The sequence below is a fragment of the Lygodium microphyllum genome, chromosome 9, assembly GCF_053477565.2.
Source record: "Lygodium microphyllum isolate KBCC chromosome 9, Lygodium_microphyllum_v1.1.10, whole genome shotgun sequence".
Taxonomy (NCBI): Eukaryota; Viridiplantae; Streptophyta; class Polypodiopsida; order Schizaeales; family Lygodiaceae; genus Lygodium; species Lygodium microphyllum.
Genome location: NC_141143.1, coordinates 36,600,557 through 36,672,645, shown reverse-complemented (window position 1 = coordinate 36,672,645; position 72,089 = coordinate 36,600,557). Strand labels below are relative to the sequence as shown.

At 38.4% G+C, this 72,089-nt stretch overlaps 1 protein-coding gene, 1 long non-coding RNA gene and 1 pseudogene across 2 annotated transcripts; all 3 read left to right on the top strand.

Annotated features, from left to right (window-relative positions):
- The first annotated feature begins 24,190 nt into the window (after nt 1–24,190).
- LOC148030957 (small ribosomal subunit protein RACK1 pseudogene) lies at nt 24,191–24,969 on the top strand (annotated as a pseudogene).
- Nucleotides 24,970–38,781: 13,812 nt separating this feature from the next.
- Nucleotides 38,782–40,344, top strand: LOC148030956 (uncharacterized). Its single transcript, XR_015691967.1, has 3 exons — nt 38,782–39,080; nt 39,179–39,461; nt 39,586–40,344. It is a non-coding gene; the product is annotated as an uncharacterized LOC148030956 (long non-coding RNA).
- A 1,513-nt stretch (nt 40,345–41,857) lies between these two features.
- Nucleotides 41,858–58,020, top strand: LOC148030955 (uncharacterized). The gene is made up of 11 exons (XM_087685517.1): nt 41,858–41,903; nt 55,650–55,759; nt 55,924–56,016; nt 56,436–56,528; nt 56,617–56,950; nt 57,074–57,122; nt 57,241–57,333; nt 57,431–57,493; nt 57,580–57,642; nt 57,731–57,877; nt 57,943–58,020. Exons 1-11 carry the CDS (start codon nt 41,884–41,886, stop codon nt 58,018–58,020), a joined length of 1,143 nt encoding a protein of 380 aa, XP_087541643.1. The 5' UTR covers nt 41,858–41,883.
- The last annotated feature ends 14,069 nt before the right edge of the window (nt 58,021–72,089 follow it).

Sequence of the window (72,089 nt, the reverse complement as noted above, 5' to 3'; positions counted from 1 at the left end):
AAAAAGATGTATGTGGTGTGACAGTTTGCAGCACCAGAGAAAGGATTGTGCTGCCTATCAAGAGGCCTTGGCATGACAGCTTATCTTTTGGAAAGATGGCAAGATCCATGCACAAGAAATAGGACTACCTCTTGCTTTGAATTTTGGAAAGGGAGGTATGCAAAAGTTGTTGGAAGGCTTGGCTATCCAAAATGCTTATGCGGCGGTACATGCTTCTACTTTTGGTCTACAGTTGGATAGAATGCTTGGCCAAGTGATGGTTGGTCCAAAGATTGAAATATGGACACATGCTTTACATGCAGCTGAAAAGAGTAAGGTCATTGATAGTGAAATGTCTCATGCAAGGCAAGATATTCGTGGCATAACTGGTTGGGAATCACTGGTAGATGCATATTCAGTGTATGCATATTTAACAAAGGTACAAAACACGGATGTACTTGTGGAAGAAAAAAAAGAGAGATGAAGATATTGCAGGGACATCTAAAAGAATGACAAGAATAAGTGTGGATCAGCCTAAAGCTGCAAATCAACCACCTCCCGAGCATGTTATGGAAGAGGTCAGTCAGAAGCAAAAACATGATAACAAATAAGAGGGCAAAAAGAAGGGCAAGCAGCCAAGATATAAGTTGCAATCTGACATTGAGACAGCCACATATCTTAAGAAGGTTCTTGAAGAACGGATCTTAAATAGTTGGGTGGAAATTACCTTGGGAGAGGTGCTTGGCATTGCCAAGCGAGAATTTCATGATGAGATCATTGACATAATTAAAAGGAAGCATCTGTTTCTAAGTGATACCACTAATGCATTGCTGCAATTTGAAGAGGAAATTGGTTTGTTGGGTATTCGTGCTGAATATGAGCATGAAGTAAGTACTGGATTATCTATGTAGGATGCTACTAATCAGTGGACAACATGTGGAAAAGAGAAGAAAGTGGTTGAAAATGCATTGTCTTGTAGCAATATGCATGGTAGAGTAAGGCAAATGCAACAATATGGAGAAGAGACTCTAGGATTTATTCCTCGAAGTCACTACACAAGAAATCATTGGGCTGGAGCTACCATTGAAACGGTAGTGAAAATAGGGGAGCATGAAACTCCTTGTGTTGCTTTACTTGACCATGGGTCTAAGATAAATGTCATTGAGCGGGGATTGTATGAAAATGGTGCATGGCGTGTGGACATTGATCATGTTGGCATATGAGGGATGCAAATAATTCTTTAGGGGAGCTCTATGTTGTATGTCCTAATGTAAAAGTGACAATTGGTGATGTACAGGAAGAGCAACACTTCTTTGTGCAAGATAATTCCTCATATGCAGTGATTTTGGGATAGCCCTATATTACAAGACTGCGTATGGAAACAAAGGTACTTGACGATGGTTCTGCTTATGCAAGAGTCAGAAGCAAAGATGGGAGAAAGGCAGTCCAATTTCTTACTGTTTGTGTTAATCATCCTAGAAATCGTGATACACTTCGAGAGTCTCCTTTGGTTCCAAATGCAAGGGAATTCAAAGACCTGGATTTTCATTAAGCACTGCTGTAATGCAGGGCTACAGTAGTGCTGTTCAGAGGGTGTACTTGCCTCTTGATGAAATGAAGCATGTATTTACTATTGGTAACTCTTAGTTTACAGCAGACAATTCATGTTGGTTTCAGCCTATGGAAGCTATGTGTAGGGCTGAATGCATATCTATGAAACGGGCTATTAAGAGACTGAGATCATTAGGGTTGTTAGCTGAAAATGATGGCATTTCAGGCATCTTTTATGGGCTGAATATTACTGACACTATGGCTGAAATTTCAGCAACTATACATGTGGAAAATGAGGCTGGAAAGAGAGTGTTGTCAGTATGTTCTTTGGATATGTATGATGTTATAGCATTGTTTGCTTAGCAGGAAGGATTACAATGGGCTCAAGCACTTGTGGAGACAAAGTATAAGACAATTGACAAAAAGGTGAAACCAATTGCTTTGCCACTTCCACCAGAGAGTAAGGGTATGTATGAAAAAGTGTCAAGGTAGCCAAGCTTACGGGATCCTAAAGATATAGGTCATCAATTTACATCTGAAACATTACAGGAATTGAAAGTTGGTGCAAAAGGGTTTCTTTTGCCTGCTGAGAGAAACTATTTTATGCAGATGTTGGCTAGACATGGGAAGGCATTTGCATTTCAACCAAGTGAAATAGGTTGTGTGGATCCAAATGTTGTCTCTCCTATGGTCATATTTATTGTGCCACATGTACCATGGAGCTTGAGGCGTATTCTAGTGCCTAAAGCTTACTTGCCAAAGCTGATGGATTTGCTAAATGAAAAGATTTGCATGAATATCTTGGAGCCTTCTTCATCCCTGTACTCAAATTGTTTGTTTAGTGTGTCCAAAAAGAATGGGGCTTTGAGATTTATTCAAGACATGCAATCGGTCAATAAAGTGAACATAAGAAATGTGGGTGCAGGTCCTGTGGTTGATGAATTTGTAGAGGATTTTGCAGGCAGAGCAATCTATTCTTTGGGTGATATTTACTCGGGGTATGAACAGTTTCTACTTGCAATTGAAAGTAGGGATATCACAACCATGAAGAATCCTTTGTGGTTAGTACGGATGTGTGCTCTCCCACAAGGTGCAACAAACTCAGTGGCAGACATGAAAAATGCTATGAATAAGGTACTCACGGATTTTATACCACAATTGACTATGCTCTTCTTGGATGATGTTCCAATCAAAGGGTGTGCAGTGGATGAAAAGAATGAAGAGATGGATGCTCATGGATGTAGACACTTTGTTGCAGATCATATTGTGGATTGTGAGAGGATTTTGACACGTCTAGCAAAGGTGCATTTAACTCTTTCTGGACAAAAGTCTGTCTTTGGAGTTGAGGAGGTTTTGATTGTTGGGCATATGTGTGGGCCTTATGGGCGAAGGCCATCACCAGAAAAAAATAAATGGGATTGAAAGAATGCAAGATGTATGCACAAATGTATCAGAGGTGCATAGATTTTTTGGTGCATGTGTGTTCTATTTGATATGGATTCCTTACTTTGCACATGTAGCCAATGTTCTTTATCAGCTTCTAAGGAAAGGTCAAAATTTTCATTGGGAAAGGAAGCATTAGAAAGCAATGAAGAAATTGAAGCAACTCTTAAAATCTGCTCCTACGTTGAGAAAGGCTGACTATTCACATGGAAAGCCTATCATTATTACTGTTGATACAAGCCCAATTGGGATTGGATGGGCAATTGGAAAAAATGATGGGGAAGGACAAAGATACACAATTCGCTTTGGTGCTAAAGTATTGATTGAACAACAGAGAAGATATCCACATGTTAAAACAGAATTTTGGGGAATTGTGACAGCCCTTAAATGTGATAAGGAGTATCTTATGGGTGCTCATGTAGTCATTGAGACTGATTATTTGTCGGTATTGGGTATGATTACTAGTCGTGCTACCCTAGACATTGCTATGCTCCGGTGGATTGCATACATTAAATCTTTGAACCCTGAATTTCAACATATTGCAGGAAGAGATGACCCAGAGGCAGACATGTTATCTCGAGCGCGTTATGAGAATGAAGAAGGGATGAAGGATAAGGAGGAAGAAGATGACTTTCTTATGGCTGAAAATGATGTTGCAAGAGTGAATTTAGTAATGCAAGGTATTGCTACAGCATTAACAAAAGCTTGGACAACAAAGACAAGACACTTTAGATGTTTTTCATCTTGTATAGAAGTGTTTTTGGAAGACAAATATGTAGGAGAGTGGCTGAGAATTGGTCAATATCTCAGTATATTAACAAAGAGAGATGAATGGATAGATTAGGAGTTTAAGAAGATCAAGAGGAAAGCCTATGGATTTTTCTTAAAAGATGGATACTTAACGAAACATGCTAAAAAGAAATAGGGTATGCCATTGCACGTTTTGGGTGATAGAGCTTCACAAGTAAAAGTAATGCAAGAATTTCATGAAAGCTTGTGGGCTGGTCATAGAGGTGTTTGGGGTACTTTTACAAAAATCAAAGAAAGATATTGATGGCAGCGTATGTATAAGGATGTTGCTCACTTTGTGGAAACATATACAACATGTCAAATGTATTTAACTGTGAGACATCGGGATGGATTGCAACCCACACATCCATTATCTTTTCATTTTAAGTGGGTAGTGGATTTGGTCACAATGCCTACAGGTCTTTGGCAAATGACGTATCTTGTGCTTGCTTGTGAAGACTTGACTAATCAAGTGGAAGGGAGAGCTCTACATACTAAGACGACAAATGCCATATGTACTTTTCTCTTAAAAGAGATCTTTTGTCGATATGGCTGTGTGGAAAAAATTACAACAGATAGGGGTGAGTTGGATGTAGATGAAGCTCATGATTTCTTTGCGCGGTTGGGGATAAATCTTGCTTTAACTTCAACCTATAACCCTGAAGGAAATGGAAAAAGTGAAAGAGGTCATCCATCTATTGTGAAGGCATTGGCAAAAGCATGTGGAGAGAAGGTAAAGGAGTGGCCACGATTGCTCCCTTATGCTTTGTGGGCTGATAGAATAACTCATAATGCTATTATAGGATATATGCCTGCAGAATTGATGTATGGTCAAAAATCTATCATGCTGATAGAAGAGATGACAGTCACATGGAGTGTGTTACCTTGTGAGGAGGAGTTGAATCGAGAGGAGTTGATGGCCTTACGCATTAGAGAGTTGGAAAGAAAGTCAGAAGACATAGAGGCAGCAAAAGCAAAGTTAAGGGCAGCAAGGATACAAAACAAGAAATGGTTTAACAAAAGACATAGACCATACAAGATGGGGATTGGGTATTGGTTTATGATAGCAGTTTAGATAACCAGCATAGTGCCATACGTAAAGTTTCCAAAAGATGGTTTGGACCCTATGTGGTAAGACAGGCGTTTGATAATGCTACTTATGCATTAAATGAGCTGGATGGGACATCCATAAAACTTTTGGTAGCAGGGAAAAAATTTTAATTATTCAAAATGCGGGAATCTACTACCTATGAGTTGCTAGAATTGGAAGAAAATAGTGGCCATGATACAGGGGCTAGCCAGGAACATATGGAAGATGAAGAAGCAAAGGATATGGTTGCTGAGGATGAGGACCCAGAATCTGGTGATGACAAATAGGACTTTGGCACATATCGGAGGATGTACAAGTTCAGAGGGGGTGGATGTCGTGATGTTATGAGGACACAGTGTGAAAAAGTATGGAATGCATCATCATTCGACTTCTCTATTGATCTAGAGAGTTAATGTGATCTGAGCCATTAGTACTAGTGTGAGTTGCACGGATTATCCGAAAATACTAGATTTTTGGATAATTTTAGTCTATTTTTATATTATTTATTGTAAAAATCCAAAAAAGTTATAAAAAGATTCTAGATTAGGATAGCATGCAAAAAGCTAGTTGCTTTTTTAGCCAATTAGGAGATTTTTTATAAAAAAGACAGATTGACGAAATTGTGCGCGTCGCAATCATTGTAAATAGGCTGAAAACTGCAGATTGAACTGAAGAAAGAAGGAGTGATCTGGGAGATCTGTGATCAAGTGGTGTCCTGTAGTTTTACCCCCCTTTCAAAGCTAATGGAGCCATCAGATTTGGGTTCCGGATAGCAGAGAAAGAGCGGATTTTTTAAATCCACATTTTTGGTCTATGAAGGAGCTCTAGGAGAACTAATGCCTAGAGATTGCTTCTGAGTAGTGCAAAGATTCCAAGTTCTTTCAATACAAATTGATTCAATTCATTGTGATTTGTTTTTGTCGTGTTTACCACTTGGGTATTCTCTATCTTCTCTTCCATCTTCTATCTCTACTTCCTTCTACTTCTGATCCCCGGTGGATTCGACCTGTCGACAAAAACCCCATTGACAACTTTCATGAAGTAGGAGTTCAAGGAAAGTGACTTAGTCCTAGCTTATGATTCCTGATTTGGCAAGTTTCCAGGAAAGCTTCAACAATGTTGGATGGTCCCTTATAAGGTACTTGCCGTCAATTCTAATGGCTTAGTCTAAGTTCAAATAGTCGATGCTTCAGACGATTCCTTCCTTATTAATGGCTATCGCGTCAAGAAGTATTACCCTCCTTGGGGATCCTAGCAATCACCATTGATAACTTCTTCATTCCTTATATGAAGATCGTTATGCCTTTACCTGATGCTCTTGATAACCCTCTTACTGATCTTAATTATGTGGTTTCATTATGATATCCCCTCATAGCCACCTTCCCCTCCTCCTTGGCTTTCCTTTTGTCTAATGTAGCAGGGTTGGCGAGGATGGTTTTGATACATGACATTCTTGCCATTCTATACTTTATCAGTTATGGGAAAAAATGACTTAGGTCCCTATCATGCCGACCTATTCTTCAAGAAAATGTGGAAACACCCTCGAGAGTAGGGCAAAATAAAAGAAAAGAAAAGAAGAAGAAAGGAAAAAAAAACATAAAAAATAATACTGTAATGGGAGAAAAGGAAGCAATTCTCTGTCATAATAGGCCTCGTTCCAAGAAAATGTGACACACACCCTTGGATGGGAAGCTGGATGTGGAAAAGGTGGTAATACCCCGTAGTCCAAGATCACCGAATCTCTAGGCGAACTCTTGCAGAAGAATTTTTTGAGCCACCTCCCTTAGTGCGCTAAATCTTGTAACCTCATCAGTACTTTTGATACCTACAATAGACTAAGTTTCCAACATGCAATCCAAGCACCGAACTTGTTGGCTACCTCCCTAGGTATTCCTTTTCATAAACCAATCCACATTGACCCCATCAATTAGATGAAGTTGATCCTCATCAACACACCTAGAGCATTATGAGATTTCATCCTAACTGGATGGGGATGTGAGTATGGGCTGCCCTCCTATATCTATCAACAGACCGTGAGATGGAGGGGGGGTTGAGTGTGACTAGTGTTTCCTCAAACAAAAATTGAGAGGTGCGGATTTAGGGACATTATGACACTTCACATCAGGCACGTTCTTATCTCCTTATGCACATACTAGATGGGTTTCTACCATCACCACAGGACACATTACCCTGTTTTATACATCGCATAACAAGGCTCCCTAGCCTTCCTACTTGCACTTATGCCAGACGGGATTGGACGCACTAATGCACCATCAATTGTGCACCCTAATATGCTCTCCTTCTGCACCATCTCCCTTATCGATTTCTGAACCGGGTTTGAGATTTGGGTTTTCATCATTATTCAATCAAGTGATGTCCATAATGGGGCAAGTGACTGTTCTTTCATTTTATTTGAGTGACCATGAGCTACATGCAATATCCTTCACCACATCGATGATTTTTCACGATTCCCTCAACAAAGTTACCTCTCTTGGTGCTTTTGTTTGTTCCTGTCACATTGGCCATGTGTTGTGAAGACACCTTTGTATCTCCTACAGCCAACAACGATACACGACGTGACATTGACAATCAATTTCACTTCTTGACAACATGGACCAAGTTTTTCTAGCCCTACACGTTGTATTTATTAGTGGCAATCAAGTTTTAAGTGTGGGAACGATAGTACTTGGTCTATTGTGGGGTCCTAGGTCCTTGTTGCTTGGTTCACTCTTTCTCTAAAGGTCCTAAAGTATGGGGACGTGTCCACGTACGTCTATGATGCATACCCTCATGCATATCCTGATTCTGATCATGTATCTATGCCATGACTTGATTTTACCCTAATGGAGGTCCCTTCTCCACCCACCCCTTCTCTTTCCCCCTACTCTCGCAGACGTTCCTTCTTTGTTTCCCTTTATCCCTTGATTTGATGTTTTTCCATGTGAACGTACCCTACGTTCACCAGCATCCACCTCTAATCTTATAGGCCTATTTTTTCCTTTGAATGGTACACTTTTTCTTTTTACAATTCCCTGTTCTGATTAACGGTTCAAAAGTCATTAATTTTTGAAGAATTTTATATACCTTTGATGTGAATGTGCCTTTTTTGCTTCCGAATAGCCAATGGATGTGACAGCCGTGACCTATACCTTCCACTTGACATTTTCCCTTTTTATTGTCTGTGTCATTCCACTGCATGGTTTGTCCGTTATTAAATTTTGCAAGTTTTTGTGTCTTTTTCATGCATCTTTTTGTCATTTTTCCATGCAAACTTGTCATATTCTCCTCAAAACTTTATTTTAATTTGATAGCCTTGTCCGACCCACTTATTGCCCATTATTCCTTTTTACTCTGCCGTGTTTGGACCTCCAAATCTTTGTTTTTAATTTTTATGTGTTTTCGAGCTCTATTTTAATTTTTTTCCATGTGAATGCCTCCTAATATCCCTAGAAATGCATTCTAACCTGATAGCCCTGTCACCCATATTTTCTTGAATTTTTTTATTTTTATTGACCTTTGTTTTGCTATAGGAATCTTCCACAATTAATTTTCGAGTCCCGTTGCGTATACGTTTTTATTGTTTTTCCCATGCGCATGCGCTTTATCTCCCCTAGAACCATGCTTTCCCTTATCCATCCAGTCTGACACCTCACTGTGGACCTTTTTCATTTTCATCTCACTGGGTTTCCACTTATGTATCCCTCCGTATTAATTTTTGCATCCTGTTTCAGGTGCTTTTTCGTGGGTTTTTCTATGTGAATGGGTCCTCTCCCTGTGAGAACTGCATTTGATGTGATAGGTTGGTCCCACACATCGTCGTATGGAAATTTTCTTCTTTGCACACCTCATTCTAGTTTACAGATTTTTTGGATTTAATTTTCATTTAATATTATGTCTTGATGTCACATGGGTTTGCGCGCAAACGCCCCCTTTTACATTTTTCAACATGCATGCAACATGCGTTCTACCGTCCTCCATCCCTATGAGTGGCGGCATCCTCTTTTCTTCCCGCGAATGCACATTTTTTTACCCCTTGCTAGCGCTGGCGCGCGGGATAGGGGCCACTTGTCTTTTCTTATTTGGTTTAAAATAAAAAAAGTAAAACTAATTTAAAAAAACTTTTAACCCTTTAAATTAAACCTTTTTCAAAATAAAAAGCCCCCTAACCACCTACATCCCCCCACCCCCATTTTCCCTCCTCTCTTTTCTTCTTCTTCTTCTTCTTCTTCTTCTTCTTCTTCTTCTTCTCTCTCTCTCTCTCTCTCTCTCTCTCTCTCTCTCTCTCTCTTTATTTCTCCCTCGCCAACCCCTCTCCCTCTCTCTCCCCTCTCTCCCTACTTCCTCTTCTCTCTATCTCTCTCTCTCCTTTCTCTCCATGTTTCTCCTCCTCCTCCTCCTCCTCCTCCTTATTCTTCTTCTTCTTCTTTCCTTGCCACTTCTTATTGGCCGCCCCATGGCCCCAAGGAAGTTGCTCCACGTCGTCGTCGCCCAAGCTTGTAGCTGTCGCCATCCCAACGCCCTTCCACCCACAGCCGTAGTGAACTACCGCAGTCATTGTGCCATTAGGCCTCCTGTCCCCTGACCGTCATTTCATCCCACCCCTCTCCCGCCGCTTCCCCCCACCCAGCGCCGCTAGTTGTCCCTCCCTACCACCCTTATTTCCCCCCCCCCCCCCCCAATTCACCCTCCCGCTCATTGTTTCCAATTACTACCCCCACCGCCCCTATCCAACCCCCCCCCCCCCGGCCCAACCCCCATGACACTCCCCTTATCCCCCATTAACCCCCTCCTTAGCCCCCCTTCCCACCACGAATCCTCACAACCTGACAACAAACAGAAAACCCCACCCACCGCAGGCCAGGCCCCCCTCCTACCATGTGGTCCCAAACCCACATCACGACGCGTCCGGGAGTCGTCAGCAAGTGTTCACGTGCGAGGACGCGCGTTCAGCTTTCTCCTGCGGTGTTGCGTGCTCAATCGTTCCACGGAGCTATTCACATGCACCCCCGGTGAGTACCTATTTTTCATTTTAAAACCAGATACAAACGCCAAGAAATATCTAAAGACCTTGAAAATTTCACATAAATTCATAAAAAATCAATTTAAAAACAAAAAATAACTGAAAAATTCTTTGTCAAATTGGAAATTTTTTTCGATTCTTTTCATGCAAAAAATTACAAATATTCAAAATTCTTCAAAATTGATTGAAATTGAATAAAATTCATTTAAAAAATCAATAATAATCAGAACTAATTTCAAAAAATATCAAAAACTCATTTGAATAGTTTTGGAATGTTCCATAAGTTGAAAATAGTTTGCCAAATGGTTAAACTATTATTTCAAGGTAAAAATGCTAATTAAATTCTAAAATTCATGAAAAAATCATTTTAAATTCTGAAAATAAGCTAAAAAATGCTGGATAAATTCAAAAACATTGTTGAAACTTGATGGTTCATTTTTCACTTATGGTTGATTGTTGAAAACTCACCATTAAACTTTGAAATTTATTCATGTGACCAAATTAACCAATTTTGTAAAAAATAAATAAATAATAATAATCAATCCATACCCAAATTTTTTTCCTATGTTGGATTCACACCTGCATCTCCCAACAACATGTTTGCTACTGAAATATCTCTATTTAACCATAACCAAAAAAACAACTCTATATATATATATATCACCTTTATTTATTTTTTTAAACACCCAACAACAATAACCAAACAAACCAAATACACCTACACTAACCTTGACTTGATACTTTTTTTAAAAACAAGGTGTTGGTTTTGGTTTTTATACACTTACTTTGTCACATCTTTTCCGCCTTTGTTTTTTTTGGACTCACTTGCACTTTGGGATTGACACGTATGCATTCAATTTTATTGCATATACATCGCAGCCAAGTATTTCTTTTATTTCACGCTTTATTTATTTTTGCTTATCTCAAAACCATTATTATTTGTTAAAAGGAACTTTAATCACACACTTTTCCATGCGCGCTCAAGCCAAATACACATTTTTATAATAAATTAAAATCAACTCGCCATTCACTTAGCACACGCTTCATGCACTATAGACACGTGTTATTTTAATTAAAAATGGACCATCCGTCACAAAAAGCATACGCTGGCAAAAAATTGCTCCACATACCATTAATTTTTAATGAATGAATTTGCATTTAGAGACCTCAGTCTCTAGGTATAGGAGTCGGAGTTTCATTTAAAGCACTCATTCATCCTAATAATTTGTAATTAACATTTTAAAAATAAACCACCATTTTCTTTTTAAGGTTTAACACCTAATAAAATTTCACAATTTTTTTAATAATTTTTTAAAATAAACCATTCATTAAACTAATTCCCTTCACTGCACTTTTTCCCCTTTTCAATAAATGTGATTCGTGGGATAGGCATGTGCAGTCCTTGGAGTTGTTTCTATTGTCAAACCTGAGTATAGAAGTTCTAGTCATGTCATGCGTGGGTTGTTTTTGAATTATAGTTTGGTTGCTATGATAGGATAAATGGGACGGTTTATAGTTTTCTTTTTTGCTTGGTATGGGAATATAGGGTGTCCGATTGTATTGCATCATATAAAGCTTTCAATCGCACATGTATAGAGGTCATGCCGATTTTTTTCTAGGATGTGGATTGCTTGGGGTGGTTAGTTAGTTGGTCGAGATTGATATCATATTCCTATCATGATTGTTTTACATGCATTTACAATGACTATTTATGTGTGTGGTATGTGTGTGTGTGAAACCATCTAAATGGTGCCTTGTGCCTCTCCCCCGACCTAGTATGTCCCTCTGGTATCACATGATTACTCCTTATTACATTCCATAGCTAAATCAAGTTAGTGAAGGAAAACAACTAAAAAAAGTCTCTGTAACCAGTAGACAACTCATTTCAACATCCTTTGTAACTTCAAACTTAACATTTAAAGTTGAAAGCACTCTTTTAATACATGATCAATAATTGAGGTACATCACAGGACTACTACAAGTTAGTAACATTGACAATACCTTTGCGAGTTTCTTCCTCAACTCAACTTCCCCTATTATGTCATAACTTCCCTCTTTGCTTCCTAAGTTTGCTTACTTTAATATTGCTACCTTGGCAGCAAAATAGAATTGCACAAACTACTTGGTAACAATATATGAAGGCCAACATGTATCTAGAATGCACAAATCTAAATTTTTAAAAATTTCAAACCTTTCTGTAACAATTGAAATTCAAGACCATGAGCAGGCAAATACCCAAAAGAATGAAGAAGATAAATAACTGCAATCCTTGCCATGGATATGTTGTGCATATAATACTATAAAACAAAACCTTGTATGATTAACAAAGTCACTACTTTAATCCAATATACTATTGTCCACATTATGAATGTAACAAAAAGCTTCATATGATAACACAATCACTACTTAAATTGATGGAATTGATAAAGACAAACATCTAATTTTCTCCCCTAATTGAAAACTTATAAACAAAACACAATTTTATCCCTTGCATTACCTACATTCTAGAAGATTTTTTGCAACATAAATACTAGTGTATCGTAAGAAGACTTTCTTTGCATACCTACGTATACTAGTGCATTGCACACATCCATGAGAAGCATAAATGTTGGATCAATGATACCATGATCTGGTAGGAAATTGAGGAATAAGAAAGCGTAGAACACTATAGAGGAGAGGAAAGCTCAAGAACTATTTTCCATCTACTAAGACAAAAAGAAAATCATCTTTATGTAGGATAAGCTTCTAGAACTACTCTGATATACTTTCTCTTTCCATCTATAAAATGAGAAAGGAAAATCAACTTTATCTAGGATAAGATTCTTGAATTTCTCTTTCATCTTGCTTTAGCAACAACCACAATGATTTAGTGCACCTCTTGCTTGGTTGAAAGAAGCATTTGGATTCCTCCCTAGCCTTCCTCCATCTCTTTGTTGGAAGGAAGGAGCAAAGGAGCCAGTAGAAGAAGAAGGGGGGAGGAGGAGCTATATATATAGAGAGAGAGAGAGAGGACATCTCTTAACATCAATGAAGACTACAAATAGATATACTATAGCTCTCTCTCTCTCTCTCTCTCTCTCTCTCTCTCTCTCTCTTTATCTCTCTCTCTCTTTGGACATAATTCCTTTCATTGCGGTCACTCTGGACAGTGTGTACTTCGGTCCACTTTATACATAGGCGATTCGCTCCAAAATTTTTGGGTTGATTGATCATGAACATGGATTTAGCTATCTCTATCTTGTTGATAATTTTTAAAATAGAACCATTAAATAGGATGATTAATGAGTTTTTGTACTTATTTTATTGATAATTTTAAGAATATTATCATTGAATTAGATTAAAAATAATTTTTTGTGCTTGTTTTAATGATCATGAGTCTTAATACATATACATGTACATAGAAAGAGAAAGGAGACTTACCATGAAGTCTTGAATTATCTTGAAAATATTTTACTGTTCTAAGAAATACTTTGATAAACGCCCCATCCATTGTTAAATGAGACTATTCGAAGTTGTGCTTTACCTAGAAGCAAAGGTATCAACTCTAGAGTTAGGTTTTATGGACTAGAGCTACGGCATAGTAATCCAAATGGCATCCAACCACGAGCCCTTAAAGATTGGAGGGAAGTGTTTCTATTGGAAGATTAGCTCAATTCCCACCTAGCAAGGCTTGCTAATGATCACGATGTGCCTGTACTTGTGCAATCGTAGAACCCAATTTTCAAAATAAAAAATAGAATGCCTCTCACAGAAGGAAGGGATCTCTTGTACTACCAAATTCACATCTAGAATTATGAATATAACGTCTTCTTTAAGTAAAGAAGTTATGTTGGAAAAACTAGCACTAACATTATCAACATCATGTAATAATACTCAGGTGTGATATTATACAAAGAGAGCAACATGTCAATTTTAGGCCACAGGCCCGTCAACTTACCAACAACTAGGATTGTGAAGTTGTTGATAGAATGTTTCTTTACACATAAGCAACCAATCTAAAAACTACACCTAGCATGTATATCAAGGCTGAATTCATAATCAATCCTGGTTTTCTAATCTGGGCCATTACTTATAACTGCCTATAATTAGTTATATTATAAACAATACAAAGTTTCATACTCATATAAAGCCACGAACTTTTGAACTTCGCACATTTGACCTTGGTACTTGGGAACGAGTTGACACGTAATGCTAAATTCAGTACCTCGGCAAATAACATGGAAACCACCAACTTGTCAATACTAGAGCCTAACACGGAAACAAAATGGATAGGGACTTCAAGCCAGGAGAGAAATTTTCGTAGGTCTCGATCCCAAATGTCTAACTTCATCAGCTTGGAGCCATAGAAATAGGTACTTCAAAACTTGATACTTAAAAACTAGGTACTCTTATAAAACCACTAATGCCAGGAGGCATAGTCACTATGGATTTCGTGAGATTTTATGAAGGATTTTGTAAAATTTATTTGTTGACTGAAGCTCGTACATAAGGTGGATTCCTTGTGCGAAAAGTTAACGGGAATGCCTATCTTTCTTGAGTGTTTTATTGATTAATGTGCACGTTGTCGTGTTGCTGCGCATCCGAGTCGTATACACCTCCATTTCTTTTGTTGTGCATTTGTGTTAATTTCTGCGTGTGATTCATTGTTTGTGTGATACATTTTGATAATCCGCATCCAATGTATATATTCCCTTAGTGCATGCGTATGATTTTGTTTGGATGCATGATGTGCGTGTATTAGAAAAATATGAAAAACTAATGCCAAAGGACATTATCCAGCTGATAATTTTAATGATGAACTCGAAGAAAAGTGCAGGATACCGTGGAATCAAAGGAAGCTTTATAGAAGCTGACATTTAAGCTATGAAGACAAAGGTGTAAATTCAGGAATATCATGTGTAATGGGAAAAGCTTAAGGAGTGCTGAACGGGTTCCCTTGTCGAGATGTAGACTCTTGGAATGCACTTATTGCTGGGTTATGCTTTACATGGGCAGAATTGGAGATTAGAGTCAAAGCTAAAGGTGTAAAAGGTTATTCAAGAAGGAAGAGGGAAAACCTATATTTGGGTTTAAACTGCTTTTGGTGGGAAAAAAGCAGGCTAAATCATGGGAAGGAAGCTAATTATGGAGCTAGTCAATTCTTTTCAGCGGAAACCAGATGCAGTTCAGGCTCTGCGCTGCTTTGTTAAAAAAAAAAGAACAGGACACAGCCCAGGGGACCTTCAACCATTTTTGGATGTTAGCTATATGAAGACGATAGCTCTACGGCAACAGCAACTACACATGACGGAAAATATGGAAGAAGCAAAAAGGCTCAAAAGGTTCCATGACAACTATTCACCAAGAGGAGGACAGATCGCAGATTTTTTTGGCTTCTTGGCTACATGTTGAATGGTTGTTACGGTTGCTAAAAGAGATCAGAGGTGGCTCTTGTTGTTTCCATCTCTCAAGAACTTATGCTTCAATCAATCGTCAACCACCAGGTGAGCGTCCATCGGAGTGTCTCCCTTTCAAGCTACTCTGTAGCTCGCGGCCGCCTACCAGTTGTTATAGTGCATTCTTTTGGGGAAGGAAGATTCGTCCAAGATGGTGTCATCTCCTTGGACGGCCGGTCACTGAACTGAAACAGGAGCTTAATATTCTTGAGAAAGAGACAAAAACTCTGAAAAGGACTACATTGCATGAACTTTATGAGAAACAGAAGCAGAGCCCTTGGTATGATAATCTCTGACAGCCAATTTGCGCTCTAAGGATCCTGGGACGACGAGCTCCGCCTCTGGGACCTCAATGCTAGCTCCACCACCCGCCACTTTGTTGGCCACAGCATGGATGTCATCTCAGTTGCCTTCTCTGTTGACAACCGCTAGATTGTGTTTGCCTCTTGTGATCGCACCATTAAGCTCTGGAACACGCTTGGTGATTGCAAGTAAAACATCCAGGATGGGGAAAACGGGATCCAAAGAGAGACGTCTCTAGCAGGACAGAGAAACTCCTTTTTTCCATTAAGCTAAGAGTTGGAGGACGCACGAACACAAGGATTGTAGAGGCACAAAGATTGAAATGCTTCCGCTTTGCTTCTATTAAATCCAGTTCCTTATCGATAAGAAGAATGAAATCTTCGTCTGCAATAGCTGCTAGTCCTATCGATAAGAGGAACAGCTTTATACCTTCACAGGCATGATCAAGGAGAATGGTTAAGCTTTAGTGGTTTTCAGATGATTTCTGTCTAAAAGCATGACAATTGCAACGATAAGATCAGTATAAGAATTCTTCTACACACCAATGCAAGCTGTGCCCAAATCTCATGGGACAGACTGGTTATACTGGTTATGTCAACAGTGTTACTGTCTCTCCTGATGGTTCACTCTGTGCTAGTGGTGGCAAGGATGGTGTAGCAATGCTGTGGGATCTTGCTGAGGGAAAGCAACTGTACTCACTTGATGCAGCTGACAGCCCTTGATTGATTCTTCCAACCTCCTGATACTTGTCTAAGAACAGGACTATACTGCTTTGTGATCCCATAAATTACTGATTTTTTTTGTATTTGATAGAAACCTCTGAGAGCATCAGAAATCAAAAGTGTTGTACAACAGCTGGTTCTCTGCACTAAGGGACATGCTTGACTGGATTCTTAGTTAATGCCCATTATTCTGTTCAATGCAATTGTTGTCATACACCTGAACGCAAAATAGTTTATGAGATACTTCAGATTTTTTTTTCTGAAAATGATCTTCATGTAACTCACTTGACAAGGAATATAGTGAACTTTGGCATCAAAAATTTGATTTCTTCTTGTTAGTCTCTTCACTTGTTGCAACTTGAACTCCGTGTTCAGCAGCCCTTACACGAAATCTACGACATTTCTGGTGAACCCGACGTGAAAGTGCTGCGTCACTTTTCAGCAAGATGGGAGACTCGCAAGAAGAGATGACAGATGATAATGTCATGAAGAACCTGTTTCAGTCATTTACCATGTATATGCAGCAGCAAGCTCATGCAAAACATGACAGTGATGCTATGGATGCCTTGAAAGCTGTCCAACAAGAGATGAAGCAGTTTAATGGCCAGCAAGTGTCAACTTACCTACATTTGTATGAAGAAAAGATGAAGTTTTTTGGGGTTTCTCAAGATGTTTGGACCCGCTACTTCTTGCGGATCGTGGTGCGCACTCTTGAAGGTCGAATTGCAGAAATTCAAGAGGCACATGCAGGTTGGGCTGAATTTAAAAAGGCATTAAAAGATGAATATTTCCTGGAGGATACAGGTCTTATGAATCGCAGGAATTTTTTTAGCATGGGTTTCTATGCCTAATAAGGGACTTTCTGTTACCGCTCTTCTGCGAGAGTTTGAAAGCCGTTATGATCAGTTGGATGGGACTGAACAGCAAGCTTTGGAGATGCAAAAGTGGAGTTATTTTTGCAAGCTGCAGATGCTGATTTACAGGAAAAGTTGGATGATCTTTTGGAAGATCAAGCTACTGATTCAGGTTTAAAGACTGAGTGGAGACATGTCATTGATGCTGTGAATGCTCTTGTTAAGAAGCAGCGCAGGAGAGTAAGATTGCATCTAAATACAGGATCAGTTCCTGAAAAATCCTTGGAGACTTCTTCTTCTACCCCTGCTGCAACTTCTTTGCCTAAGCCTACTCCTCCTGCTGTGAATCCACCAGTTCCTACTACTCCAGTGCCCTTATCTGTAGATGATGTTATTAAAGGCTTGGCGGATTTGACGATTGAAGCAGTCAAAGCTGAAGTTGGTAAGTTAAAGGAGCAACTTATGTCAGTACCAGCTGTAGCACCTGCTCCAGTGACTGCTTTTCCAGCTGGTCAAAGAAAAGGGCGACGATGTATTTGGTGTGATAGTACAGAGCACCAACACTGCAGAGATTGTGATGCTTTTCAGGAAGCACGTAAGAAGAATGTAGTGTTCTGGGGACAAGATGGGAAGATATGGCTGACAGAGACTGGTGCTCCTCTTGACACGAACTTTGGTAAGGGAGGTATGAAGAAGCTTGTTGATGATATGGTTGCGCGATCATTTATGTGAGTGTTAGAGGAGATGCTTCAGCTTTTGGAGTCCAGCTTGAGCAGAAATCTGATGGAGACTCTGCTTTATGGTCTTCTGCCTTGGAGATAGCGAGAAGAGGGAAAGTTCAAGCATCTACTATGACTTGTGTGGGCTCCAGCATCCGAGGAGAAATAGGATGGGATTCTCCTGTTGACAGGTATTCTATTTTTGCTTATATGGCTAAAACGCAGGGTTTAGATGCCATGGTTGAGGAAAAGAGAAGAAGAGATGAGGAGGGTCCTAGCTCCTCCAAAAAGACTAGAGGGGGTGACTTTGTTTCACCACCTGTTACAGCTCCACCTATGTTAAATTCTCTAGCTCAAACAGGTTCTGATCAACCAATGGGAGACAAGCAGAAAGAAAAGAGGCAACCAAGAAAAGAGCCAGGATTCAAGCTCTTGTCAGACCTTGATATGCAAACGGATATGAGTAAGATTTTTCATGAAAGAATTTTGAATAGTGAAGTCACTTTTACTGTTGGAGAGGCTCTTGGGATTGCTAGAAGAGAAATACAGGATCAGATGCAAGATCTTTTGCGGAGGAAACGACATGCGATGGAAGGACCTGCTTTACAGGGATTGTGGCATGGAGCTCTTGGGGAAGAGCATGATGATGCAGTGATGGTTGAGAATGCTTCTGTTAATCCACAATTGGAGAAAATAGTGCAGCCTATGCAGTATGAAGATGATGAAACCCCTATTCTAATTCCTCGCAGCCATTTTTCACGAAGTCATTGGGCTAGAGCAACCACTGAGACAGTGGTAAGGATTGGAAAGAAACAAATTCCCTTGGTCGCTTTAGTTGATCATGGTTCTGAGATTAATCTTATTGCTCGAGGTGTTTATGAGAGTGGCAAGTGGCCTATGGATGCAGAGCATGGCTGGCGCATGAGAGCCGCCAATAATACTTCTGGTGATATGTATGCTGCTTGTCCGAGTATCAGAATTTCTATTGGTAATGTTGAAGAGGATTATCATTGCTTTGTTCAGGATTCATGCTCTTATCCGATTATTCTTGGACAGCCTTTCATTACAGAAGCAAGAATGGAAACAAAAGTGATGGATGACGGGTCAGCTTATGCGCGGATACGCAGTAAAGATGGTATGTGAGTTGTTCAGTTTATGACTGTTGGGGTAAATCATCCGAGAAACAAGGACTCCTTGCGTGAGGCACCACTACCTACGAAGGAGTTGGATTTTCATTAGGTACCGCTGTCTTACGAGACGCTAGTGGTACGGAGCGGAGAAAAGAGGAGATCTCGCCTCCTGGCAGCCAGTCTTTCTCCAATAATTTTGTTGGTTTTTCTTCAGATAGTTCAGTGAGTTATCAGAAAAATTTCAGATTTGCCTAGAGCTGCCAGGCAGTACATTGGCCGTAAGGAGAAAGAGTTGAAGAATGCGGGTATTTTGCAAGCAGAAGAGCATGTAGATGGATTGTATGAAGGGATGTCTTATGCAGATACATTGTTTGAGATGAGAGCAATGCTGAAAACTGATGTATGTAAGAGTTCAAAGATCATACCTGTGCAAACCTTGGATATGTTTCAGGAAATTTCTGGTTTTATGCTGCAAACAGAGTTAGAGGCTGAGAAAACTCAGCAAACTGAATTTATGGCTGCTCTTGATTAGCTAACAGGATTGCAGAGGGCTGAAACCATTCAGCCAACAGAGTTGAATGCAGAAAAATTTCTGCATACAGAGTTTCAGGATGCATCTATGCAGTCCATAGAGCCGAGGGCTGAATCCATTTAGCCAACAGAGTTGAATGCAGAAAAATTTCTGCATACAGAGTTTCAGGCTGCACCCATGCAGTCCATAGAGCGGAAGGCTGAAATTTTTCAGCCAACAGAGTTGAAAGATACTGAAAATTTACAGAAATTGCAGTAAATAAAAGAGTGCTTGAATGATGCCAAGGTTGACACAAAATATAAAACAGTTGATAAGAAGGTTAAGCCGGTTGCAGGCCCGCTTCCTTCTGATAGTGATGAACAGATTGAAAAAGCTATGAAGCAGCCTATGTTGAGGGACCCTGCAAATATTGGACATAAGTTTACAGCTGAAACTCTTGCAGAATTGAAGATTGGAAATGATGATTTTTTGCTTCTAGTGGAAAAAGAATGTTTTAGAGAGATGCTTGGACGTCATGGTAAGGCATTTTCTTTCTTTCCACATGAAATTGGCTGCATTAGTCCTGAATTGGTTGCACCTATGGTCATCTTCACTGTTCCTCATGTACCATGGAATATACGTCCTATACCTGTGCCTAAAGCACACTTGCCAAAGCTGATAGAGTTGCTGAATGAAAAGATTAAAATGGGGATTTTGGAACCCTCTTCTGCACCCTACTCTAACAGGTGGTTTACTGTACCGAAGAAGAATGGTACTTTGAGATTTATTCAGGATATGCAGCCCGTGAACAAAGTGACAATTAGGAATGTGGGAATAGGTCCAGTTGTGGATGAATTTGCTGAGGCTTTTGCAGGACGAGCCATCTATTCTCTAGGTGACTTGTATTCAGGTTATGATCAGTTTCAGCTTGCCTTGGAAAGCAGGGATATTACTACTATGCGGACACCTATTGGTCTTGTGAGGATGTGTACCTTACCTCAAGGTGCCACAAACTCAGTTGCTCATATGATGAATGCTATGCATAGAGTTCTACGAGACTATATTCCACAGTATACCATGCCTTTTCTAGATGATGTGCCTATTAAGGGTTGTGCAGAGGAAGAAAAGAATGAAAGTCTTGATTTGCGTGGATGTAGATAGTTTGTGACTGACCACTTGATTGCTTGTGAGCAAATATTGACACGATTAGAGGAGGTAAATTTGACACTTTCAGGGCTGAAATCTGTCTTTGGTGTTAATGAAGTCATCATAGTTGGGCATATGGTTGGATATTATGGCAGAAAACCTTCTCCTGCAAAGGTGGATGCCATAAACAGGATTGCAGAGTATTGCTCGACTACTTCAGAGGTGCGGAGATTTGTGGGAGCTTGTGTATTTTACATGATTTGGATTCCTCATTTTGCTCATATAGCAGATGTTCTCTATCAGCTGCTTCGAAAGGGGCAAAAGTTTCATTGGGATGAGAAGCATTCAAAAGCCATGCGTAAGCTCAAGAAGCTGTTGCAATCAGCTCCTACTCTACGCAAGGCCGATTATCAGTGTGGATGGCCGATCATGTTGACAGTTGATACTAGCCCTATCGGCATAGGTTGGGCTGTTGGACAGGATGATGCTGATGGAAATAGGTATGCTATCCGCTTTGGAGCTAAAGTTCTTAATGAGCGACAGAGGAGATATCCGCAGATCAAAAGAGAGTTGTGGGGAGTAGTCACTGCACTGAAGTGTGACAAAGGGTATTTTATTGGAGCTTCAGTTGTTGTGGAAACAGATTGTTTGCCTTTGCTTGGCATGATTACTAGTTGCTCGACTCCAGATATAGCGATGCTTCGGTGGATTGCCTATATCAAATCATTGAATCCAGAATTTTGACACATAGCAGGGAAAGATAATCCAGTTGCTGACATGCTATCTAGAGCGAGATATGAGGATGAGGAGTCAATGCTTGCAGAAGATGATGAGATAGAGTTTGTTGCTTCTGTCCTTGTTCATGATTGTCATGTATCTACTGTTGAAGTCTTTATTGAAGAACTTTATGTTGATGAGTGGCTGCAAATTGGACAGTATCTGAGTTCATTGACTCGAAGAGCTGATTGGACAGATGATGAATTCAAGAAAATCAGAAGGAAGGCTTATGGGTATTTCTTGAAAGATGGTTTTCTTTGGAAGCATCCAAGAAAGAGAGGAGGCTTGCCCTTGAGAGTAGTTTGTGATGTAGGGATGCAGATACAGATTATGCGAGAGTTTCATGAGAGCTCATGGGCTGGACATAGAGGTGTGTGGGCTACTTATGAGAAAATCAAAGAAAGATACTGGTGGAAAGGGATGTATAAAGATGTTTCTCATTTTGTGGAGACTTGCAAGGACTGCCAACTTTACTCTTTAGTGCGACATCGTGATGAGTTGCATCCGACTTATCCACTATGTATGCATTATAAGTGGGTGGTAGACTTGGTTACTTTGCCAATGGGACTTTGGCAGATGAGATATCTTGTCTTGGCTAGGGAGGATCTTACAAACTATGTTGAAGGCAGACCATTGCGGATGAAGACCACCACTACAGTATGTAAATTCTTGTTGGAAGAAATATTTTGCAGGTATGGATGTATAGGCAAGATTACAGCTGATCGTGGAGAGCTAGATGCAGATGAAGCTAGAGAATTCTTCTCACGGCTTGGGATTAAATTGGCTCTTACTACTGCCTATAATCCAGAGGGAAATGGTAAAAGTGAAAGAGGACATCCGCCAATAGTTAAAGCATTAGCAAAAGCTTGTAGAGGTCGGATTGGAGATTGGCCGAGATTACTACCTTTTGCATTGTGGGCTGATCGCTCTACACATAGTGTGACTACTGGATACATGCCTGCGAAGTTGATGTATGGGCAAAAACCTTTCATGCCTACTGAAATTTGTGCTCTCACTTGGAGGGGTTCTTCCATGGCATGAGAACTTATCAAGGGAAGAGCTGTTAGCCCTTCGGATTCGTCAACTAGAGAGAAGGACAGAAGATGTGCAGCTAGCAGTTGATCGTTTGAAGGCAGCCCATCTCAGAAATAAGGACAGGTTTGATTTAAGGCATCCCTTGAGGCCTAGAGCCATAAAAGAAGGAGATTGGGTTTTAGTCTATGACAATAGTCTAGAAAATCAGCATAGTAGCATGAGAAAAATGGTTCAAAGATGGTTTGGACCGTATGAAGTGAAACAGGTTTTTGACAATGGTACCTATGAGCTGGCTGAATTAGATGGAACAGTATTGAGGGTGCCTATTGCTGGAAAACGAGTCAAGATTTTCAAGAGAAGAGAAGATGAAGAATATGCACTTGAAGCATTGACAGAAGAAGAACAGGTAGAAGAAAGACAAGCAGAAGAAATAGAGAACATAGATGATGAAGCTGATGGAGAAACAAGTCTACTAGAAATAGATGATGGACTTGACTTGTTTGTGGATTTGAATGATCCTGGATAGTTGGCACATCCGGAGGATGCGCAGGTTTAGAGGGGGTGGATGTCGTGTTGCTGCGCATTCGAGTCGTATATACCTCCATTTCTTTTGTTGTGCATTTGTGTTAATTTCTGCGTGTGATTCATTGTTTGTGTGATACATTTTGATAATCTGCATCCAATGTATATATTCCCTTAGTGCATACGTATGATTTTGTTTGGATGCATGATGTGCGTGTATTAGAAAAATATGAAAAACTGATGCCAAAGGACATTATCCAGCTGATAATTTTAATGATGAACTCGAAGAAAAGTGCAGGATACCGTGGAATCAAAGGAAGCTTTATAGAAGCTGACATTTAAGCTATGAAGACAAAGGTGTAAATTCAGGAATATCATGTGTAATGGGAAAAGCTTAAGGAGTGCTGAACGGGTTCCCTTGTCGAGATGTAGACTCTTGGAATGCACTTATTGCTGGGTTATGCTTTACATGGGCAGAATTGGAGATTAGAGTCAAAGCTAAAGGTGTAAAAGGTTATTCAAGAAGGAAGAGGGAAAACCTATATTTGGGTTTAAACTAATTTTGGTGGGAAAAAAGCAGGCTAAATCATGGGAAGGAAGCTAATTATGGAGCTAGTCAATTCTTTTCAGCGGGAACCAGATGCAGTTCAGGCTCTGCGCTGCTTTGTTAAAAAAAAAAAGAACAGGACAGATCCCAGGGGACCTTCAACCATTTTTGGATGTTAGCTATATGAAGACGATAGCTCTATGGCAACAGCAACTACACATGACGGAAAATATGGAAGAAGCACGAAGGCTCAAAAGGTTCCATGACAACTATTCACCAAGAGGAGGACAGATCGTAGATTTTTCTGGCTTCTTGGCTACATGTTGAATGGTTGTTACGGTTGCTAAAAGAGATCAGAGGTGGCTCTTGTTGTTTCCATCTCTCAAGAACTTATGCTTCAATCAATCGTCAACCACCAGGTGAGCGTCCATCGGAGTGTCTCCCTTTCAAGCTACTCTGTAGCTCGCGGCCGCCTACCAGTTGTTATAGTGCATTCTTTTGGGGAAGGAAGATTCGTCCAAGATGGTGTCATCTCCTCTGACGGCCAGTCACTGAACTGAAACAGGAGCTTAATATTCTTGAGAAAGAGACAAAAACTCTGAAAAGGACTACATTACATGAACTTTATGAGAAACAGAAGCAGAGCCCTTGGTATGATAATCTCTGACGGCCAATTTGCGCTCGAAGGATCCTGGGACGACGAGCTCCGCCTCTGGGACCTCAATGCTGGCTCCACCACCCGCCGCTTTGTTGGCCACAGCATGGATGTCATCTCAGTTGCCTTCTCTGTTGACAACCGCCAGATTGTGTTTGCCTCTTGTGATCGCACCATTAAGCTCTGGAACACGCTTGGTGATTGCAAGTAAAACATCCAGGACGGGGAAAACGGGATCGAAAGAGAGACGTCTCTAGCAGGACAGAGAAACTCCTTTTTTCCATTAAGCTAAGCGTTGGAGGACGCACGAACACAAGGATTGTAGAGACACAAAGATTGAAATGCTTCCGCTTTGCTTCTATTAAATCCAGTTCCTTATCGATAAGAAGAATGAAATCTTCGTCTGCAATAGCTGCTAGTCCTATCGATAAGAGGAACAGCTTTATACCTTCACAGGCATGATCAAGGAGAATGGTTAAGCTTTAGTGGTTTTCAGATGATTTCTGTCTAAAAGCATGACAATTGCAATGATAAGATCAGTATAAGAATTCTTCTACACACCAATGCAAGCTGTGCCCAAATCTCATGGGACAGACTGGTTATACTGGTTATGTCAACAGTGTTACTGTCTCTCCTGATGGTTCACTCTGTGCTAGTGGTGGCAAGGATGGTGTAGCAATGCTGTGGGATCTTGCTGAGGGAAAGCAACTGTACTCACTTGATGCAGCTGACAGCCCTTGATTGATTCTTCCAACCTCCTAATACCTGTTTAAGAACAGGACTATACTGCTTTGTGATCCCATAAATTACTGATTTTTTTAAATATTTGATAGAAACCTCTGAGAGCATTAGAAATCAAAAGTGTTGTACAACAACTAGTTCTCTGCACTAAGGGACATGCTTGATTGGATTCTTAGTTAATGCCCATTATTCTGTTCAATGTAATTGTTATTATACACCTGAACGCAAAACAGTTTATGAGATACTTCAGATTTTTTTTTTCTGAAAATGATCTTCATGTAACTCACTTGACAAGGAATATAGTGAGCTTTGGCATCAAAAATTTGATTTCTTCTTGTTAGTCTCTTCACTTGTTGCAACTTGAACTCCGTGTTCAGCAGCCCTTACATGAAATCTACGACAACGTGGGTAATTCTACATCGAGTGGTTCCACAAAATTCATATTAATTATTTAAGCTTTTACGAGTTTAGAGTGCACACTTGAATGAAATTAAGGTCAGGATAGTATTCCAATCTATTTTAATTATTTGTAGCTTAAGATTGCAAGGTATTCACTATTGTTTATTTTATTTATAAACAATTATGAATGCTTCAGTTGATGTGTAGAGCAGATAGCCGTGGCTTTAGGTAGGACTAGGTATTAGCATAAGTCCAAGCATAAATTTCATAATTATGATTAGTTATCTTAAGTATAATATATAATATTATGTATTTATATGATATTATATTATTAAAATTATTACTCTATTTGCAAGTTATAAGTTTAAACTTCTTTAGTAACAATTAGATCATTGTCCTTAGTACTATTAATTGATTTATTTTTAATATAGATTATTTTAGGATATGAGATTTAAGATATGCTTTTATTGAAAAAAAAATTCTTTATGGAATGCCTTGCTATTTTCTTAATGTGATTAAGTTTTAGAAGGATTTTCTAGCTTTCTTTATTAAAAAAATAACAAGATCCTGTGCAGAACAAGATAATAGGGTGAAAATTGAATTTTTTCCTTTGTCTCTCATCCGAAATCAAAATTCAAAGCTTCAAGAGTCATTTTGGGAGTTTTGGCATGCTCCAAACGCAATGGTTATGTCAAAATGTTGATATTGAGAGCACAAAATTTTCTACATCAACTACAACATGTTACATGATATCTCTTGACTCTTAAAACTCTGTATTTTAATTAATATTTGTACTTTCTTTGTAATTATATGTAAGATATGAATGTAATTATCCATATAAAACTATAATATATATGTAATTATGGCAAACCATGGCTTTTGGGATGGGGGAGGTCGGATCTAATCGCGCATTTTTCTCTTGTATTTCTCGATCTATTGAGTTATTCAAATTCTCTTATGTATTATAATGTTGTTTGTATTTAATAGTTGAGATGTTTGTTTTTTTAGATTTTTTCAATAAGTTCTACTATATGTGTCATAAAGTTGTTTGTGATTGAGATTTGATATTTGATAGACTTGCCACGTGTTCTGCCTCGTAACATTGTTATTAGAGCCTGGCTACGCTTTGAGTTTTCAATTGTATGATATTATGTATAAAGGTGAACATCGTGGAACAATTGCAATCTACAAGACAAATCACTACAAATGAATATTGCAACTACATTTCTCGTGTTTTGGATAATAGCCTTATATACAGAGTTGATTGACTTGAATTAATCCTATCTGTTCTTCTTTGAATTGGATTATAGCATGGACTTGGCTATGCAAATAGGAGGTTATAGTCAAAAAGATTTTGAAGTTTATTTCATAGTAAATCATAGATTTGTTTTATTTTATAAAAGTTTCAAGTTTAAGCATAGTAAGTCTTTATTTATGTAACATGCTATATAGAAGAGTCACTTGAAAGTAGTCTAGCTATTGCATATACTTCACCATAATAATCCTCTTGAATAACTATTTTTCAGGTAATGTAACTTTTTATTGATTCATATTTTGAGGATGGTGTAAAAACCAAAATTTTAGCCCTCAAAAAGGTCTACAATTGTTATTACACACATTTTTTACAAATTCTAAATATTTAGCAGGTTATTTGAGTCCTAAAGTGATCCTAAATGCGATTTTCACAACAGTATGCAGAAAACTGTGTAGTAGCCAACTTGGGGCCCTATTTTCTTTTACCTTACCTTAAAATTTGGTTATCCATCATAGGGACATGTATTGTAGACCTTTTTGTTTTCTACAACTCTCTAGTTATCATCATGACCATCTACAAAGAAATTTATTTATCTTTAAAGTAGATCTCGCAATTAACCCAGACTAACTAAAATTTGTAAATTTCAACATATACAGACATCTAATTTCCTAGTAGGATAGCTTTTAATCCATTTGGAATTTGAGTATACTCCCAAAAGAAAAAGTTTTAGCTTGTACAAAGATCTAAAATTTATATTAGATATAGTTTTGTCTAAATATGCATATATTAAAAGATAATCATATCTAAATATGCCATAGAACTTGATTATTACTATGTTTTTACCAAGAGACTAGTATTTTATCCAACTTTAGCCTTATCTTTAATATGTTTCGTTTTAAATTTTAGTCTTAGTCATAAGTTTTGTAAAATTCATTATAAGCTCCAACTCTCTAGTTATAGACTAACTTGATTCACAAGAAGATATAAGTTGTTTTTATTCAAAGTAGACCTTCAATATGATTCTCACTCTAATTTTTGACAATTATAGTATGCCTTTAATGTCATTATCTTTTGATTTGGTACATGTTTATTGACGATATACATTGAACTTTGTTGGTTTCATATTTGGATTTATTTATTGTTGAGTAGTTAATTGTTTGTTGGCAAGTTAACAAGTATATATTTGAATTTGTTTATTGTTAAGTAGTATATATCCGAAAGTATCAAGTTCTGTTTCGAAGTACCAAGCTAATAAAGTTAGACATTTAGCTAATAAAGTTTCAAAGTACGTGGTTCCCTAAGAGTATTTGGTCTGAAAGTATCAAGTTCTGAAGTACATTATCCCCAAGCGGCAAGCTTATATTGTTAGACATGTCAACAAGTTAGTGGGTTTTCATGTTAGGCTCTAACATCAACAAGTTTTGGTTTCCATGTTTTTCTATTGTCTCAATTCCAATGTACGTGATTCCATAAGAGTGCATGGTTTCAAAGTATCAAGTTTCGAAGCATCTCTTTTGTAGGCACCAAGATAATGATGTTAGATACTTGGGTCGTAAGACATCGAAAAATCTCTCTCTTGCATTGAAGTTTCTACTTGTCTTATTTTCATGTTATGCTTTAATGTCAACAACTTTATGGTAACAAGTTTGTGGTTTCTACATTTTTTGCTGAGATACCAAATTCAACGCTATGTGTCAACTTGTCCTCAAGTACCAAGATCTATTGTATCGAGTATCAAAGTACCTGGTTCCATAAGAGTACCTGGTTTTATGGTAAAAATTTCAAAGTACCTATTTTATTGGTACCAAGCTAGTGAAGTTGGACATTTGGGTCAAGACCTCGCAAAATCCCTCTCTTGGGTTGAAGTTTCTACTCATCTTATTTCCATGTTGTACTCTAACGTTAACAACTTTTTTGTTTTTCATGTTAAGCTCTGACATGAACAAGTTTGTCGTTTTCATGTTTTCACCAAGGTACCGAATTCAACACTATACGTCAACTCATTCCCAAGTAGTACCAAGATCTATTGTATGGAGTATCAAAGTACATGGTTCCATAAGAGTACCTAGTTTTACAGTAACAAGTTTCAAAGTACCTCTTTCATTGGCACCAAGCTAATGAAGTTAGACATATGGGTCGAGACCTCCCAAAATCCCTCTCTTGTGTTGAAGTTTCTACTCGTCTTATTTCCATGTTATACTCTAACATTAATAACTTTCTGGGTTTCCATGTTAGGCTCTAACATCAACAAGTTTGTGATTTCCATGTTTTGCACCGAGGTACCAAATTCAACACTATGCGTCAACTCATTCCCAAGTACGAAGGTCTGTTCTACCAAGTATCAAAATACGTGGTTGTTACAAAGCTGAACACGTGGCAAATCTAGCAAATCAAATCTCAATCATAAACAACTTTATGACACACAAAGTAGAACTTCCTGGGAAAATCTAACAAATCAAACATCTCAACTATTAAATACAAACAACATTATAATACATAAGAGAATTTGAATAACTCAATAGATTGAGAAAGATAAGAGAAAAACACACAATTGTGCCCAACCTCCCCATGGCAAAAGCCATGTTTTACCATCCTTAATTATATATTATAGTTTTATATGGATATTTGCATTCATATCTTACATGTAATTACAAACAAAGTACAAATGTGAATTGAAATAGAGAGTTTTAAGAGTCAAGAGGTATTATGTAACATGTTGCAGTTGCTACAAAAAAATATGTGCTCTGAATCTTGACGTTTTGACATTACCATTCCGTCCGGAGCATGCCCAAACCCCCAAAACGATCCTTGAAGCTCTGAATTCTGATTCCTGATGAAGGACAAACAAAAAAACTCAGTTTTCGCCCTATTCTCTTGTTTTGCCCGCGATCTTGTTTTTTATATATATAAAGAAAGCTAGAAAATCCTTCTAAAACTTAACCACATTAAGAAAAAAGTAAGGTATTCCATAAAGAAAGCTTATTTCAATAAAAGCATATCTTAAATTTCATATTTTAAAATAATATATATTAAAAATAAATAAATTAATAGTACTAAGGAAAATGATCTAATTATTACTAAAGAAATTGAAACTTATAACTTACAAATAAAGTAATAATTTTAATAATGCAATATCATATAAATACGTAATATTATATATTATACTTAAGATAACTAATCATAATGATGAAATTTATGCTTGGACTTATGCTAACGTCTATTACTACCCAAAGCCACAACTATCTGCTCTACACATCAACTAAAGCATTCATAATTGTTTATAAATAAAATATAACACGTGAGGAGTGACATGAACCTATGGTGTGTAACTAATCTTTCTTACCTTCATTATTATTTTTTTAATGTATTATATATGTGACATCTAGACTTCTTGAATATACACATAATTTTAAAGTTTCAATTCATGTGTTTGGAAAAGTGGTTTTGAAGGTTGATTGGTTTCGAGCAGAGTACAAAGGTAGTAATGCCACAATGAGACAAGAGCCATCCGAATTTTGGTCCATGTCGATTCCTCCAAGTTACTACGAGCTTCAAAGGAGCCATATATTTTGCCAGCTCATGTTGAATAAGTGTTTCTCTACAAGAACGCATATGCTCATCCATGGTGGCAAGTTGTGCATGTCTAGCCTAGAGGGTGATGGTTGTTTGATGGCATAGACATAGTGGCTGATGATCAAGGTGAAATGACCATGCCTTTCGATGTAGGTGCATCAACGTCAAATAGTCATAGAATTCTTCTTTCCGATCATGATGACGTTGTTGACATTTAGAACAACAATGATCCACACCCTAATACTACAGACACAGAAGAGGAGGAAACCGATCACTTGACATTTGGCTACCATTTGGTTACCCTCCAAAGATGCCCCTTCAATTGATTATAGTATATATATTGCAAAGAGCCATAGAGTTCCAACAAGTGTGTGCCCTTAAAGCAGCAAAAAATTTTGTGTATCGTTTCATTCAACATAAACTCAAGTACCGAAATCTCAATATCTAGTTATAAGTGTAGACCAACTATTGCTACTATAATCAAGTCCACACCTGTTTCTTGTGACAAACCCAAAAGAAGGTATGTATCATTTAAAAACTTATTTAAATGTGCCTTTTAACATGAAGGTACAACCAGACTTCATCTATACATCCTATCAAGAACTTCTTCACACTTGTAATGCACTTTAAAGACTATCTTATTGACAAGGAAGTATATACTACAACATTAATTCAAAACACGTTTTTTGAAAACACCAATTTAGCCTAAAAAAGAACCGCGCGTGATGGTATAAGTTAAGCACCTTTGACTTAAAATGTGAATAGAGCCTACAACCATGAACATTCAACCTTGGGTCCTGACTTGTATATTTCATGTAAACTCTCCAATTAGGTGGTTGCGTGTCATACCATGCAATCTGTGAAGATGTAGATGGCAAACACTGTTAGTAGATTAGTCAGTTTATGACTGAGTCTGAGCATGTGGTATAGTAGGCTGGGCACCATAGGTATTTTAGAAATTTTATTTGCCATCATATATTGCGATCTAGCATTTTATGCAACGAGTTTGCCAACATTTAATGATGGCCGACCATCTATTTTTATGGCATTTATTTGGCCTATATATTCATAGGCTCCCTCCTCACCATCATTCATTCATCACTTGATAGTTCTTGGAGAGAGGGAGCAGGTGCTAGTGCCTCCATAGCCAGTGACTCACCTTGCTTATGTATTGTCTCATGTCTTGGTATATGGATTCCATTTTTGGAGCATCTCATTTCTTCTGAGTTCTTTGTGCAGTGTTGTTCTTTCTCTTGTAGTGTTTCTCTTTTCTCTCTTCCTTGTGTTCAGTAGTCTATTATAGCAGTTTTCCATGCTTCCATCGTTGCATGCACTTTTGACATGGTATCACGTTTTAGGTTCTAACATTGTTTCACATTTCTGGATTAGATTTTTTGCTACTATTTTCTCTTCTTTCAAGTCAGTTTTTAATCTTCTAGTGCTGATCTGACCTGATTATGACTGATGCGATTGATCTACAACATGGGCAACAATATTTTGATAGTTTTTGGCATATTCGCTACATCTTTCATTAGTATTTTGTAGTTTGCTATTTTTGTTTTTCAGTTTTTAGGCCTATTTCAAGATAGGGACATGTTTCTCACCCTTACTGATATGTGTTTTGGCTACAACAATCTGTGTTTATTGTCTGTAGGCTGAATTAACTTGTTTTTGGGCCAGTCAATTGTGGTTATTGCAGCACAAAGTTTCACTGTTTCAGACTTTAGTGACCTATCACCAATGTAATAGAGAGTTTCAGATTTTCAGTCTTCAGATTTTAGTGCAATACACTTCTACTCTTCAATTTGAGTATTCATTGTTCAATGTTTCAGTTTCAACTTTGAAGTTTCATGATTGATGAATTGCTTTGAAATTTAAATTTTACTCTTTCATGTGACATTTTAAGAAGACTTTTAGTTGGAGTATAATGTTTGTTTAATTTCATTATAGATTTCTTAATTATATCTAGAAAATATATAATTTTTAGAATCCCATCTTGGTCTTGCATCCCCCCCATCCCGGTCCCTGTCCCCCATCCCTAGTTGCTATGGCTGTAGGTGCTATGGGAACTATTTCCTAACCCGTCTGAATTATCCAAACCTATCTAGCATACATTTAGCTTAGAATTCCAGGAAATGAACAAGAAATCAAGGTAATGAATAAGAAACCATTGCTAATGACCATTATGCACACACATTCATATCAAAGCTTCTTACAGTGCATGGTCACATCGATGGCTCATAAGCCCGCACATCACCCCAATGAGTCACTTATGGCTCCATCCTATCCCATACTCAATCTCCAACACCTTGATGACATATTTCTTGTCATCCTCGCACTGATCTTTGCATTGAGAACTAAGGCCGGTTAGAAGTTGAAAACAAACACTATTTGTCATTTTTATGTTAATTAATACTCACCCCCATAGAATGTGAACACATGGCATATAGGAGAAGCACACGTCTCCCATTTGACGTCGAAAGGCGATACCCGCTCCTGAGTAGTCAATGGCACAATCGGGCATAATATAACAAGTAATACCTAGATTGCTGGTACAAGGGCATAGCAGTACTCCAACAATGGATGGCGATGGCTAAGACTGCTGAGCTCCGTCCTTATCAAGCAATCAGGTGCGGTGTTGCTCTCTTGACAATGCCTGCATGCAATAGAAAAATAAAACATAATGAATTCTTAATTATTGAAAAACACACTTCACTTTATGCATTGTCATCATAAATGATATACCTCTGGGTCTCGAACGACCACTACCCTATGGCATGGGTTGGCTCAACGATCCCGGTAAAGGTATAGGAGTTGTAATGTTTACAGAGACATCAAAGAGATGTTATGATTTTTAGATTACTATTTTATTATTTGAGATACTTTCTATTTTATCATTTGAGATGCTTACTGATGGGCTCTAGCGATATCTCTAGTTGAAGAAGTGCCTGCTCCTAGAGGTGGTTGAGTGGAGGTACCCTCTCCAGGCCACTTAGGCTGTAATGACTTGCCCAATATCAGGATGGTAGTGTCTAGTGCTCCGTCCGAAAACTCCTCATACTCTGCCATGGTCTCTCACAGATCATCAAGTGATAATCCAGTAGCTCGCGGCATAGCCTTTATGGTGACCAGCCTCGCTCTACGGCCACGGTCAATCATGGTGTCTGCATATTCAAACAACCATTAATAAAATATAAAGTACACTGCTTTCTTCTATTAAAATTAACAACCAAATAGAAAGGAGGTCTTTTTTAAGAGTTGAACCAAAAAAAAAAATGGACATGGCAACAACTCACTAAGCCAACTAGTTCATACCTTAGCATTGACCTTTATAATTTGAAAAAAAGGTGTACCATATTCCATCACAACAAAACAAAACTCTCACATGTACTTTGTCATCGTATGGAGTAATGTAAACGTTTCCACTTTCAATAAGTTACCAAACAAGGCAAGATGAACCATCATAGGCATTATAGAGCTTCAATATCACCCTTATTATAATGAGTACATTAAAATCATTCCAATCTTATGTATGATAGAAGAACACATATTTTAACATTTTTATGATAAAAGATCAAAATTATTTGACTCTTGTAGTAAAAGATTAATGGTCTAACATGCTCTCAAAATAAATGTTATGGACTGTAGATGTTAAGGCTTGAAGTTGATTCTCTCTTCTAGGCTTGAGTCTCAAGGGTTGTCTTCTCTGGTCTCTCACGTGCCTGTTCTTGCATTTCAAATTTGGATGCTCTCTAAGTGGTCCACTCTTCCATGAATACAAGGTAACTCCTCCTCCAAATAATGATAGTTTTCTTCAAACTCATTGCCACTCTTGTAGCTTTATCTTTGCTTCTTTAAACTCGACTATGTTGCTAAAAAGCTAAGTTTACATATAATACCAAGTAGCATTTCTAATTACAATGTCCACAAAGAAGGATGACACCATGAATAGATATCAGTCTGCTACTGTGACCTGAGCAAGTCAGGCTGTTAGACTAATTGCAATAATAAAAGCTGAGCCAAAAGCTATCGAGAGAGGAGTGGTTATAGAGGGGTCTACAGATTTGGATGGATGGGTATGTGTTATTGAGCAGGGTAACGGTGGTAGAGGAGATCGACAACGTTGATGAAGGGTTGTAGCATGGTGGAGTTTTCCAACGCTGCTCCATAAACTACAGTCATTGTTGCAGTTGCCCTACTTTTATGTAATAGGGAATTAAAGGTACAATGAGGATAAGATAAAGATGATGTTTATCACAATTCTCTATTTCTCAATTCAAGTTGATAATTATGGTTTCGAGAAGGTAAGGACAAAGGTGATGATGACTATCATGGTGGTGATGAGGATAAGAAAAATGAAAACGACGAGGAACATATATTTCAATTGCAATTTGAGGCGGCTCTAGTTGACGAGAGAAAGGAAAGGATTTTGTAAAGATTATTCTACATTTTTTTAAATTTCATCCATGAGTCCCCCCCTTCACACCCAAAGAGACACATGCGTGGACAAAACACAAGATATTACAATTCCACAATGCTCCATGCCAACCATTATCCCCTCCATTCCCATGCAAGCATTCAAGATTATTTTCTTATAATAACATTTACAACATATGTCTTTTTTAGAAATGCCAAGTGATAAAGAGATTATTGTGCAACCATAGCATGTGCCTCTTGTGCTAGTACTCGAGCTTGAAGAAAGTGAATGTGCCTTCGCTGCAACTTATACAACACTAAAATTTCTAGCTTTGGGTATACAACATCTAGCCAAACTTGCTGGCCCCACACCTAGCCCACATACTCGACTAAGGTGACTAGATCAATCTTATTTTTACTTTACTAATATTTAGTATTTTATTTATTTTATTTCTATGTTTAACTTTCATTCAGGCCCCATTCCTAGACCACATGGGTAGCTATGATTGGTATACAAGAAAGGCTTGGTAAAATAAAATTAATCATGAGAATTTAAATGTATTATAGTTGTATTTATAAAATTAACATTAACTTCTAAGGGTAACAACTTTGTGCACGTTCTCTCTCTCTCTCTCTATGTATGTATGTATGTATATACATACATACATACATACATACATACATACATACATACATACATACATATATATATATATATATATATATATATATGTATGGGGCTATAATAGAATAATGTCCTAGGTGGCTTGACTTAACATACACGAACAAAGATTTTGTTGTATTATATATTTGTACAATATATATTCCCAAATAAACCTAGCAAAAATTAAGTCTTAAGGGTAACAACTCTGTGCTCTCTCTCTCTCTCTCTATATGGGTCTATAATGGAATAATGTACTAGGTGGTTTGATTTAACATACATAAGCAAAGATTTTGTTGTATTATATCTGTACAACACATATTCCCAAATAAACCTAGCAAAAATGAAGTAAAAGTCGCAAAATACCAAAAAACACAACCTTTTTAGTTACTATTAGATTGTTTTTTACAGTATTGCAATGAAATGCCTTGTGTGTGTGTGTGTTTTTTTTTGTGTGTATGCATACCAATCTTGTAATGTATAACAACCTTCCGTGATGTGTTTTTGAAATTATCTTCCAATATCATGTGACGTGCTTGAAAGGTGTATACCATGTGAGAGTGAAAAGACTACAAGGTGTGTAATGAAAAGTGATGGCACATGCTAGTGTCGGACACACTTGCACATTGAGGACATGTAAGTTTTTAGAGATTCTGATGTTGAAGAAAGACAATCAAGCAGGAGAGAACAAGAACAAACAATGGAAGCAAATCATCAAGCAAGAGGATGAGAAATGAGAAAGTATTGATGATGTAGATGCATCCAACCACATTATGTTCATATCACACTACATGCATTGGGGGTTTTATTCTCAAATGAAACTACATGAATTAGCATTTAGGTTAGTAAAATGTGTTGGATTAGAACAAAAGAAACATTGAATTTCATCCTTAAAGAGTATTAATGTTTTTGTTGTATTTAGTTATGCTAGAATTGCCATGAGGCTCTATTATTATTCATTGAAGAATACAATTCCTAAGAGCATCGAAGTACTAGCCAATCTACTAATGGCTCCCAAATGCAATTATGCACTGAAATAAAATATGAGTGTTAGCTACCTAAAATTTGTGCATGTATTTCCTAGAGGGCATTGACATCCTATTGAGGAGGTGGCATGCGAATGATCCGTGGTCTCTTGATAATGACCAACATGGTCCAAGTATAATGCACAAGCATCATATTGTAGTCCGTATCATGCCCTACATAATCCAAGGCATAATCATTCCTATAAGTTGGATGACATTGGGATATGGACTAGCCCTGGAGTAGGTGTTTGAAGTATCATACCAACCATATAGAGAATCCTCATCCCAATCTATAGTAGCATAAATGATGGAATAGGAAGAAATATATGTGATGCGTCTATTATCCCTATTGTCTAGAAATATGCTTTCCAAATGTGTCCAAGTATTGTTGATCCACAAAAGTCTCCCATAACCAATAGCACGGTGAAATAAATTTTTGAGTGATGGCTATCTAAATTTCTTGCATGTATACATGCAATACATCATCGTCCTCTTTGCAACAGTAATACCATAGGAGAGGTCAATCGGAATCAAAATTGGTATGCTTTCATGTAGACTTATGCAAGTTACCTCTTGCTTAAGCGTGATGCACCTCAATTCAATGACACCAAAGGGAATCCCCACGTTCTCTCAAAATTCTTGACATGAGAGAATGTAAAAATGTTAGCTCTTGAGCTTGAAGGGAGCCTAAAGAAATCGGGTCACCATTCGTGGACCTGGGGCGAAATAAAAGAAACCAAGCCAAATGTGCTTCATGAATTGGATCGAGACTCGTACGCCTCTACGACCATAAACAAGTGAGGGCTCACTTGGTTTTGCAACATCTCAAATATGCAATCATCGATGGTTTATAAGTATGATATTGTGGGACCAAAACTTCAAAATAATGAATGTCTTGCAAAATGCTAGCCCTATTTGTAGCCACTCTCCATGTGTATCTATGTTTGCAAGTGTTGCTAGTAGATATTAATTGAAATATCAAAACATTAAACTAGTTAAATGGAGATAAAGGTTGATCATGGAATTTCAAAAACATATTCAAAAGGGCAAGATTCTTGATGTGAATATCAAGTGTTTGGCCGTTATGTTGAGAAATAAGTGACATTTGTTCTATGTTAGTGCACAAGGAAGCAAAGCTTGTTTCCTCTAGGCATTAATTACTATGTATCAGAGTTTACTCATTGCATCTGCATTAATTTTTAGAAGAGAGAGAAAGTATCAAGTTTCCATTCCATGTAAGCATATGTACTATGTGTCCTTAAATGTTTATAAGATTGGACCCCATGTCACATGTTTTCATTCATCACACTGCATTGAAAAAGGTTGAGTTGCTTCAAGCTTTTGGAGCAAAGAAGGATCAATGTACCTATTTAGAGAGACATGTAGTAGAATGGATAGTTTTACCTCATAGTGCATTTTTTAGTGCAAAAGGTTTTGATGCTTTCGAGCACTTGTATATACATTTTGTGGTGCAATGCCAAATCTTCTTAAATACATGTGCACTACTGTGAGATTGTGTCACTATGATAAAATTATTCCTCTTATGTATCTACTATATTTTAGCATGCAAATATTTTTAAGATTAAATCTATACACTTGCTTCTCATACATGATGTCTCATTCTTGCATTGATTTTGACAACCAATCGTGAAAGCATGCCTCTTGTTCATGAATTTGTAATTTTGGCATCCTTATAGCTATCACATTTTTTATAAATTAATGTTTTTTAGTCATCAAGAAATTGTGGTATGCAAACATTTTGAAAAGTAAATCTACATGCATGATTGTCATACATACGTATTGTGCTTGCATTGATTTTGAAAAGGAATCCCAAAACCATGCCTCTTCTTTACATAGTTTTAAATTTACCACTCTTTTCTTGTACTAATGTTTTCTATTTGTCTCAAGACGTTGCACGTATGTCATCCTAACAATGGGATTGAACACCATATTGGTGGCCCCTTAAGCTCCTACAATTTGCCCTCTTTTAGACCTCGACTCTAGTCACATAATCAATGCTAGCTCCAAAACCATGAAGGTGCATGCTTTGTTCTTGCCTTAGAAACTTTAAGAAGTGTGCATATTTGTTCGTTGTATTATGATGTTTGCTATCATGGTTTGACACTAAACTATTTCTAGAAGAAGACATGTGTTGTCTTTAGATAAGAAACTAAGATTTTAAGCCATGAATTTTCTTATTAAGAGTGCTTAGTTTAGTTCAGATTTCTACATTTTTAAGTGTATAGATGTCTGAGTAATGCACTCTTTATTTAATGAAATCATGCGAAAATTTTACATTTACCTATGCTTGCTATTGTTGCCTACAACAATTCTTAATCTAGAGTTTTCCAATTGATTAAGCCATAGTTCCCCTAAAACTTCTTATTCTAGACAAATTAATTCCCTACCCCCTAATTCCCTACCTACCCTCTAATTCCAGCCAATGGATGCCCTTAGTCTAGAGGAGGGAGCTGGAGGCCGAGACCGAGCGCCCCTGTGCAAGCTGGCCTTTCACTCTGCAGTAGACGGGATCTACCTCAATCGCTACCTTGGAACAGAGCCCGAACCAGTGGAGCGAGGTTGAGGTGAGCGACGCTTGCGGGGCTCTACATCGCTTCTGCGCCGTGACCCATATCTTCAACATTGCCTTCGACTTCATCACATGCGACCTGTCAACAGCCCTACTTCTACACATCGAATCTTGTGCCTGACATCGCTACACCCAAACCGTCCGTGTAGTTGACGCTGGGGCTGATGTCTTGAGCATCGAAGCACCTTCACGGTCTGTTCTGTGTTTGGTACTTCATGATTATTCTATCCTTTGATTCATGCTCTTATCGATAGTGCTTTCAATGCAAATTGGCCCATTGTTCTTTCCAGGTCAAGACATCTTCTTGCTCAGTCCGCAACATCCGTGCTAGCACCTAATCTACCAAAATCAATAATGGAACTCATGTAGTTGTATAGCTTCACCATTTTCCTTTTCAACACGGAGGTTGCAAACCATGCGGAGCAACGCTGGATCTGTTGGCCCGACTTGCGATGGAATTCTCTACCCATGGCTAATCCTAATAGCGCTGGCCGATTGCGAGCGTTGTTATAAGAGCGTGCTGAGAGTCACCACTCCCGCGTCTAATCCGTCCATTTTCAGGACGAAGTCGAGGTAAGCGTATTCGCAACACGTTTGAATTCCTTCCAGATGGTTCATAATGCTGGATTCCCACTGGCTGCGCACTGTTGTTCCAAGCTGCTAAAGATCTTGCGACTTCACATATATGATGCTACAGCATGGCAATGTCTGTGGAATCTGTGGTGCTGCTGGCGTTGAAGATGCACATTTCTTGGATTATTGGAATTCTCTAGATGATGCCAACTTATCCATTTAAGTCCACTAGAGAGACATTGGAAAAACAATCTCTCCTTTCTTATGTATTCATTTACTCATTTGTTGCTATCATCCTCCTCTAGTCCTCGGAGTGGTAGTGTTGTGTTGGGAGTACCCCGTATCCCTGCCGCGCTACATCTTCCTGAAGGGGGACAACCGCATGTACATGCAGAGCGCGTGTTGGTGAGGCCATCACTCCTGTTGGAGTCCGTCCATATCCAGTTGGTACTGTTGCGCCAGAAGCGGTTGGTCTATGGTTCATAGAACGCAAGGCTGCCATCGAGGAGGTGGACAACCTTGCTGGTGCCATAGAGGTTTCCAAGGTCACTACCATGGAATTCGAGCCAATTGATGGACCGCTCGTGGTGAGCGCCTAGCCCCGTCACAGCGCCCCCCAACCCCGTCACAGTAAAGGTATCTTATTTATGTTTTTGCTAAACCAAGTCTTATGCATCTTTGGAAGATTTTGATGCAAAGGTATTCTATAAGGGAGTGTGGTTGTTACCTAAAGTGTATTTTCACAAGGCATACTTTGCAAGAATAGGTATTCTAGGTAGGATTGCCATGTATTTCCCAGAGTGTCCTTATAGGTGACACTGTTCACTTGAAAGGTTGTGATTTACTTTTTACACTAAAATATAAGAACTTATACTTTCATGACTTAGGCTACAAAAATAACACTAAAATAGGTATCACTTGTTTGACGAGATGTTTAACTATGCTTGGGAAATGATAATTGTTGTGATGGGCCGTATTAGCCCTAGAGACACGATATTTTTATCCAAGTAGGGTTTTATAATCTCTCCTTTGCTTGTTTGAGGAGATGCTTAACCATGCTTGGGAAAGGATAATTGCTGTGATAGGCCTTATTTATAGCCCTAGGGACACGATCTTCCTATCCTAGCAGGGTTTTGTAATCTCTCCTTTGCTTGTTTTGAGGAGATGTCCAACCATGCTTGGGAAATGATAACTGTTGTGATGGGCCTTATTAGCCCTAGGGACACGATATTCCTATCCAAGCTGGGTTTTGTTATCTCTTGTTTGCTTTTTATGCTAGGTTTTCTCAAGCATAAGTTTATTATAGTAAGCTCCAAGTATCACTTGTTCGAGGAGATGTTTAACCATACTAGGGAAATAATAAGTGATGTGATGGGTCTTTTTGGCCCAGTCTGGCCCGATCTTCCTTTCCAATTAGGGTTTCGTAATCTCTCTCTCTATAGCCTATTCATGTTTGTAGACTCATTGTTAGCCTAAATTCCCCTTCAGTTCACATGAACCAAATGACACCTTTGCACCACTTCATAACGTACATCTAGCTATACTTTACTGGAAGATCTAGTTTATGTATGTGTCCATAATAAATATAGAACTTTGAGATAACAATATCAAGTAAACATACTTTTCTTTCACCCTATGAATATGCTTATAAACCATATAGCACTATTGTATCCCTGCTCTACCCTTAGAAATAATAGACACATGTTTTTGCTAAACTAAGTCTTATGCATCTTTGGAAGATTTTGATACAAAGGTATTCTATAAGGGAGTGTGATTGTTACCTAAAGTGTATTTTCACAAGGCTTTAAGTTCATACACTTTCTACTCTTTGCAGCTAATTAAATCTCCTTGACTATGCTTATGGTTCTTGAATATAATTTATTTCCACCATAGATAAAAGTCTACTTCCCTTTGAGTAATGCTTTTTTTTTCCCGTTTGATGTATAACCTTTGATATGTAAATTTAATATATAGATTGATTATTTTTTATTTATATCTATGTTTCAAGAATCCATAATGAATAATTTAAGGAGATGTTAGTGCAATTATAAGTGTAGGCATTCAACCCTTGGTTATCGGAATGTTACTAGACAAACTAACTATGCACACAGTCGCAAGGATATGAATGGGATAATACATTCATAAATTCTGGCTCATCAAGAAGGTCAAAATTCTACTAACACTACAAGGATTTGGGCCGATGGCGGCGTCGCTATTGGCGTCGCTAATAGCGTCAACGCGGCCGAAACCCGAGCGCGGTTTTCATTTCTTTTGCTTCGAGTTTTGAGAGTGAGAGCGAGGGAGAGAGCGACCATCGTGAGAGAAGAAGAGGAAGAAGACTTTCCGTCGCCGCCGCCGCCGCCGCCACTGCCGTTGTTCGCGAAGGAGAGGAGGAGTGTTCATCACAAAGAGAAGCGGCCCCATGCTCGCCATATCTCATTGGTGAGTCTCCCTCTCTCTTTCTTTTGCTTGTTCAAGGTTTAAATCACTCTCTTTTGCTTGTTTAGGAGAGGAAATGAAAGAGAAAGAGACAGAGAGGGAGAGAAAGAGGGAGAGGGAGAGGGAGAGGGAGAGGGAGAGAAAGAGAGGGAGAGTGCATTCTCTCTCTCCCTCTCCCTTTTGCTTGTTTAATGTTTAAATCACTTTCTTTTTTGCTTGTTTAGGAGAGGAAATGAGAGAGTAAGAGAGAAAGAGAGGGAGAGGGAGAGGGAGAGGGAGAGGGAGAGGGAGGGGGAGGAAATGAGAGAGGGAGAGAAAGAGAAAGAGAGGGAGAGGGAGGGAGAGTGCATTCTCTCTCTCCCTCTCCCTTTTGCTTGTTTAATGTTTAAATCACTTTCTTTTTTGCTTGTTTAGGAGAGGAAATGAGAGAGAAAGAGAGGGAGAGGGAGAGGGAGGGGAAGGAAATGAGAGAGGGAGAGAAAGAAAAAGAGAGGGAGAGTGCATTGTCTCTCTCCCTCTCCCTTTTGTTTGTTTAATGTTTAAATCACTTTATTTTTTTGCTTGCTTAGGAAATGAGAGAGAAAAGAGAGATAGAGAGGGAGAGAAAGAGAAAGAGAGGGAGAGGGAGAGGGAGGGGAAGGAAATGAGAGAGGGAGAGTGCATTCTCTCTCTCTCTCCCTCTCCCTTTTGCTTGTTTAATGTTTAAATTACTTTCTTTTTTTTGCTTGTTTAGGAGAGGAAACGAGAGAGTAAGAGAGAAAGAGAGGGAGAGGGAGAGGGAGAGGGATAGAAAGAGAAAGAGAAAGAGAGGGAGAGGGAGAGGGAGAGGGAGAGGGAGGGGGAGGAAATGAGAGAGGGAGAGAAAGAGAAAGAGAAAGAGAGGGAGAAGGAGGGAGAGTGCATTCTCTCTCTCCCTCTCCCTTTTGCTTGTTTAATGTTTAAATCACTTTATTTTTTGCTTGTTTAGGAGAGGAAATGAGAGAGAAAGAGAGGGAGAGGGAGGGAGGGGAAGGAAATGAGAGAGGGAGAGAAAGAGAAAGAGAGGGAGAGTGCATTGTCTCTCTCCCTCTCCCTTTTGCTTGGAGGATGTTTAAATCACTTTATTTTTTTCTTGTTTAGGAAATGAGAGAGAAAGAGAGATAGAGAGGGAGAGGGAGAGAAAGAGAAAGAGAGGGAGAGGGAGAGGGAGGGGAAGGAAATGAGAGAGGGAGAGAAAGAGAACGAGAGGGAGAGGGAGAGGGTGAGAGAGAGAGAGTGCATTCTCTCTCTCACGACGGGTTTGGTTGTTTGAATCACTTTCTTTTTTGCTTGTTTAGGAGAGGAAATGAGAGAGAAAGAGAGAAAGAGAGGGAGAGGGAGAGAGAGGGAGAGAAAGAGAGGGAGAGGGAGGGGAAGGAAATTTAAGATAATAGACTTATCGATAATGGTATGCAATGTGCTTTGCCATGGGCCACGTACATTGGTGACTCTTTAAGATGGCTTAAAAATGTTCAATTCCTTCATAATGTCCAAGTAGGGGATCTAATTGTGATATGCATAATTCATTGTTTTTGTATTAACTTTATAGGCATAACAAATTAGAAATCATGCCAACTAGTCAACGGAAGGACTAAAAGAAAATGATACCCTAGCTAATGGTCATTACGGTACTTCATCAAAATGAACCCAAAAGTATTGTTATAGAAGAAGAAACCCTTAAATTGAGTATAGGATATTTTCTCTCAGGTCTTATGACTATGAGTAGAATTGATTGAAATAAATTTTATTACTATAGTTATTAAATTTCATAGATGGCGCGCATTAATTTTAATACGCGATCCTAGGACAAAAAAACCACATTTCTAAGATGCTTTTTGTTGAGACTAATTTATTATTAGACTAAGAGATCCTCAATAATGCTCAAAATGGATTACTTATACTCAAAGCCGAGATATAACAAATAATTATCTACCAGGAGAAACAAATCCTTGAGCATGATACAAGGCCGAGATATAATATCGGAAAATCTCTCAACTACTATATACAATGCAAGATTTATGGTCAACTTGCAACTTGACGTACATCTCTATAAAGCTATCCATTTAAGCCTCGTTTGCTGTAATGTAGATAAGATGGAAAACGAAGGTCTTATTATTCAAGACTACGAGACGTATCTTAATCAGCGTGTCCCATGTCCTTGCTCTCAATGCAAGTTGGCAATTAGACGAAAATGCCGATTGTCTATAGAACACATATGACGATTTGGCGAGTTTCAATCTGAGATCATTGATCAGGCGATTGCGGATTTTCAGCAAACGGTAATTTGAAGTTAATATTAATCATGCATTGTACTCTCAAGATAATTGAAAACCATACACAATAAGATTGGGTCTTGTTGGCAAATTTTCTATCCAGGTTGGTGATGTATCGACCCAAGGGGGAGTGCACCCTTTGCGGCCAATTGGAAGAGTTCGTGGATGTGCGATGGATGGATTGCAGGAGCCAATCGACCACTCGCAAGGCCCATCTATACTGTCAATGCCAGAGGAGACAGACAACCTTCCTGACCTACCTACAATCTTGGAGCCTGAGATGGAGGCAATGATCGATGCATTGATTCCCATGGGTGTTGAGACATCTGACCCGCTTAGAGAGGAAGCATCCATACCATTATATGATGGGTGCCGAGTATCTTAGTTGAAGACATTGCTTGCACTCTTAGGTGTGCAAGCAAAATACGGTTGGAGCAATACGAGTGTGACTGAGTTATTCAGGTACCTTGCACATATGCTTCATTGATTTTTTTTAAACAGTATTATTGCAAACATTTGTGCTTTTTCAAGGTGTTTTATGATTTTTTTCAGGTTATTGAAATATCATATATTACCACCTGCAAATACAATGCCTGAGTCTCGTGATGATGCACGACATGTTTTACGAAAACTTGGCATGGACTACAATAGCATCCATGCATGTATCAATGACTGCATATTGTTTCGAGATGAATACGAGACTATGGAGACATGTCCAAAGTGTGGTGCTCATAGGTATCGACAAGACTTGCAAGGGCAAACCATCCCTCAAAAAGTTCTCAGACACTTTCCGCTCATCCCCTGCATAAACCACATGTTTCGCACGTCTGCCATGGCAAGCTTGACAACGTGGCATGTGGAGAATATGTCCACGGATGGAGTTCAATGAATATCAGCGGATTCCGACGCAGTATGCATCACCGACCGATTCGATATCCCGAAGGCATGGAGGAGATGCCACGGTTTATGTCAACACAATGGTTGCATGGAGCCTTGACCGCATCATCCAGCAAAGGGACAGAGGTCTCAATGGAGGAGTGGGAGTTCTCGAGGGGATGTAGTCCAAAGGTAATGAGGGGTTTAGAATGTGTCGTATCTAAATTTGCTTGCTACATCTAATTTGAGTGTTTCAATGTATAGTACAAAATATATAGTGCAGCGTGGTCGCGCGGACGGCATTTTCGGGTGGATTAGTGTAGCTTCTCCATGATACTATTCGATGTGCAGTGGTTCAAAGTGGTACTTGGAGGAGCTGGAGCAACAGTTCGATGAGGTCCATCTGGATTTCTCGAAATAGATTCCGAAAAAAAATGGACGGATTTGCGCGACACCTTTGTGTTGCCGACCCATTGTGAACAGGTGCAAATAGTCATTTGCTTGCTAATTGTAATACGACATGGTGTATGTCACAATGGTTTGAACTCGCTTTGTAAGTGTTTGTGAACATGTAATATTCTATCCAAACCCCCGAAAACCTCAATGGTGGTATGTTATACCTTCAACTCCTCGAGGTGCCAGAGTATATGATCATAGCGATGTTCCAGGCATAGATGAAGAAAATATGCAAATAGAGGGGTTGATATTACAAGGGGTGGAGGCCACCGCAAGCTTAGAGCCTGCATCGGCTAACAATGATGGAAATACAGAAGTCCTAGAATTTTTTGAGAACGAGGCAGACTCGTTCTTTTGTGGTGACATGTCTATCGACCTTCCAGTGTATGTAGAGTTGTGTCAAGAGATTAACATGGGACCATAGAATACTTCATTCTTGGAGAATTGTATTACTCAATTCGTTGTTTAGATCTTCCATAAAGGTACATAAGATATGCATTTTAAGAGGAATTTTTCAAAAATGATTTATATTACTGTGCTTTGTATAGTTTAAATTGATTATTCTAACATCATTTTTTATATGTGCAGGTGACATTTTCAGGATGAGTCGAGGGATGAGCGATGAGGAGTTTCAAGACATGATGGCACGCATGTCTCCAGATCAGCTCGCGAGATTCAGAGATGTAACGTGTCCATTTGTATCATCCAGGACACGTCTTAGCAGTCCATCGGAAAGGATGTCTAGAAAACTCCGCCCCGCACTCCCAAGCAATGTTACGGGTTTTGCGATCTAGGTCTTCCCGCATCTGCCATGTAGCAGAAGTATCCTGGCTGTTTCCAACTTAGGATCGATCGGTATTAGGATTTTCCTGTTGGGTCATTAGCTAACAGCCAACTAGCATCAGACCCGAGCGAACTACTTTACGCAGAAACGCCAGGTCCGAAGCAGATTCACGCTGCACTTGGTTCAAGGAGAATGGGAAACGAGAGGGATGCAAAGCTCAACCTCTCTGCCATAAGGCATAGTCCCATTCCGTTCGTAAGACGTAACTCTAGGTCATCGTTATTCTTTTTGATGATGATGATCATTTCGCTGTTCTTCGAGATTTTTGAGAAAAGCTCCCGACTAACTGGGACCACCCAACCGTAGGACGGATCCATGGCCCATCCTCCGCACTTTCCTCGGTTTGTTTTAGTTATGTAATTATCTAACACATTAATTTGACATATAACAGTCAGCTTCTTTAATTAATCCCTTTAAGCACTCGTTCTTTCATGTAATCTTATTACGTGACATAGAAAAACAATATCAAGCAAGTTCTTTTAACATTTCATCATTTTATCTTTGAAATACAAGGAGTTCCGCCCGTAGGCTTGTCCATAATCTTCCCGAAGGCTATCCAGTAATCTCCAGGGATCACTATTCCAAGCTTCCGCCCATCAACTAGTATGCGGGCCTCGAGATCCAATCTCGAGTCACGTTAGCCTCTTGTGCAAGACTCGGAAGACGAGGGATTTATGGCCAGAGCCCCCCCTGGCACCCAAGCGTCCTCCTGCTCCAAGTAGAACTCAACGGAGAGACCTCTCGCGGCGGGTTCGGTCCACGTTCCTGGCGCGGTCAACAACCCCCTTGGTTAGGGTCAGGCAGGCAGTCGGGGGTAACTGAAGCTGCCTCTCCCTTCAGGCCTTTAATCTGAAGTATAGGTACTCATTTAACTTGTAATTCATAATTCAAACAGAGCTCTAAAATCTCTAGCAAGCACAAACATTTCCGTTAATCAACCGAGTTGTATGGCAAATTGCTAAGGAAGTGTTCTTTCCTTTTGAGTGTAATAGCACTCGTTCCCAAGGTGTCTTGGCAATATCTTTTACATTCCGATGTAGGGCATACCCAATTTGGTTAACCCTAAAGTGCCTTAGATATGCTAGTTTCTGGTTTACAACTCTCCTTATTTAGAAGGATATCCAAAAATAAGTCTTTTTGCAAGATAACCTGCGTAGGGATCTGCCATCCTTGATGAGGGTTTTTACCCTTCTTTTACCCCTTTCTCCTTGTGAATCAATCACAAGACTAAATGATTTCATACTTGTTGTGCAAGTCCTGCAATGGAATAATATGTTTAGATTCTTTAAGCTGACGTATGTCAGGCCTAGGATTTCTTCTTTTAAGAACCTTAGGGACAAACCCTAGTTCCTTATCTTTACGATTTTGATTGTCCCTACAATAAGGAAAGTAGTCAAGTTTTTTTAGGGTATGAATGTTTCAATGTTTAGATTGGTTCAGTTATCTTTTGGAAGGTAATATTAATCGTCTCGTCACGGTTTTTCTATCCTTGTGACAATTTACTTCCCAGTCAATACAGTTTAATTTAACTTCTGTTTTCCTTAAAGATGAGCTCATGCCAACTAATAACACTTGCCTTGCTAAGATGTGCAAATATTCAAGATAACTTACTAAATTTGAACATCGAAAGAACCCTTCATGAATTTAACCATTTACAATGATTCGTTGTGAAAAGAATAAGGCTAATGGTGCAAGATAAGATTTCTACATCTTAGGATTTAACTAGAATATACTACTATAGTAAATGGATAATCTTGCTCCTAATTTATAATGCTTGATGCAATTTGAAGAAAACTAAGTTTTATACATTGTCATTCATAAGCTAAACTCCTTCGTTACAAATAACTCGAACAAATATATCCTATCCTTAACAATTTTTCTTTGCATGATTGACTTAAAACCGAATTAAAGCCAATAAGAAAAACCTGGCTTTGAGGTGAGATATCCACATGGATACCGGGGGATGACCCTCCCGCAGCTACACCTTGGACTTTCTTCGGCGGCATCGTAGTTCGAATGTGAGATAGCCTTTTCCTCTTTCTTCTGGAATTCCATCGTCTTCTCCTTCCTTCCCTTTCTTTTGTCTTTTTCCAACTCTTCCTCCTTCACTCCTTTTCACTCCCTTTTCCTTCCCTCCCTATCTTTTATCTCACGGCTATTTTTCCCTTATGGGATACCATCCAAGGCCATGATGATGGTTTGGATTTTTAGGTTCGGAGGGGAAAATAATAATGGGGATACAGGGGATTAGGAAGAAAGCTTAGGGAGTTGTGGGAAAATGAGAGTTATGAGGGGGGTTGAAGAAGGGTTAAAAGGGTTATAAGGGGGTGAAAAAGGTCTTAGGGGAATTAAAACCAGGGGTAGGTTCCCAAAGTCTAAGGGAGGGGCTTAAAGGGAAAAGGGAATTTAAAAATCCTAGGGGGGTTTAAAACCGAGGGGGGGGGGGGGGGGGAGGGAAAAAAAGGACTTTAGAGGGATTAAACCTAGGGGAGGGGAAACAAAGGGGGTTTAGGGGGGAATTAAACTTGGGGGGGGGGGGAGGGAAGAACAAGGGGGCTTAGGGGAAACAATAGAAAAGGGGTTTTTAACAGAAACCGGGGTTAAAGGACTTTCAAGGGAATATCAATGAGAAAGGGGGCTTAAAGATCCCCCCTTAGAAGCTTCCAAGAAGCTTCTTGGAAGCTTCTGAACTAATGTACGTGGCGTGTGGAGGATGACAAATTCCTGACGGCTCTTCGTGGACTAGATGGTGATGGTATTGGCGGCCTCAGGATGTAGGCGGTGGCTCCTCCTATATGGCGACAGCTGGCGCACAACGCTTCGCCCTCCCTCTCTCAGACTGACAATGGCATCTCCTTCCTTCACAGCAGGTGGCAGCAGTCTTTCGTCCTCTAATTCTCACGGCTTCACCCCTCCCCATCTCCAGTGGCCCCCCCCTCGTGAGGAGGGGAGGGGGATCTTCCCTCCCTGCGTGTCATCACGCATGGCCCCCCTCCCTCCATAAGGCTCCAACAAGGAGCTTAATAGCTCCTACTATTTCCCTCCCCCTCCAGCTCGTCAGTCGGCTAGAGGGATAAGGGGGGGAATAGAAAAGGGGTTTTTAACGAAAACCGGGGTTAAAGGACTTTCAAGGGAATATCAATGAGAAAGGGGGCTTAAAGATCCCCCCTTAGAAGCTTCCAAAAAGCTTCTTGGAAGCTTCTGAACTAATGTACGTGGCGTGTGGAGGATGACAAATTCCTGATGGCTCTTCGTGGACTAGATGGCGATGGTAGCGGCAGCCTCAGGATGTAGGTGGTGGCTCCTCCCATATGGCGACAGCTGGCGCACAACGCTTCGCCCTCCCTCTCTCAGAATGACAAAGGCATCTCCTTCCTTTACAGCAGGCGGCAGCAGCCTTTCGTCCTCTAATTCTCACAGCTTCACCCCTCCCCATCTCCAGTGGCCCCCCCTCGTTTAAATAGTGGAGGGGAGGGGGATCTTCCCTCCCTGCGTATCATCACGCATGTCCCCCCTCCCTCCATAAGGCTCCAACAAGGAGCTTAATAGCTCCTACTATTTCCCTCCCGCTCCAGCTCGTCAGTCCGCTGGAGGGATAAGGGGGGGAAAAATTTTTCCATTTATCCAAATTGTTCTTATGCGGAATACTACAAGAGAGATGGCAGACCAGGAGCTGTCTTGTTCTTCGTCAGGGCGCTCTGCTAGATCTGCTTCAGTGCGATCAGATGCTTCAGCTTCGAGTAGACGATCTTGACGCTCACGACTTGGGCCAGAGGGAGGGACTACAGGAGGATCAAGGGGGTGCTGTTGTGGAGACACGGACGTGGTGTCTCCGTCTCATCATTCAACTGGAGTTGCGTCACCTCCAGGATTTGTCACACCTGTGGGGACGTCTACTCCAGTTACTCCGGCTTTTGCGCAGTCGTCAGCAGGTGGCACGCCTTTTGGTGGCACTCCTTTTGGTGGCACCCCTTTGAGTGGCACTCCAGGAGAGGGTACCCCCATCAGTACACCAGATGTACAGGGGTCTCCTGGATATGCCCAAGAGCGTGGACAGAGATGGGAGAGGGCCCATCTTAGGCAGACTCCTAGGGGTTATGGATACCTAGTGGATAGTAGGTCATGAGCCATCATCATGAATGATGAGGGGAGGAGGGTGATGGCTCGCATGAGGGAGTTGTGCCAACAAGTTTTTCGGCACAACATCCTGGATCATTGGAGAAACATACCGAAGGGGAGCAAGGACTACATAGTAGCATCCTTGCACGAGGAGTTTCCGGTGCCAGTCGCAGTAGATAGATTCTCTACGGGCTGGATGATGGATTGCATGCGTGCATACATGTCACATAAATGATCTGACGCACGCAAGGTAATCAAGAGTGGGGCTCCAAAGCGCGAGTGGTTAGATGCAGACGACTGGCGCCGACTGAGGGAGGAGGCTACAGATACGCCAGGATGTTGGAGTCAGCAGCAAGAGGCGGCGAGGGCACGAATCGAGGCCGTCGGACCGGTGCATCATCTTGGGAGTGGCGGCCACATGACATATTTGGAGGACTTTGTAAGTTTCTCTTTTGTTTTGCTTATTTATTTTTTTGAAATATTATTTGTACTGACAATCGTGTTTCTAACAGTTAGCATTTTGTTTTCTTTGCAGCACTCCATTACAAATCGCGATCCGCAAGGCCTTGAGACTCGATATGCAGAGAGGCATGGTCTCAGGGCATTGATCGACCGATTGTATAGACGCAGCGGCCCTGTAAGTCACTCATCTTTCTTTTCCGTAGTTACGATGAGATATTTGAGTGCATTATTGTATGGTGGATTGATATGTTGTTTCTTTTTCTGCAGAGTCCGTTTGATGCTCCTTTGCGGCGGGACGAGCTTTCGGGGGACAAGGATTTCTAGCTCGCCCTTGGATCCTTAGAGCTCACACACCTTTAGTTTCTAGTCGCCTGATCTATGTAGACATTTTCTATGTATTAGTGATATCCTTTCATGATTGTACCAATCACATTTTATGCGATCATGTATTTATTTCATGTATCAGTTTTATGATTTCAGTATACGTTCTTTTTGTTTGCAAGCGCTTTGTATGCAGCAGTGCAGAAACTATTTTGTATGGCTCTTATACAGCACACAGTGCTATATGTGGCAAGGCAGCTTGCTGCCCTACCACAAATTTTTTTTCCCTGTTACCGTCGCTATTTGCGTCGCAAATTTACTGCTCGCGTCGCTATGAGCGTCGAAACTTTACTATTTGCGTCGCTATCGACGCAGATAGTGACGCATGTAGCGACGATTCTATGGCGTCGTCAATAATGACGCTTTTTGCGACGACGCGGGAAAATTTTGTTGTTTGTATTTTCGTCGCTTTAAACGTCAGTATAAGGTCTATATCTTGTAGTGTAACAATGATGTTTCTATGAGTGAAGATAATCCTCCTATGGATCAATCATCATCTCACTCTTTGCCTAGACGCAGGCGTTTGTGGTGTACATGCAAAACATATTGTGAAGGTGGACGTATGGTTCCTCACTCAACATATGCAAGACACATGAAAATTGAGAAAAGATTTAAGAGTCTCACTACTAATCTTGGTTTACATGACCCTCAAGGACTACCACAAGATATCATTCTACTAGAGCATAATGACATGGGAGATGAGGTCCATAATGACCCGTTAGATGAGATTGATAATTTAGATGAAAGTGAGGATAATGAGGTGGAATCACAACATGAAGCGTTTGAGATGGATGATGTTGAACCATATTTATTTGACAAAATCATTCAAAGAATAATTCAATTGCAAGCACTTTGGGATGAGCATCAAGCTTCAATTGAGTTTCAAGATAAAATGCTTAAAATTCCTTTTGGTGATATGGTCAGTTCTAATCCCCCCCAAGCACATATGGACAATATATATATGCGAAGCTTGGCCAAACTACTAGTGCAAATGCCTAACACATGGGATGGAGACTTGAATGGTATAAATATTCCTACTTGTTGGGAGAAACTTGGTATCATGTTCACACGGCTAGGTATGGTTAACTCCCAACGTTACAGGGTATGCCAAGGAAGTGAGAGCTCTATTCATGCAGCATTGCTTTATCAGCCAAGCAAGGAGGATAACTACATTGAAGACACAATTGAATGCTTATGTAACACCAAAAAAGGAGGAAGGAAGAAATTAAAGCGTGATTGTCCACAATGTTGTGAAAAGTGTTCCAAGTGTTCTCTACCGAGAAAAGATATGCTCTCTTTTGACTATGTCTCCATTAGAGAACAATTGCGTCTACTAAGTAGAAGTAGAACTCTATGCCATGAATTGTTGGAAATGTGGAGAACTAAAAACAAATGGTTAATACAGGAGAATACACTTTGTGATTCTACAATAAATGAGTTTTGGGATGGTACAAAATGCAAAAGTGTAAATGATTTTTGCAATCCTGAATCATACTTTGAGCTTCCATTGATATGTAATAACATGCATTGCAAACAAGTCTATACAGCTTGGCCTTCTGCCCAAAGGTCACCATTGCTTGATCATTCATGGGATGATATTGAGAGTGCCTACAAGTTTATCTGCAAATCATGTCGAACTCACATACATGGGTACAAAAGGATTTGTAAGGTACACTTTATTATCATGCTCATCTTTTTAATTAATATAAATTAAATTTGATATAGGTTACTAAAATGTGGTGTGTTTTGTGATAAATAGGGTGATCCATGCAATTTCGCCTTGTTATTACATTGGGATGGATTCCAAGCTTCAAAGACAACCCAAAAGAATTGTGGAGTTGTTGAAATCAAAATTCTCAATGTTGGAAAGAGCTCCTTTATTGGAGTTATACCGGTTTTATTTATTCCATTCAGTTGCAAAAAAGTTATTGGAAGCTCTAGTAAACTCTTTCACATATTCATGCAGCCATTGATAGATGAATTAGAAAGTTTATTTATTGATGGATTTGAAGTAAACTTCAATTATCCAGTCACACAGATTGTTGAGCATGAAAATTCTCTTAGTCGAAGATTCATTGCACGTGCTATGCTAATGATGGTAACTAGAGACCATCCAGCTCAGTGCAAGATTGGATCTTTCAAAGATGGTGGTCAATTGTTTTGTCGTAGAGACAAAGCAATAGCCACTTTGGAGGGTGAGGGCTCAAGACGTTACTTGTATGATCAAAATAGATTCGAGTTGCGATATAAACTAATTAAAAGATCAACCAATGAAATGCTTAATTCTTTGACTATGGCATCCCTAGACCTTGTATATGATTGCATGCATATTTTGGCTCTAAATTTGTTCTCAAAATATATATGTGCTCTAATAAGGACTGTGGATAACAGGATGAAAGTAAAAATTGATGAGACAACACATTGTGTCACTAAAGTGACACCATACTCTATTGGTTATGTTCGCTCGCCAAGATATCTTAGTAAGTATTGTGAGAGCTACAAGGCTGAGGAAAATCAAAAGTGGATTCAATGGTGTTTGCCTTATGTACTGTGTGAGATTGAAGGTATTCTATGACCTAGGATTGATTCTGATAGACATTGCTCATGCTTTTTACAACTACACTTGTGACCATGGTTGGTCTAGAGAAAATATAGACACTTTGAGAGAATTGCTTGGTTCATGGAGAGTAAGCTCTGAGGAGCTCTTAGGATCAAACTCGGCTCCTTTGGAACATGTTGCAAGTATAAATATTTTTTTTATTTTCTTAGTTTCTTCATTTATATAGCAATTATATTTCACTTTAATCGTATATATTTTCTTGCCTTACTAAATGTAGGTTTTGGAGAATTCTTGGATGACATTATTCAACATGGTAGTCATGATGCTTTCTGGTGTTATATTTATGAGCGTATGGTCTCAGTATATGTCAATATCAAAACAAATAACAAAGATAAAGATTTCTTATGCAAAATACCAAAGACAAAGATTCTTTACATGGATACTTATGCATATTACAAAAGACCAACACGACAGACTTATGCCGTATCAAAGGATGACAAGAGAACTCCACAAAGCTTTACTACCACTTGATGGATACTTAGTGGATTCTAATAGGTATGATGAATGTCCAAAATGGCATGCATCAGGTCTCATGCATGTATCATGTGTGGAGAAAGCAAAAGAAATATGGAGTTTTTTAAAAAAGGCTAATGATTGTGCATGCAAAAGAGTAGCTCTAACAAAGGGAATAACCATAGGAGCAAAGAAGTTAAGACGCAGGGATGCAACTAATGAAGAAAAGAGATATGTTCATCATAGCTTCAACATATAGGTGGAAACAATGACAGAATATAAAAAGGATTTTCTAAAGGGAGAAGTTTATAAAGTGGGAGATAAAGTGGTTGTAAGATGCGATGAAGACTCTAGAGTGGACATAGATGTTGGCCATTGGAAAGCATGCATATAATCATTTTTTTCGTTTGAATGCAATGGTGAAGTGAAACTATTTTTTGGAGCTTATTACTACAGACAATGTATTGTGGTTGAAAGTGGCCATGAAAGTCTAGTTGTGGATACCACTATAGATATGAGTGTCTTGCAAAATGGTTTTGTTCCATTTTCATGGGATTATATTAGACCAATACAATCATTGTTACACAAATTTATTCCACTTCAACATGGAAACAATATCATCGCATATGAGACAAAAGATTTGAGACCAAGGTCACGTTTGATTAAGATAGGTTGCATCGGTTGCATTCCTCCTTGGCTAGAGGAAAATGATGTTGTCTATATGAAGTCTCATCTAGATGCTTTATGTGAGCCAAATGACCTCAAATGTGCCGTTATAAGAGCAGTATACTATGAAATGAAGCAAGTAAAAGTGGGCTAGCTAACTAATGTACACTTGCAAGAAAATATTTGGAAAGTGAGAATAGAGGATCAAGATTGGAAGGATTGGTGGCTATGTGTATCCACGAAAAAGCAATGGCAAGTACTCAAAACAAAGGCAATTGAATTGACAATAAAAGAAAGATTGTACCTACCATGTGGCGTTCGCATGAGCATGAGGCAACAATGTTATGACGGTATGTTTATTGAAGTCTTTTGTTTTGTATTGCTTAATGTAATTTACATTTTCAAACATTATGACGGTATGTTTATTGAAGTCTTTTGTTTTGTATTACTTAATGTAATTTACATTTTCAAACATTATGACGGTATGTTTATTGAAGTCTTTTGTTTTGTATTGCTTAATGTAATTTACATTTTCTAACATGCATTGCAAACACTTTCTTATTGTTACCATGCCTATGTAGGTTTGCCTTGTCGACTTCTAATTTAGAGATGATGGCTCTTTTGAAAAAAATGATGAGTGAGGATTCCAAACTACTTAGGCTTGTGGATTCAATTGTGGAAGAAGTGAAAGGTAACTAACTCTAATAACTAAATTTATACCTAATTTTATTACTAATTCATGTGTTCTAATCCAAGTGCTAAGAAATTAAGTGATTTAGTTTGATATAGCACTTCTTTTTAAAAAATACAAGTCTCTTATGTTTCTAAATTTTGGTTTATTATGTGTACATAAAGGTAACAAAATCACAAATGATGGTACAAGAGATAATAGAAAAATGAAAGCTAAGGAGGTCATTGGCCCTAATGTCTCTTCAAATCACGATACAGGTATATGTCTTTATTTCTACTAAACTTTGAAAATTAAAATTTGTACATATATTACATCTTGCTTTATTAGGTGATTCATTTTGAGATCAACTAGCTTTAATTAGTCTCTTTGCCTAACTTAAAATGTTCATAGTTATTCATATTTTTAAACTTTGAGTAATTGTGTGCATATATATAAACATAGATAAAAGAACAACAAAAGGTGGGAAAAGAGGTAATGTAAGAAAGGGAGATCAGGAGGTTACTTGCGATAATGTTTCTTCAAGTCAAGATGTAGGTATCAACTTTAAGGATAAAAAACTTGTATAAATTTGGTGACCCAAATTGATACAAAATATCTAATTACTTTCTTTTGTGTTATTGAAAATTTTCATAACCTTGTATTATCATGAGCTTTGGTTAACTCTATGTATATATAGGTAAACAAGTTACTAAAGATGACACAAGAGACAATGCAAGAAAGGAAGACATTGAGATTGCTTGCCTTAACACTTCTTCAAGCCAACAATCAGGTATTACCAGCTTTCTTATGTTGATAATGAGTCATTTTTTGAAATGGTTATACTAACTAATGATATTTGATCACTTGAGTATCAATAGGAGTGATACGCATACCATCATATGATGATATCTATCGGCCACCGATGTTGAAATTTAGAGAAGAGGGTAGACTTTATGGAAAAAAGCTCTTGGCTGAATACTTTAAAAGTCAACACACTGTCATGCTCGAAAATTATCATCGAGTACATAGGTGGTTTGAATCCTTAAACCCAGATGATCTACATTATAAAAATGCGGATAAAGAGTATATCATGAAAATCATATCAGAGAATCACCATGAGATTTTACCATTGAAGTTTATTGGATGTGAGTACATATGGAGAGATAATGACATATATGACTGGTGGAAGGGTACCAAGCAAGATGAAAGAAAGTATTTGAAGAAAAAAAATATTTTAAAGAAGGTAAGTTGATTGTTACTTTTTTTAATTGGCTTTCCTAATATTTGAGGTGTAGATTCTTAGTTATTGAACTATTAATCTTATGATATATGGAGAGAATTATCCGCATCTCTTGGAGTGGATGATATAGATAAGCTTCAAAATGTATGAAATGACATAACATCTTCAATGGTAATATGATATGATTTATAAGTTTGATATCATAAGTGTAGGATTGGTTCTTTTTCTCCCTTACTCATTTAGGGGTGTCTATTGATGGCAGAGTGAACCATATGATGCTACTATTGATTCTAATCAACTTGATGTATACATTCCTAGCATGGATGATATTGCAAATGAACAAGGTTTGGAAAAGGTAACTTGTAATCTTATATGTTTATCATTTTTGTACTTGATTCCATATATTTTGGAGACATTTGATGTATACACATGATCTTATTTTGTTGATGTAGCCTCTTGAAGAAAGTAGCTCCTTTGAAGGACAACAATACAAGCAAACAGATTTATCATTGCAGGTAATGCTTTTAAGCTCATATCTAATAACTTTCTTTGAGAATGTCTCTTGTACAGATACTTATACATTAACTTTCATTTCCCATAGATGAATATGTTCGTGGAGGAAGAAAAGAGCTTTGAAGAATTTCAATGTTATACATTCGATGAGGTTCTTTGCTTTATATTAAATTTAAGATTGACCATATGATGCATGTTCTTAACAGTATAATCTTATCCTTTACATGCTTAAAATGTAGGATATTGAAAATGAAGATGAGACACTTGATATGGAAAATTCTGTCAGCTTTTCAAAGTTATTGTCACATGGTTTAGACAAAATAATGTACTCAACTAAACGTCAAGAAACTCTAAAACAAAGTATCCATAGTTCAAGCAATTATAAGGTATGTAACTTCTTTTTCTATATAAATATTTTTAATGTGATTACTAATTTTAGTTTTGAATGTAGGCTAATCCAAATGATGAAATTAATGAAACATCTCGAAAAAGTCAAAGAAAGAGGAAGGTATTTGATATATGTTTGTGAGAGAACAATAGCGTCATAGTTTAGTGAATAATTAAAGATATGATTTATTACATAACTATTTATTTTACGTGTTGACTAGCCAAGCGAGAAGATGAAGGATCTTTTGCAAAAAAGGAGCATGAAACGAGGTACCGATATCAACGAAAAAGAACCAAAGGTGCTAGATGTAAATGTTTATATTTTGGTTTATGTCATACATGAAAAGCATAATCTAAATTTTTTATTTTATTTGAATTAGGAATTTAAAGATCTCCCAAACCAATGCATTGAGATTAACATTTCAAATGATACTCAAAGGGTAACTTTACTGTTAATTTATATTTTAGCTAGATATATATAATTGTAGTCATGTAGTTCAATTTGTAGCTTTGAGATTAACATTTCAAATGATGCTTAAAGGATAGCTTTATAGTTTATATATATATATATATATGTATATAATAGTCATGTAGTTAAATTTATGGCTTTTCATATTATAATTTGTGTCATTTAATTATCTATACATAGTATAATAAGTTACTTATTCTCTTTTTGTTATTCAATGCAGGTTAATATGACAAAAGAGAACATGGAAACCATACTTTTGAAGTATCTTGGTGTGCCTACAATTCATGATATGTACTTTTCTTTAAAGATTACATACATGAATCTCAAAAAGATTGAAGCTAGCTTTCGAGTCTTGATTAAGGATACAAAGAAGCCAACAAGTGATGATATGATTAAGGAGATTATTTATTGGCTACTAGGAAATGGCAAAGTTGTATTAAACAAAAATAGCAATGTGCTTAGTCTACATGATGTGGAAGTTTTAGCATAACTTCTACTTTGAGTTAAGAATTTATTGCTTTTCAACATATTGGAGATTTGAGGGATTATTCAAACATTTATTACTTTGCAACATATTGGAGATTTAAGGGATAAAACAATGATTACACACATGTTGCTTAATTAGTTTTTAGTTCTATGCTCCTTTAAAAGTATTTTCATTTTTCTTTTGGTTGCTAGAAGTAGATGTTGATGTCTTAATTTGTTTAATCTATTTTGATCATTAGATGCATGTTATTGATCCTTACTTAGAAATGATGACATTCTCTATATAATTTTCTAGTTAAAAATTTATTGTGTAATTTCTTGTTTGATATTAGCATGTCTAAGAGTAAGGGCAAAGTAGATAAAGTGATAAGGAAAAAAGAGAATTCCCATGGAGTTCCGTAGTTGAAAGTACATATAAGTAGGGAGTGTAAAAAATAGGAAAAATGAGAGATTTCCTAGTGAGAGTACCTAGGGAATCACCTCTAGAATTTTTTTCCTATATATGGAATATTTTCTATATAGGAATTATTCCCTACATAGAAAATTTTGTATTTTCCTACATAGGAACTTCCTATGTAGGAATTTCCTATGTAGGAAATATTTCCTACATAAGAAAGGTCTTATGTGATTCCCTACTTATTCTCGCTAGGAAATGTCCCATTTTCCCTAGTTTTTACTTTCCCCACTTATATGTGTTTTCAACTAGGGAATTCCATGGGGAATTCTCTTTTTTCTTATATGGGGATCGATTGAAAGTTCCTTGTGATGGTTATTTTATTATGCCATAGGGAATGTGGTACACAAGGCTTGAACTCACAAATTCTTATTGCTCAACGCTTAGCCAAAAACACTATGGCACAACCCAATGAGCATACATCATGTTATGTATTGTATCAAAGGAATGCAAATACTGGCGTGTAATGAATTGCATCTTCATTTTGGTTTCTTGTTTGTGTGCATAGTTTTGTGTGATGTATGCATTGAGTAGGGTGAGCATAAAATTACAATTGTTACTGCTAATGAATCCATCTGTGTGGGGACCTAAACTAAGGCTTGATTTGACATATACATGAGTTGTTCTTTCATTTTGGTAAGATAATCCCGAGTGAGTAGGTATATTGTTTTATTGAGGGTGCAAACCAATGCCTAAAAACCATTGCATCTATGTTTGAAACTTCTAATAATCTTGTTTTTTGGAGTGGGTAATAGAGAATACTTTTTGTCTCGGGTAGTACTGCACCTCTCAATGATGGAGATCACATTTCTTATTTTGTCCTTATTGCGTGCTTTTGAGATTCTTTACTGTGGAGATGCACATGATAGCTCAATATGTTTGGAGATGCCTTTTCCAATCAATCACACCTTTCTTCCCAATATGGACATACACATACATTAGATTTGGAGGCAACCTCCGATCATGAATTTCTTGAGCACAAAATGGATATAGTAATGATTCTTCTACCATTGTGTGATAGGTATGAAAAAGATACAATAACATCCCACCCCACTATTCAAGGTTTAAATCTATATGCATAGCAATCATTTGTTTAATTATCTTATTTAATCATTCTTTGGTGCAATCTATTTCACGATGGTAAGATGATGCAAACAATTGTGTTGGCCCCATATACTTTGTCAAGACAACTCAATTACCCTAGATTTGAATTTAAGGCCTTGGTTCAAATGTGTTTGTCCAGAACATGAATGCATGATGATGACATATTGTATCAAGAGTTGAACCACAATTGGTGTTGTATCATCTAGAACAATATTGACTTTATACCATCACCTAACATATTTTGGAAGGATCATGAGGTATTTACTGCCAATTCCAGATTTCAAATAGAGGGTGGTTGACTATGTTTAGGGCAACCAATCAGAAGGGATGCATGTCATTCAAGGAGCCCAGCTGGAAAAGCTTGTGGTATTTTGTGTGAGTGATATATAGTACACTCCTTGAGATGATCATTGATGGTGTTTTAGAGGTGGGCCAATACGTTTTCAACTAATATGAAGATCATCAATACTTTGAAAAGGACATTACAAAGTGCTTAGCAGATTCGTGAAGGTTTGTAAATGAAAAAGATTTATATCTATTACATAAATATTTTTTAAATTCTTCATGAAAATGATAAAATTAGAATAACATATTTAAAAATAATGGTAAAAAGATACGAAAAATCCAAAAAAACACACAAAATATGTTACATAGGGATATATAAAACATGCGATAAACGCATTGGATATATAGAATTTATACATCATGATCTCCCTTACAAAGTTATAGAGTGTCAAGTATGGCATGAAGGTAAACTTTCTCCTCTAATAACAAAGCTAATGCTTGTGAAACCTCCCTCCATAAGAGTTTTCATGAGAGACACTCCATGAAGAAGCAAAAAACTCTATCTTGTTTGGGGGGCATATAATGATAATTTGAAAAATAGTAATTGAAAATATACATAGAAAAGCATTAGGGTGTTTGAATTCGTATTTTCCCTTTGTGTTATCACTCAATATGGCATGATGTTCTTGATAATTTCTTAGAGGTAAAAGAGTGGATTGTTCTAGGAAACTCGAAAATAACTTGATATACCATTCTATTATAAGGATTGTGTGTGAAGCGAGCTTTTTGAACGAGCATTTGAGCAAGCCTTTCTAGACAACCTTCATTTCTTTTCTCACATAGTCCACTTATTTCTCCTCTTCTCCTAGGCATATATAAAGCACAACTACTGCTCCTCTACTATCATCACCATCTCCACCACCACCACCAATTTCATCACCTCCACCACCACCTCTTGCATGACTACCTCCATTGCTCTTGCCAATACCACCTCTACCCCTTTCATGCCACCACCTCCACTACTTCCACCACCACCTCCTCCACCTATATTTCTCCCCCCGTGTTGAGTACCTCAAGTACAATTACCTCTCTCTTTCTCCTCCATCTCCCACCAATTATTACCTCAATTTTTCCTCCTCCCCGTCTCTCTCTCTCTCTCTCTCTATATATATATATATATTTGTCAATTAGCAACTTCTCTCTTTCACCCTCTCTTACTCACACACACACACGCTCTCTCTCTCTCTCTCTCTCTCTCTCTCCTACATGAGCTACCATGCATGACATAGCCCATCTCAATAAACAGAGTCATGAGTGCAAATTAGATTATTCATCTAGCAGTTCTTTGAATTGAACTAGTCAAGCATAATTAAACACACATGTTATTATATGTAACTTTCTATTCTTAGTATACAATGTCCAAGAGTGAATTACAAATAAATAAGGATACCAGTTACATGATAAATTCACCAAATTCACAATCAAATTGTGTGATCTAGATGACAAATTCAAGAAAAATATTATAACATAATTGAAGAAGGGATCTAGTAGCCATACATTGATGTATAGTCATGTTTATTTAATTGTGTAAGAACACACATAAAAATATAGAACTATGGAGAAAAAAAACATCCATATTGTTACAACTATATATATCATCTCTCACTTGACTTGGATCTCACCTATATATACTAACTCTACATTAATATGAATCGTTCTTTAGGAGCATGTATTGTGTATCTCTCTCGTACTCTCTCACTCTCTCTCTCTCTCAACATGGTATCAGAGCTATGGATGCGTAGCAACAACAAGGAAGATAAGTTGTTTCATTGTTTATACTTGATTGAATTCTTTGTACAAGTGATGATTTGATACATGAACTTGTTCAAATTAGAAGTGTTAGTTAATTTTGTCTTTAAAAATAAAAACCAAGTCCAAGTGCGTAGCTCTCATCGTGCTCTTGAATCCTGTCAAAACCGCTTGTCAATCGGAGTTCTGAATCAAAAGTTATGACAGTTCAGGATTCAAGACAGCAATTCTGCTCGAATCTGCGATTCTTTATTTAAAATTGTAATTCTAATTACCATTCGTTAATCCCTAATTACAGTTTGTTAATCACTCGTCTTTGTTAATGATGTTGATTACGACAAGCAAACATCTTGCTATTTGTAGCGATGTTTTATTATCGTTCACGTCCTTTGCTCGACCGAAATAGCACTTTTCTTATATGCGTCATCTCGTCTTGCACGTTACGCCTCTCTATTTCGGGATTTCTTTTTAGTTACTCAATACTTTTTTATGGAACCTAGAACGGGCCGGCACTGGCTCATGCAGGACCTCTATCTCACGCGCTCAACAACCCCACGGCCTCGCAGCCAGGAGCATTGATGACACATACATTACCTTCCTAGACATATTGCGTTTGTATTACATCGTTTGTAGTCCACTCTTCTCTCACCCACTACTCCTCAAAGGGAGTCCCTTACACATTGCCTAATGGCACGAAGCACAGACATAGGGGGTCCTCCAACGGCTGAGTGCTGCCACCCCTCTGCAACTCTCCTACACCTTGGGGATTGGCCCATCGGTGCGTCGCTCAACATATAAACATTTCGCACAAAATCCGCTCAAGGTACCATTTAATCGTATACAGAAATGTACCATTTTCCTTACTTCTCTTTCCCCTAGACCGCACGACTAGCCTATGGCTTAGGATGTCCTGTCTCTCTCTCTCAACGTGGGTCAAGGCCCTAATGAAAGCAATTGTTGTGCATCTAGGATTTCTGATACCTTTAAATATTTCCATGATTTATGCATATTGTGGATGCTAAGTGCTCAAGCAATTATAAAATCAATATTGTGCACATGTGAAAAACATCCTTTCAATGATTTTCAACTACCGTTCTTATGCGGCGTTGCACGAACTTAGCACCGAGGAAACCCTCGTGCTACTAGGCCCTTATTTTATAATTATTCACCGACCTATATGGCATGCAAACAAAAGCCAGCAATCTTTTCATCATTTTACTCTACATTTAGACACATTTTAACCACTCTACCCTCCCATCGATCAAATGTTGCATTGTTGTATAGATTTATTAGGCATTTTGCCATCATTTTATGTGTAAAAAGCCGAAAAAGACGCACTAGAACAAGAAGGTGGGACTGAACTGAGGAAAATCCTCATGCTTCAGTCCCCCCAAACATTCACGGACATTTTTTTTAATTTTCATTAATTTTCCGCACCCAAAATGCATTTTTCCCCTATTTTTTATGGTTTTTCTCTATTTTTCGTGTATTTTTCCTTATTTTTTGCATTATTTTATTACTAAAAATTCAAAATAGATTATGGGTTGTGGCCCTTAGTTCCTTTTTGCAACAAAAATGACCATTTAGTTGGTGTTCCTATTCATTATTCCATTTTTATGCCCAAAAACATCATTTTTCCTTGATTTTCCATATTTTACGTGTTTTAGTGTATTATTTTGAGCCACAAGATGCATGTTTTTCTGATTTTCTGATTATGAACAACAAGTACTCATGGAAAACAACAACATAAACAATTTTTAGCCCACATGAGCAACACTTTATCAATCAAAAGCCATGAAATCGCAAATTTCGTTTGAAAAAATTGAATTACCGCTTATTTGCGTGTTTCGGGTTTCATGTCCATGGCTGCAAATCTGAAAATCAGCAGCACTTCATGCTCATGACGATCACAAGTCACCATTTCCAGCCCGTGGAGCAATCCGATCGATGTCGGACAAGCCTCCACCATTCTTTCTTCTTCTTTTCTCTTCCCACATGAACTCCCTCTTAGAGGAGAGAGAGGGAGGAGAAAGAAAGATTGATTTTCTCTCTCCCTCTAGAGGCTGCCATTCCTCGCGTAGACTGGAGCGATACGGAGCGGAGACTGAGTGTAGTGGCCTGGAGGAGTTGGTTTCATGGCTTCCTTACAAGCCTCCATCTCGATTTGTGAGGGGAGGGACCGTTTTTTTCGGCGGCGCTGATCAGTCGCCCCCTCTCAATCATGATTTTTAGAAGGGGGGGTGCCCCTTCACAAAGGCACCCCTTCACTTCTCAATTTTTTGGGCACCTCCCAGCCTTTTGGCCTTTTCCCTGCCTCTCCCGTATACGGTGTCCAAATCGCAGTCTGAAAATTTCTGTGAACTCGTCTCGGCATCCCGCACTGACTGATAGCTCCACTGACCACCACAGGCGCATGGAAAATTTACTAAAAATCTGCAAGTCTTGCCCGGGCGTCCTTAGAGCACTTTGACGCTTAAAATCGTCCTAGGTCGAGCTGCCGCCTTTGACATTGGATATTTTTCCCTTGATATTCATATTTTTAAGCTATTTTTAAGCAATTTCCGGCACCAAAATTCTGCTCTCACTTTTCGTCGTTCTTTCATGCATCTCCCTATTTTGATTGTCATGCGTCTCAACTACGCTCGTCTTGATTATGGTTTGCAGATTCTGCGATCTCATCTTATTTGTTTTCTCTCGACATACAAGCATGGCCAATTGTGTAATTGTTAACGGATATCTGTTTGACCAACGTTCGGTTCCCTTCTTCCAAGGACAAGGCTTTCCTGGGTGGAAAGCAAAGATGATGCTAATTCTTGAAGGTGACGAATTATTTGATATTGTTTTGGGCGACCTCTCTTGCCCAGTTCAACCTATTGATGTAAATCCCCACTCAAACAAAGGTCTCTGGCTGCGAGTGAAAAAACCCTTGGGGAGAATAAGGGAAAAACCCGAGCCCCTACACATACCTATGATACAAAAATGATTTACTATAAAGTTTTCTTGAATACAATGATACATGCCTCAATCAGTGAGACAAGAACTTGGAACAATACCAAGTGCATGTCTTAATGAGCTAAAGCAAGCTTCACTAAGAGCTTTTTTGAAGATGTCTGCAACCATTTGATCACTGGGACAATGCTCCACCATAATGGAACCTTTCTTCACTTCATGTCGAACATAATGATAATGAATAGCAATATGCTTTGATTTACTATGTTGTATATAGTCTTTGGTAAGATTAATAGCACTTTGGTTATCGCATCGAAGAGGTGTACTAGATGATGAAGGATGTCCCAAATCTGCAAGTAGTTGTCGAAGCCAAACTAGCTCGCGAGCTGCTAATGATGCAGCAACATATTCGGCTTCAGTTGTAGAAATCGCAACACATCGTTGTTTCTTGATGGACCAAGAAACCAAACTTCCATTTACAAAGAAACAATTCCCACTTGTAGATCGCATGGATAAGTGTGAACTTGCCCAATCAGCGTCTGTATATCCAATAGGATCAAGAGAAGTTGAAGAAAATAAAGAAGAATCCTCTCGACGATGATAAATAAGACCAAATTCCTTAGTACCCTTGAGGTACTTAAGAATACGTTTTGCAGCACTCCAATGAATAGTGAAAGGGGAAGAAAGATACTATCCCAAAAAGTTAGCTGCAAATTAAATATCTGGTCTTGTGTTTAAACCAATAAATAGAAGACAACTAACAAGATTAGAAAAAGGTTGATGAATGGCTGATTCTTCATTGCGTGTTGTAGATGTACCCTTGGTAGAGCTTGAAAGAATGGGAGTGTTGGTGGCAGAGTGCGCATTTGTCAACCCAAACTTCTTAACAATATCATTAATAAACTTTGTCTGGCGAAGAAGAAGAATGCCTTGTTGTCGGTGTCATTGAACTTGAATACCCAAACAAGAATGTATCTCACCAAGATCCACCATTTCAAATGCAGTCGATAAAAGCTTCTTCATTGCATCCAAGAAAGCAATATTATTTGACACAAGAATAGTATCATCAACATATAGAGCAAGAATAATAAAATATTTGTCCTCCCTTTTGATGTAAAGATTTGGGTTAGCAAAACATGCAACAAAACCTTTAGATGTGAGGAACTGATCAATCTTAATATACCAAGCATGAGAGGCTTGCTTCAATCCATATAATGCACGATGAAGCTGGCATACAAGATGCTCCTTTCCTGCAATCATAAAACCTTTAGGTTGCTCCATATAGATTTCTTCTTCAAGATCTCCATTGAGAAAAGCGGTTTTAACATCCATTTGGTGAATTTCTAGATCAAATAGTGTTGCAAAAGCCAAAATCATACAAACAGTTGTGGAGCGCACAATGGGAGAAAATGTTTCTTGATAATCTACTCCTGCAAACTGTGAGTAACCTTTTGCAACAAGTCGTGCTTTGAACTTATCAAACGAGCCATCAACTTTGGTCTTGGTTTTATAAACCCATTTACATTTGATAGGAACACGATTTGGCGGGAGTTCAGTAAGAATCCATGTACCTTTGGAGATTAAAGAATCGTACTCAGCTTGCATAGCTTCTTGCCATTGATCCCTTTGAGACGAATTGATAGCTTCCATATACGATATTGGATCCTCTTGGACAGACATAGCATCATCAAAGACATCATATTCAATAGAATAGAATCCATGCTCTATCTCAATAGGAAGATCGACATAGATCTCCAAATTTTCATCAATCTTCTTTGGAGGTGAAGGAGGTTTATGATCATCAAAATTAGTAGAATCACAAAGCAAGTAAGGAAATGCACTAAGCAAAGACTGTGTATCATCTGAAACATCTAACGACCATGTGCCACCCATAGTCTTGTCATCAAATATAGCATCACGACTAATGATAACCTTTTGACAAGAAGGATCATAAAATTTGTAACCTTTGGAATGATCTAAATAACGAAGAAAAATAACCTTCAAACCTAGAGAATCAACTAATGTCGAGTGTCCTTGGGCACATGAATATAAGCAATGCAGCCAAATGTGAGAAAGTGAGAGACTGAAGGTGTCTTCCCTGTCCAAATTGTTATAGGATTTTTACCAGCAGGTGCAGTAGTTGGAAGATGATTTTGAATAAAAACAATTGTTAGAAGTGCTTCAGTCCAAAACTTTCGAGACAAACCAGAGTGTATAAGCATGCAACCTATAGCATTAAGAATCGTGCGATTTTTGCACTCAGCAACACCATTTTGCTAAGGAGAATAAGGAACTATAAACTCATGATGAATACCTTGATCCTTACAGAAGTCATCAAATAGATTGGATACATATTCACCGCCATTGTCACTGCGAAGCGTCTTTATAGAGAATCCAGTTTGAAGCTCCACACTTATCTTGTATTGTTTATATATAGATAAAGCCTCAGACTAGTTGATCTTGGTTTGTTTGTTGGCTTTGATCATAATCAATGTTGTATAGAGAAAGACGGGCATACTATAGCAGTGGCTCCTCGACATGGTAATCTATTTGAGCTATCATTGAACGATACATTTGCAAATGTTGTGACTACCCCTGGAGATGCAGATTGTAAATTATGGCATCAACGATTTGCACACTTGGATTTTGCCAAAATTCTTGATCTTCATCGTCATGGTCTTGTGCAAGGTATGGATCTTAAATCTCATCCACGTATGGGAATATGTGAGTACTGTGCACTTGGAAAACACCATCGTTCACCTTTCCACACTTCTACTTCATCACATTCCTCTGCTCTCTTAGATTTGGTTCATACCGATATTTGCGGTCCTTTTCTTGCCTCAAAGTCTCAATATCGATATTTTATAACTTTCATTGATGATTTCTCACGGTACACACATGTCTATCTTCTTCGACATAAGTCTGAGGCTTTTGTTGAGAGAGAGAGAGAGTACGAGAGAGATACACAAGACATGCTCCCAAAGAATGATTCATATTAATGTAGAGTTAGTATATATAGGTGAGACCCAAGTCAAGTGAGAGATGATATATATAGTTGTAACACATATAAACATGGTCTTAATAAAATCCTAAAAAATATTGGCTATTTAGTGATCATAAATATGTTTTTATATGCCTATATACTTTAAAATCACAATTACAGTATTTTAGGATTCTCATCCTAAAAGAAAATATGCACTAAAAGATACAAGCCTCATACTCACATTCAAAGCAATGAAAATGTTCATTAAAAAAATTGCCCCTATTGTGGCAAAAAGTGTCGGTATAAATGTCTCTACATAATCATTATAGAAACCATCGTTGTCTATGATGCAAATAGCGACATAGATAACGACAATTTGCGTCATACATATAGTAAGGGCAATAGCGATGTGTGCATAGAAATCAATGATGCTATAATGACGCTTTTACAGAGGAGAAAAGGATTTCTGGCAGGCAGACACATATAGCACCATGTGTTGTATAATATTTTGCAAAGCAATGGATATGCAATGCTCGTCAAGAGGAGTGCCAAAACTACTTAAACCCACAAGATTGATAACTCATAGAATAAGTACAAGACTAGTGATGACAATGTGTGACATTACATGGAACCTTGGAGAGAGAGAAGAGCCAAAACAAACATGAAATTCTATATGTAATTATCACAAGATACATTTTTATATAAAGGATGATAAATACATCTAAGGAATATGGAAGATGCCTACACAAATCACATGACCAAAAAAGAAAAGGGTGCAGAATCCACAAATCCAAGTGCATGCTATAGATCCTCGGCATTAAAAAGCTTGTCTCGATATAAAGGAGTATCGAATGGACTCTGTAGAGTGAATAACTACACATCAATCCACCATATATAATGCATTTTTCTTTAAAAAGTGATTATGAACAAGAAATATGATTGACTTACTAAGCCTCCGCATGCCATGCGTACAATCTATCGATGAGTACAAGGAGACCATGTCTCTCTACATATCAAGTCTCCAAACCTCTAGGATCATGGTTTGTGATGAAGTGATGCAATGAAAATAGAATACAATTGTTAGAAACATGATTGTTAGTACAAGTGATATTGCAAATGAAAAAACGAAAAGAACCAAAAGAAAACTTACAAAGTCCTACAGATAAGTCCTGTGGTGGCTATCACTCCCTAGACAATGCATGATGCCTCCAATTGTGCCCTCACTGCCTCTCATTGTTGTCGCCATCATCCTAAAGAATCTATAGCCTCCTCCATGAGTGTCCATCAATCATTTGTGTTGAGCCACTCAGGCTTTGAGGCGCTACTCTTGAGTACCTTGCATGTGTTCGATCCTCTATGTGACATGTATACACGTATACACTTCATCATCCACCTAGTGGAAACCTCTTTGCCACAGTAGGTACCAGAAATGTGGAAATGTGCGGGATCTAGGACATGGCAGTGAGCTATGGTGGATGGAAGAAGAAGAATGAACTCATGATGACAGAGACACTGGACTTGAGTGTTACACAAGTGAATTAGATTCCAAGATTGAGACTTGGACTCATAAACACAATCTTGTATATAGACTGACAATGACAAGAAACTAATTGAAAAGAGAAAGCATCATGCTATTGCATTCATCATGTATCAAAAAGTGGTAGTCAAGTACAATGCTTTATAGTTGTTGGATGGGTAGCAGTTTCCCTTTCTCTGCATATAGGATTCAATCTGCTCACATGTCCTCAGCCCAGAACTACCTCATACAAAGATTCCACAGTAGGTGTGATTGCAAATATCTCAACACCCCTCCTCAATCACAATCGAAAAGTACAAAGTATGTAGAGACTTTAGTGAGAGGAACACCTGCAAAGTGTGGGCGCACCATAAATATGGCAAAACACCAGAGGCTGTCGCATAAAAGGCTAAGTGTGGATACCACAAACATGATGGACATCCAGAGGCTATAAGAGGAGCCTCACAAAGTATATAGAGGTTTTAGTACAAGGCCACATGAGGAGTTTACAAGCTTATGACAAAGAAATTTGGGCTAGGCAATTCAAGGCTAAAACAAGCTAGTAAAAATTGGCCGTCATGCCCTTGTAGTGTTTAGCATTTCTTTTGGCATAGATCTTCAATTTATTGTAGGTCTTCTTGTCAATGTAGTCCATCATGCTCTTTTTGATCCTGTACTTGTTCTTCACTTTGCTCTTTTAGTCCTTTCCTTTATGGTCCTCCTGGTCTGCTTCTTTATTGACTTTTCTTGCATTTGTCTTCATGTTCATGTCCCCCTCAAGCAAAGAAATCATCTTTTGAGGTAACAAAAATGAATTCAAAATCTTCTACTAGATTCATTAATAGCTCTTTAGAACAAGGGAATCCATCCATCCTTGTAGGTAGAACAAACAAGTCTTCCATATAGTATTGATAAGCAACATGAGTCATGCTACTCCTCATGAAGTGTATCCACATAGAAATCTTCTTGCTTGTCATTGACATGAAGAGGAATCAGTACCCACAAATTGAGAATAACCAACAATGAGTTGATCTTTGTATTTGTCAAAAGATACAAGCAATGGCAGTGTAGTATCAAAAGATACTAGTTTGAAATTTAATGTCGCTTGAGTTTGACTTGATTCTTGATGCTTGTCCTGTCCTTCAACTTGAGTCCCCTCCTTGCTGATGTGATGGATAAATTTCACTTGAATCCTTGCTAGAAACTGATATGGGAGCTCAGATCAGAGTGGCAAAACCTTCCAATGGATTGAGAAGAGTGAGATGGAAGAGGATCTTGAAGATGATATTTGATTGAATATTCCAAGTACTCCAAACACTCCACAAATGTCTTCACCTTGATTTTTATCACTCAGTAAGTCAATGAATCAGAGTGGCAATGTCTTAATCCAAGTGATAGGAGAGAGAAAATGAAGAAAACGATGAGTTTTTCATGAGCTTGAGTTCAAAAGCTATGGAGGGCTGTGTTAGGATCTCAAACCCATCTGATAAAAACAACGAAAGGAGCTTGATCTGATAGCCATTTGAGCTAATATTTGGTGAGAGGATAGCTTATAGGTTAGGCTTTGAATGCCCCATTATTAGCATCAACATTGTATACTTTGTGTATGGTGCAGACTGTACAACGCAGAGATGGTGCAAAATAGGCAGTGAATTGACGAATTGCACAATTCCAGGCTTAAGGTGCACCAATGTTGGGGTCTATGGTAATAAGCACATGTGCCATAGATTAGGGAATATTTTTTGTAGAAGAAATCATGAAGAAATATAGCCCATAGAAGGAGATCAAGAAGCTCCAAGATAGGTGGGTGTAGGTTGGCTATAGTTGACAGGTAGAGAGAGTGTGATTCAAGTAAGGAGATGAAGTTGGATAGTCAACCTAAGCTTGGAATGAGCTGGAGAGGGACTGAGAGAGAGCAGAGAAGAGCTAAGCCAAGTTGAGACATGCCTAAGTGGGCTCTAATACCATGTGGAAATGTTTGGGATCTAGGGCATGGCAGTGAGCTATGGTGGATGGAAAAAGAAGAATGAACTCATGATGACAGAGACACTGGACTTGAGTGTTACACAAGTGAATTAGGTTCCAAGATTGAGACTTGGACTCATAAACAAAATCTTGTGTATAGACTGGCAATGACAAGACACTAACTGAAAAGA

Coding starts and splice junctions, on each gene's coding strand:
- LOC148030955 (XM_087685517.1), top strand. CDS start 41,884: ATGCTCGCCATATCTCATTG. Junction 41,904..55,649: donor ATGCTCGCCATATCTCATTG/GTGAGTCTCCCT, acceptor ATGCCTATGTAG/GTTTGCCTTGTCGACTTCTA. Junction 57,643..57,730: donor AATGTTATACATTCGATGAG/GTTCTTTGCTTT, acceptor CTTAAAATGTAG/GATATTGAAAATGAAGATGA.